This window comes from Anabrus simplex, chromosome 1, assembly GCF_040414725.1.
Source record: "Anabrus simplex isolate iqAnaSimp1 chromosome 1, ASM4041472v1, whole genome shotgun sequence".
Taxonomy (NCBI): Eukaryota; Metazoa; Arthropoda; class Insecta; order Orthoptera; family Tettigoniidae; genus Anabrus; species Anabrus simplex.
Window position 1 is genome coordinate 1187102646 of NC_090265.1, and position 72089 is coordinate 1187174734.

Here is a 72089-nt window from a genome sequence, read left to right on the forward strand (position 1 = left end):
GAAATATTCGTTCACAGTAGAGAAATAAATATAAAATAGACATCGCTGCCGAAGCTGCGGGCCACATGAGTTTATGACCCCCTCTCTATCAACGAGAACTGAACCCGATAAAGTTGGTGCACACATTAAATAAATTATTATTATTATTATTATTATTATTATTATTATTATTATTATTATTATTATTATTATTATACATAACAAAATCACACCAACCTCAACAGAGTCGAGTAGATATCAGTAAAATACCACGTAAGGTGAAACCTTGTGTGTGGTAATTTAGAATATTAATTACATAGAGAGAAATATATTTTTAAATGATGCCTGAAGTACAAGTATGGGTATGAGTGAATGATGGGTATGATCAACAGCACATGGTGGAACATCGAATAGAAATTGAATATGGTGACGTGATATTCTCATTTGGTCATTTCTTCAATAAGAGTTTTATTATCCCTGACAAAGGATTTAAGACACTTCAGACTCATTTTCTGACTTAATGAAGTAGTTTGTAAAGAACCGGAAATGACATTAAGGAATTTTGGAATGAAGTACAAGAAATTGCGCTTTGTTATGCTAAGTTTGGATGAGGGTAAGCCGTATTGTATCATTTGTAGTGCATTGTGTATGCTCAGTGATATTTTAAACGTTACTGGTAGAGATTCTTATTCTTGTGTTCACTGTGCTGAGTGGATGACAAGTAGCGTGCGCGGTCGTCATGCCTTTCATTTTAAACCTACCGCTCTAAGATCGGCAACACTGCTCGTCTCCCTGTCTCTGCCTTTCTGCTTCCAGCCCGTACTCAACGTACGCTGAAGCCTAGCATAGAGAGCCGTACCAGCGGCCAGTATACAGTATTCGGGAGATAGTGGGTTCGAACTCCACTGTCGGCGGCCCTGGTCTTCCGTGGTTTCCCATTTTCACACCAGGCAAATGCTGGGGCTGTACCTTAATTAAGGCCACGGTCGCTTTCTTCCCACTCCTAACCCTTTCCTATCCCATCGTCGCCATAAGACCTATCTGTGTCGGTGCGACGTAAAGCAACTTGCAAAAAAAAAAAAAAAAAAAAAAAAAAAAAAGAGTTAACTTCGCAGGAGTTGTAGCAACCAATAGATATACATACTGTATGCATTTCCTGTGTTTGCATGTTTTTTGAGTTCCCAAACACAATATATTGGTATTCTAGTCTATTAGATAGCTGATTGTATATATTATAGGCACCTCGCCATTCCAAATTGTGCGAATCACGGTAGAGCCACTCCCTTGGAACGCTTTAGTACCTGTTGCGTTAGTTTGCGACAGTCACTGTGTCGAACTGGTTGATGTGCCTTACCGTCCGAAGTGGTGAGACGCTGTACACAAGACTGTGTTCATATGTGTGCAAATGTGTTAAGGGTTAATGTTATTATTGTTTACATGAGTGTCTTACACATACCTACGTTAACTGGCAAGTATTCAAGAAAAGATTGCGTGTTCGTCTTGAAAGAGTATTGCCTTTATTTCCGTTTCCTCTGTTCTGCTTTATGTTTTGTTCGAGTGAACTTCCATTTTGTAATATCTTCTATTTATCAGTCATCAGTAATCACTGATCTGCATTTAATGCTGTCACCTAGGTGGCAGATTCCTTATCAAGTGCTTACGTCATTTTTTCTTAAATTATTTAAAGGAACTTGAAAATCTGTCGAACACTTAATTTGATAAATTATTTCATTCCCTAATTCATCTTCCTATAAATTAATATTTTCCCCAACTGTCCTCTCGAGTTCCAACCTTATCGTCATATTATGGAATTTCCTACTTTCAAAAGGTTCACTAAATACCTGTCGTCTAGTAATGTCATTCCACCGGGCGAGTTGGCCGAGCGCGTAGAGGCGCGCGGCTGTGAGCTTGCATCCGGGAGATAGTAGGTTCGAATCCCACTATCGGCAGCCCTGAAAATGGTTTTCCGTGGTTTCCCATTTTCACACCAGGAAAATGCTGGGGCTGTACCTTAATTAAGGCCACGGCCTTTCCTGTCCCATCGTCGCCATAAGACCTGTCGGTGCGACGTAAAGCCCCTAGCAAAAAAAAATATTTTAAAAAAGTAATGTCATTCCACGCCGTCTCTTTATTGACAGTTCAGCGTTTGCAACTTTTCGTAAGCTGCCCCTGTGGATCAGTGGTAGAGTGTCGGCCTCCGGATCTCAAGATAGCGGGTTCAAATGCGGCAGAGGTAGTCGGATTTTGAAGGACGGCAGAAAGTCCTTCAACGCTCCATGTCGAACGATGTTGGCATGTAAAAAATCTCTGGTGGCACATTTGATGTTAATACGACAAAATTAAATAAACCTCAGCCATAGGCGCCCAAGGGAGATCCGGTTTACTCTCTCTGCCATCTACAGTAGTAGGCCTAGAGTAAAACAAAACGTTCGAAATTGACGAGCGGACAAACAGATGGCGTCGAATTAAAATGTCTGCACCCGGTAGCTGAAGCCATACGAATATTATTATTATTATTATTATTATTATTATTATTATTATTATTATTATTATTATTATTATTATTATTATTATTACCGGTATTTAACATTTTCGTAGCACTACTCCTATGTCGGAAATCACCCCTAACAAATCGAAAGTTGTTTATGTAGAAATGTTATGTAACCCACATGCTGTTGTAACACTATTGGTAAATGAAGTGACAGAGAACTACGAAGCGGAAGAAATGGCTCCGACATACATTGATAGGTGAACTGCAAGGAGCTGTATGCACTTTTGCATCAACTAATAGACATACAGTCTGTTACAAGCGTTTCTTGTGTACACATCTCACTTTCGAAATATCTGGCATATATCCTTATTGTAAACAGTCTATTCTGTAGTTGATTGTATACATTATAAGCGTCCCCACCCCAACTTCCCATCGCTCCATCGGAATCTACGGGCAGTTGCGAAACTCAATACCTTACACACACTGTCCTTGAACTAAAATCCTTTTAAACTGAAAGTTTCGTCGAGATTCTCGTTGGGAACTCCTCAGCTCTACCTTGAAAGTACTGCACAGTGCTACAAACAGTATCGCTTATTTGAATATGCATTTTCAAGGAACGAACCTATCGTCATCAGTCAACATTTTCCTCACTTCATCACTGTTTCTCCAACTAGGTCTCTTTGCTTCCTGTTTCTGGTTATCTTGAGAAGTACTGTTACTCAACTTGCGATTTCGGAAATACAGGAACGCAAAAACAGCACTCAAAATAATCCCAACACTCGCTACAACACCAAGCACTATAACTATCGTGCTTCCGAACCCAGCAGTTTCAACCGCACCAGACGTTGGTAACACTGGGATATCTGTTGTTTTCGTAATACTTGTAGGTAATGAAGTAGAGATTGTAGTAGTCACTTCCGATTGCTTTATTGTTGGGGATGTCGTGGTAGTAGTTCTTTCTGTTGTTGTTGTCGACGATGTTGAAGATTTTGATGTCGATTTGGCACCTGTTGCTGTTGTTGTTGCTGCTGCTGTTGTTGTTGTTGCTGCTGCTGTTGTTGTTGTTGCTGCTGTTGTTGGTGGTGGTCCTGAAGTTATTTCCTCTATTATTTCCGTTGAGACATAAATTTCGGCAGCATCTGCAACATCAAATATTACACCATAATATTACTATTAATTACTGGAACATAATAACATGAATAAAAACTTTTTGAAGGAAGGTTGAATTTTGCATGTAATAATTTTCCGAGAGATGTATTGAATATAACTTATTTACTTCCAAATGCATGGGTTGCTATTACGAAAGAGCTGGTTACAGAGGAAATATTTACGGTGTGCTTTAGATAATCCACTAATGCGAAGTGTAGATTTGATTTCTTACAGTAACAGTGATTGGGAATTATTATAAGTTAGGGGGAGGGACAAAATCTACAGACAAGGAAAAGTACCCGGGTTTGTAGGATATAGTGTGCGGGAGGGGGGGTATACATCAAAACTGGAAAAACATACAAATGGTACGTTTCTTGATGCTCTTTGAGCGAATATCGACAGAGAGGTGAGGTTGACAATTTATCAATTTAAGTTCGGTATTAATAGTTTTTTTAAGATTTTTATACAATAAAACTTTCACCAATTTAATAGAAGTACGGTGTGATTATACAATAATAATAATTATTTCGTGTGACTATCTCTATGCGAGTGTAGCCGCAGACCCTCCGATGAGGGTGGGCGGCATCTGCCATGAGCAGGTAACTGCGTTTTATTGTGGTGGAGGATAGTGTTATGTGTGGTGTGTGAGTTGCAGGGATGTTGGGGACAGCACGAACACACCCATTCCCCGGACCAGTGGAATTAACCACTGAAGGTTAAAATCCCCGACCCGGCCGAGAATCGAACCCGCGACCCTCTGAACCGAAGGCCAGTACGCTGACCATTCAGCCATAGAGTCGGATATTATACAATTAAACTAACAGACACTAAAGAGAATGCTGGACTGAAGAATGCATGCGGAAAGCAGGTGAATCAGACCTCAGTACCGTGGCAACGGCAAACAAATATACCACTGTTACCCTTCCTCTCAGCACATACAAAGTCTCCACTACTTGCTGTGGTGCTATACAAATCGATATTTTGTACGTATTTCCGCTAATAATTTTATTGATAATTAAATAAAATAAAGGAAAGAATTTTCTGATAAGGCAACAGGGCTTTACAATTTCTTTTAATAATTCCTATAATTCCTAGTTTCAGACGGCTAAAATGGAATAACTCCACAAGGTGATCCCCAACCCACTTGACCCCGCTGATCACCGCTACGGTACCGATTTCTGAAAATCTGCAGTGAGTTCTTCTGTGTCAATAGTCCTACGTCTTGAACAACCTGCTTACTTACACCAAATTTCTCACAAGAATCACAAAATAATTTGGAGATTGTTCCCCAACATCACATTAGAAGCCTTATAACTGTAACCTTTCTGTTTGAAATAATTAGCCATGGGCTCATAAATCATCTTTTATCTTGGCCCACTGGCAATAGTTGATGTTATTACTTCCAAATCGAACTGTGAGATCACTGATGAAGCCTGATCTTGTTTCCTTGTCGATTACTAGCATGTGCACGAAGATTTGTTCCAGTTACGGAAAGTTCAAATAAATAATTGAGATTTATTTCACAATGGTTGTGAACTAATTATACAGTGAATGGCAAGAAATTGGTATACCTGCCCTTCACCTCACATGGTGTTCAATTGTTTTAATCCCATTTCCATGAAACAATGAGAAACTAAATTACGTGCTCGTCTATACAAAGACTGTCAGATGAAAATATGTATTATATTTTAGTGATACAGTTTTAATCCTACTGTAAAAATATTATATGAGAAGAAAATAAAACCTTTGTAAACTTCGTGACATAAAAAATTATCTGAAAATATGTGAGTCCCCAAGAACAAGCACGACGAAAGAAAGGGCGTACATTATCCTAGAGATTTCTTGGCTACTTAATACACGGAAATTTGGCTAAACTTTGCTAATAAAAAGTCGCGTTTCTATATATTTAGATACAAGCTGTCCTACACGCTTACATACTAGAATTACGCAAGTTTATTGGCAAATTATTCATCGGTCAAATATGTACCTAGACAAGAAATTTTTTTTTTTTTTTTTGCTAGGGGCTTTACGTCGCACCGACACAGATAGGTCTTATGGCGACGATGGGATGGGAAAGGCCTAGGAGTTGGAAGGAAGCGGCCGTGGCCTTAATTAAGGTACAGCCCCAGCATTTGCCTGGTGTGAAAATGGGAAACCACGGAAAACCATCTTCAGGGCTGCCGATAGTGGGATTCGAACCTACTATCTCCCGGATGCAAGCTCACAGCCGCGCGCCTCTACGCGCACGGCCAACTCGCCCGGTACAAGAAATATTAACGTAGAATACGTTTATTCTGAGGACCTACTGTAGTTGGTGAAAAGCGACACACGGAGCGACATTAACAGCCGACAGGTCAAATATGTACCTAGACAAGAAATATTAACGTACAACAAGTTTACGTTTATTCTGAGGACCTACTGTACTTGGTGAAAAGCGACACACGGAGCGACATTAACAGCCGACAGGTCAAATATGTACCTAGACAAGAAATATTAACGTACAACAAGTTTACGTTTATTCTGAGGACCTACTGTACTTGGTGAAAAGCGATGGCGCAGGCATGTACTCTGCCATGGTCATAGTTATCATAAACTATTGTTAGGTGTAACTTCACAGTGTGAAAAATAAGCCTATAAATATACACTAACTGTCACCCGGTCAAACGATTACAAAGGCTCCATATTTCCTGAAGTACATCACCTTATAAAATAGTAGGTATACATCGTGTCGGATTACATTGTACAGACTTCAGCGTCATATGTGCACTATCCGTGCGCCTTCCGAAAATCCTTTCTCTTCTTATCACAGACATTAGACCCTCGTGGTACGTACACGGTGCTCATAGCCTCGATGTCCAAAGCCTATCAGTAAAATTCCAGTACCACCACCTGGATTTCCTGTCTTAGTAATTTCTGTCTTGATTCGAAGAATAAGAAATTTATTTCTCGTTTGAGATACCGGAATGGTATGTTATGGTCGTTATGTCACTGTGACTTCCCCTAGCCGCTGGGCAAGTAGGGGTGACAGATGCACATGCCAGACCACGTCCTGTACTCGAAAACCAGTCTAGGGTACTCTGTAAGAAGTAAACGTAATCCTTATCGACGTATCCACTCTTGTATCTTCTTATGTTGCCGCCGAGTGCTATTTTGTAATCGTACAAACATTTTTTCTATTAATGTAATTATTTTGTTATTCGGATTTGAAGATTTGCACCAGACTAGACAGGCGATGCCAGTTTATCTTTATTGAAATCTGGGTGTTTCGCAATTTCTGCAGCCTCTCGAATGATTGTAAACTAGGAATGATCTAATAGAGAAAAGAAGACCAAAACTGGCTGAGGCAATGGACTGCGACAACACAGAATAAAGTTTCTATACACAGAGTGTTTCAGTGAATGCGTGCCAAACGGAAACTGGTAATGGAGACCGCTACACCGAGTATTTTGACATAGGGAACATGTGGTCTATGAGGCCAGACAAAGGTGATATTATTATTATTATTATTATTATTATTATTATTATTATTATTATTATTATTATTATTATTATTATTATTTATTTTCCTTAAATTGTACATGTACAATTTAGGGGTGGTATATGGAGAAAGGGCAAGCCCCACATACACGGAAGTGCCTCCATCTCCACATGTGTACATAAACTCTACTGAATATTTACATACAAACTTATGTAGACAATTTTACATTTACATATTTACACTACAAACACTGTACCCTTAGAATAATAATTATCTTGATTTATCCTGAAAATATTAGAGTAAGAACACCCAGCCATTTATACTCTCACTCAGACCCCTGTATACACACTCATTCACAACCACTCACACACGCGCACGCATACACATTCGCCCATATACACCTGTACTTGCACCCATCCTTCTTGCAATTCTAATTTATACAAGTTATATACATCACATATAGGTTTATATTTACATATACATTTTCTTTACTTCGCGGAGGAAGTGAGGAAGAGGAAGTAGCTTTACCTCAGATGGTATAAGGTTCCACGTACGAGCAGCCCTTGAGTAAAACCCATTTAAATATGAGGTTGTTCTAGCGAAGGGAGGGACAAGAGTAACTCCTTGGCCTCTTTTAACAGAGCGGTAATTGAGTTGCAGGCGGTGGGAAGGGAAGAGGTGTGTGTTATCTGTCAGGGATTTCCTATGGAAGGCTACATCTATTTGTGTACATAACGAGTTCACTGGTGGCAATGACCTGGCTGTGTTTAAGGGGATGTGTTTGTTAATTAAACGTTCTGCTCGTCGCTGGATACCTTCTAGTTTCCTCATATTTTCCGTTGTAGTTGGGTGCCACGAAGGAAGGCCATATAATAGTATGGGCCGCACAAGGGAAATATAAGCCGTTCGTAGGGCTTTACTTCTTCCTCCCGAGAGACATCTACGGACGAAACCTAGCGCCCGGTATGCCTTACACCTCACTTCCTCCACGTGTTTATTCCATTTCAGATTGTCCGTAATGTGAATACCGAGCCGTCTAATGGAGTTAGAAGTCGGCAGTTGGATTCCACATAGAGTAGGTTGGTTCTGGAGTGGTTGTTTAGCTCTGCTTAGTCTTATATATTTACACTTCTTAATATTTATATACAATCTATTTACCTCACACCACAGAGCTATACTATCCAGATCCGATTGGAATTGTACAATATCATCACTGTTTTTCATGGCTCTGTAAATGACTGTGTCATCGGCATACTGCGCCATGGTCGAATGTACACAATCCGGTAAGTCGAGAGCATAAATCGTGTACAGGAGGGGCCCTATCACACTGCCCTGAATTACTCCAGAAGTAATTGTGGTTTGGTCTGATTTGGCTCCTCCGTACACAACACATTGCGTTCGAACCGGCAAAAATGACCTCAACCATGACAGCAGTTTACCCTGAATGCCGTAGTTGCTAAGTTTTAACAGAAGTCTTTGATGTGACACCTGGTCAAAAGCTTTGCTCCAGTCCAGAGTCACACAGTCTATTTGTGAGACATCAGTCTGCTCCAAAGAGAACTGCCAGTCATCAATGACTTTTGTTAGAAGTGTTGTGCAGGATTTTCCCGGAATGAAGCCGTGCTGGTTTGAGTTCAGCAGGTTTCTCTCCTTGAGAAAATCCAACATACATTTAGCAACTAGACGTTCCATACATTTACAGACCCCTGATGTTATAGAAACTGGGCGGTAATCATCTACGTTTTCCTTATCTCCATCTTTGAAAACTGGCACTACGTTGGCTTCTTTCCACTCCAAAGGTACAGACCCGGTATTAATGGAATAGTTGAAGAGAGCGCAAAGCGAGGGCGCCAAGGCGACTGCACAATTCTTGAGAATTCTTGCTGGCACTCGGTCCGGCCCGGTCGCGGCATGAGGTCTTGTTTTCAGAAGGCTCTCCTTTACTTCATTCGTTGATAAATACAGGTTGGTTAGAGGGAAGAGAGGGGTAGATGTTGTCCTTGAATATAGCATGTTCTCTTCCTCAGTAGGGACGGAGAAGTTACTTTTAAATTTCCTGTTGAAGGTGTCTGCAATTTCTTGTGGTGTGGAGACTGCCGTACCGTTATGTTTAAATACAGATGGAGCTCTGTTGCAACCTTTACTTCTGAGAAGGGCCCAGAGTTCCTTGGAGTTGGTGTTGAGACTGTGGATGTAAGAATCTCTGATAGATTGTTTAGCCTTGTTCCTAGCCAGCCTGTATTTCTCCCACTCATAATCGGTTGGATTTCTTTTCCATTTCTGGTACAGGCGGTCCCTTCTTCGAATTTCTCGCACTATCTCCTTGGTAATTCATGGAGATTTCCGTCTGCTGGTTATATTTACTGTTGGTGTGGTTTCTTCTACGCATTGAAAGAAAATTTTCTTCCAGTCGTTCCATATCTTGTTTATGTCAGTACTGCCGCTGAAATCTGAGGTGAGAACGGGGAGGCGGTTGGATAGTAAAGTGGATAGATCGTTCCAGTTTGTTCGGGAAAAATTATAAACTGTTCTGGTATGGAGTTTGGGGGATGGTTTTATATGGGTCAGTGTTGCGAGGATTGCCTGATGGTCACAGAATCCAGGAATAGTATTAAGAGATTGGACGGACCGTGGTATATTACTTAGGAAAAGATCAAGGGTTGAACGTGTTGTTTGCGTAATACGCGTGGCTTCGAACATTAATTGATGAAGGAATAAATCATAGAAAGCGGAAAGGAATTTATTGGCGATGGGGTTATTTGGAACAGGTGCAGCATTTCTGGACCACTTAATTTCTAAGTTGAAATCACCGACAATATAAATGGCATCGTAATTTTGTTGTACATGTTGCGCACGCTCGAGAGAGAGGATTAGTTCATCGTTCATTTCCGGCGACGACTTAGGGGCGCGATAAATTGATCCAATAAGGAATTTGCGTTTGTTGCACGTCACTTCCACCCACAGTGCTTCGGCTGCTGTCTCCAGGTGATGAACTCGAGTTGGATTACATTCTGGCTTGGCTGCAATTAGAACTCCCCCTGCAGAGCGGTGGGTTCGGTCCTTACGGAACAATATCAGCGAGTCAGGGAACACTTCTGAGTCATTAATTTTGCTGGACAACCACGTCTCATTGACACACACGATGGTCGGGTCAAGGCTTTCAAGCGATGCGTGGATATTTTGTAACCGTCCAGGTCGCATAATACTGCGCGCATTGAAGGCAAAAAGTGATATATTTTTATTTACATATGTACATTTAGAATTATTCACTAAGTCACTGGGCGTATCACTGGTAACTGTAAAGAACGAGTCTGATAACAGCGGCATTTCACACTTCCAGCATAACCATGTACGGGAACCGTTCTTTATTTTTCCGAATTCAGACACTGAGACTTTTGCGCAGGTTCTATGGCCTTTTAGCGAGCAATTGTTACAGTGGACAAATAATTGATTCCTCCTACCACTATTTCCGCAAATTGTGCACTGTTGTGGACCCGGGTTTAGTTCGATGTCCCCACTTAGGGCAAGTGCCAAGCACAGCAGTGGCTGATTATCTACAGGCAGTCTGACAACACCGCTCCCGTCCCTTCGCCGAGGCTGCCATCCCCAGACTTTCAGCACTGCACCACGTCAAACCGTTAAGACTACATTTTTCACTCACCAATAGTTTTTCCAATAGAATTATGTTTTCCAGGTATCCAGGAGGGTTATCTGAAGCGATTGTAGCACTTTTGGAGTATCGCACTGCACTCTTTACCACCAAAAATATAATAATACTACGCATAACACTCAGCGTCACTTCTGCACACGCCGCTATCTTGTCTTTGGACGTAAACGTTTGTAACACGAATAAGGTGACCTGAGAAGTTAGTTATATTTATTGAAAATGAAAATTCACAGATCGTTATCTGTTATTCGAACTACCGAGCTCGATAGCTGCAGTCGCTTAAGTGCGGCCAGTATCAAGTAATCGGAAGATAGTGGGTTCGAGCCCCACTGTCGGCAGCCCTGAAGATGGTTTTCCGTGGTTTCCCATTTTCACACCAGGCAAATGCCGGGGCTGTACCTTAATTAAGGCCACGGCCGCTTCCTTCCAATTCCTAGGCCGTCCCTACCCCATCGTCGCCATAAGACATGTCTGTGTCGGTGCGACGTAAAGCAAATAGAAAAAAAAAGTTATTCGAACGAGTCGGAAATGGAATAAATGAAGCCCTCATCTAGTGGTGACGATAGAAATCGCTGGCATATGATACCCTTCCTAGACACAGACATGGACATGGTTGCCAGGACTGATGCCGCATATGATGGTGATACGCAGCATGCCCAGGATCTTCGAACGGGTGCGGCAGAATCTGGTACGCCGTTGTATCGAGGTTGGTGACCGTCACTTTGAGCAACTGTTATGAGTTTATACTGTACACACCGATGCATTAACTCTGGTCCGTTCATGGCATAGTCGTTACCTGTGTAATTAGTGTACGCATTTACTGTCCATAAACAATAACCACTCACGATACCTTATTTGTGTTACACATGTTCGCGTCCGTATTATCTCTGGCTGGCCTCGCAGACCCTACGTCGAAATAGTCAGTGTAGCGGACCCTATTACCAGTTTACGTTTGGCTCGCTTTCATTGAACCGCCTGTGCTCATTAATGTGTATGACGAATAAAAGTTACCGAGCGAGTTGGCCGTGCGGTCAGAGTGCGCAGCTGTGAGCTTGCATTCGGGAGATAGTGAGTTCGATTCCCACTGTCGACAACCTGAATATGGTTTTCTGTGGTTCCCCATTTTCACATCAACCAAATGCTGTGGCTGTACCTTAATTAAAACCATGGCCACTTCGTTCCCACTCCCAACCCTTTCCTTTCCCTTCGTCTCCGTAAGACCTATCTGTGTCGGTGCGACGTAAAGCCAATTGAAAAAAAAAAGAAGAATAAAAGTAAGTTAAATGAGCAGTGTGAAGCTGTTTGATAGAACCCAGAAGAGCGTCTGAACGTATTTCCGTAAGTGAGAAAACTGCCAGCTTCCTCTATAAAGGCAATGAACTGCGACAACACACAATAAAGATGTTGTATATACAGAATGTTAGGGGTATACGTGCAGATATTTTGCGAGTCGGAAAGAAAAATACGTCTAAAAACATATGCTATATACCTTTTACATTATCCTATTAGTTTCCCCATAAATGAGTCGAATAATTCAGTAGCTAATGTGTTTTGAACGGCCGTAGTAGGAAACGCCGGTTATGGCATACTACCCTCGTGTAGTAGAGTACAATAGCAGAGTATAGATGTTGTTCAACCTGTTTGTTATGTCACTGTGCCTTCCCCTAGCCGCTGGGCAAGTCAGGGTGGTAGCAGCACATGCCAGACCACTTCCTGTACTCGAAACCCGGTATAGGGTACTCTGTGAGAAGTACACGTAATCCTTATCGACGTATCCACTCTCGTATCTTCTTATGTTCATGCCGAGTTCTATTTTGTACTCGTACAAACCTTTTTCTATAAATGTAATTATTGTGTTATTCGGATTTGTACGGACATATTCGTTGGTTGCAATGGAACTGAACTTATAACGTAATTCATAAACAATACTTAAGGTTAATTAGTTTTAAAATTGTCAAGCTTCAGGACTAAGTCCGGTAGAAATTTAGTCTTTACTTCTAGCTCCAGTTAAAACAGAATGTGATGCGAAATATCCGTGCCAGTGCATACATGCGAATCAAGTGTTGTGTGTGATTTATAAGACGTCAGTGGCATTACTCAGTAATCCAAGATGACAAAAATGAAGGGAAATAGTTAATGAGTTAATGAATAGTGCTGTTGTTGTGTCAGTCTATGTTGAATTTCTGATAACAGACAATGCGAGTTGTCTATACAATTTTCATAATATTTTCAGGTCAACGAAGGAACGGTGGACACTGAAAAAAAATGTTAACCATAGATTCAATGAAATTGTTATTCTGAACCCATCATTCACAGTCGTTGAAAGGGATACCTAAATTTACTAGCCAACCTAACCGCGAGGGTGTGAAAGGAGCATCCAGTTTTGCATTATTACTTGATGAGCACCCTGCGTCTTCTTCATGTTTCGTACCCACGGGACAAGAGCGCTGAAGTTGAATTGCAATCTCTTTGGGCAGGAAAGGATTCCAGATTTATAAGATCCTAGGGGAGAAGTTCGGATGGATTTGAGCATGCTCGTGGCTAATTTCTAAAATACGATAATTATCCAGATGCAGATTAAAACTTGGAATTGTCATGCAATCAAATCTCTATTCGCTGAAAATGGAAAGATTGTGCTAGACCGTGGGAAGAGTGGAAGCTACAAGTGTATGTCGTCATGGAGGGGGAAAAGTATTTATTCAACCCACGCTTCAGTGTTTTACACCATCGGGCTAGTTCGTGCGGTTAGAGGCGCGCGGCTGTGAGCTTGCATCCGGGAGATAGTGGGTTCGAATCCCACTGTCGGCAGCCCTGAAGACGGTTTACCTTGGTTTCCCATTTTCACACCAGGCAAATGCTGGGGCTGTACCTTAATTAAGGCTTCCAACTCCTAGGCCTTTCCTATTCCATCGTCGCCATAAGACCTATCTGTGTCGGCGCGGCGTAAAACCCCTAGCAAAAAAGTATTTTAGACCACTTGCAGGCAATTAAAATTATAAAATAATAATGTTCATATTCCTCGAATTTTTTCTGAACATTTGGGGATACCAACACCAGAGATGAGACCCGTGGGATAATTACATTTTGTAATGTGATGCAATCTTCTTACCACTTTTCGCGCGCCAAAAAGCAGATACCCATACTAAGAGTGACGAGGGAGGCCAGCGGCATTCCATCCTTGGTGGTGCGTGAGTCCAGGTCTGTGTCGCTCTGGGCCAATTATTTATGCGCGGGCGGTAAATTGAACATTCAAGATTGGTTATTAGTAACAGTGAAATACCAGCCGATGGTAAGAACTGGTGGAGTGTGAAATAAAATAAATACACATATTCGTGTGAATGTTAAATTTGCCCGCGTTTGGTGGTGATAAATTAACGGCGTATCTCGGCGCGGTAATATTAATGCAGTCCTTTTGCCTGTTAAATGTGTCGGATGGTGTAAATATTGAAATATGAATAAGAAGTGAATTGATAATAATGTATGTGTTGTAAATGTTCAGTGTTTCATGTTAATATTGCATAAAGGTAAGAGTATTCAAGAAGAAACGTCTGAGATAAATTTGCAGACTCACATATATTTGTTAAGTGTGTAGAATGTAAGAAAATAAAATTAAATAATGTTGTTAATTAAGAACCTCTGACAAGAAACGTGTGATGTTTGTGCAGTGTGTATCAACATGGTGTATGAAGCCTTAAGTGGGCGTACGGCGAATGGCAATGTCTGAGAACATGCCATCGTTCAGCAGAAATACAAGTGAGTGACATGATTTGTATCCTTTAAAGTGTATTTTGCATGGTTATATTCTGTGTAAATACGGGCCGAAGTTTCAGGCTGATAGTTTGTTGTTTTCCTTTGCTTTGGTTTAAATATTAAGCGCTGTGCGGCACAGAGATGTTATGAGAAATCTATGCACATTTTATGTTGAAATCCCAAAATGTCAAGCGATTACGTTAAATCAGCCTAAAGAAGGTATCGGGTAAAGATAAGATTTATTCCAGTCTATCGTAAAATGAATTTGTATGTCAGGGTTCCGTGTCAAAGCATAATGTAAAATATAGTTGAGTGTTGGGAAATTTCGGTTTTGTGGGTATCAAATAGAGACAGCATAATGTCTAAATTAAGTCAAGATCGGCGTGATTTTCCTATCATTTTAAGTTTGATATTCGCTAGAATTTCTTTTGGATAGTTACGTAATTTCAGTACGATGATGAATCCACGAAATAAGCCACGATTTTAAAATGAAATAGGAAAAAATGGTCAAGATAGGCCATATAACATTGTATAAGAAATTAATCTCCGATCATATAGACATCCAATACCTATGATGAGGAAAGATGAATCAGCAGATGTTAAAATAATTGAGTTCAGTTGGATTCCAGGATGGAAATGCCCCGAGGGAAAATCGAACTCAGGATGTGTTGATGCCGGGAAGAGGAAATGCCCCGAGAAAATAATGTGTTAGAATGCCGTGGGAGAATCGTTTGGTTTTAGGAGTCATGTGATCTCAGAAGGCTAGATGTTATGAGAGATAATTTCATCTGTAATGAATACATTATAATCTGGCTTGTTTCCATGTAGATTCACCGCAGGTAGAAAAACGACAGGTGGTACGGGATATGACTGACAAACCACTAGCGAGAAGGGTGAGATATTTTTAGAATACTGCGAGGGGTCAAAGAAGTAATTAAACCTCGTAAGTGATAGAGATGATATTTTGTATACTGGAGTAATGGTTTTTGAGCGGTGGAAAATTTTGTTACGGTGAAATCTTGACGCAATTAGTTGTTGTGGCAGTAGATTGTTAAAGTGTGTTGTGGCGAATTTATGGAATAGTACGGGTAAATGAAGGCACTCGTCTGTCACGCACCCACAATTGGGATTTTGATTTATAATTAATGGCCTCAGTTCTGGTTGTCTGAGGAAACATGGTTATTTGGAGTTTCACAGCTGTGGTCTGTTAAAGACGTAATGATTGCGGATAGACTCATACGTATTTTATTAATTGGTTAGTGGGCCACACGGATAGTTGTGAGTAATGTAAATAATTTTAGGGTTAAAAGAACATAACGATGCAGAAAGATCCTATCATGTCATTATATTCCATACCTTGTAACAGCAGATAATAAATCCACTAAGAGAGAGAGATCACTAGTTATAAAGTCAGCCTATGTTGATGATAGTTGTTTTAGCAACATTCATGAAATTAGTTAGATTGTTAGTTCAGTCTGCAATGATTAGTGTCCGGTTTAATTCAACATTCATGAATTAGGCTAGATAGTTGAGTCTACAATGATCAGTGTCCAGTTTATTTCCAACATTCATGAAATCAGTTAGATGGTTAGTTCAGTCTGCAATGATCAGTGTCAGGTTTATTTTCAACATTCATGAAATCAATTAGATGGTTAGTCAGTCTGCATTGATCATTGTCCGGTTTATTTTTAATGTTCATTACCTAAGTTAGATTGTTAGCTCCGTCTGCGAGGGCTTGTGATTAGTTTATTCTAGTGAGAATTAACATTTTGTGGATTATCGTCACACGATCAGTTCAGTCTGCGAAGATAGTCTGTCAGTTAAATTTTATTGGTATTGATCACTAAGGTTAAGTGTTTGTGATAAAATTTTATTTTGGTTTATGATAGCACTGGTCATAGTTTTTTAGTAACACATTTAAGTATAGCAGACTTTGGAACATATGGAAAGAGGTGATGCTGTTATTTTTAGTATTATGTATGGTTATAGTTCAGTATTTTTCTAATGATTTATGTTTTAGAGTGATCCCCGTCTTCTGAGGAGGAGGTTATGGGTGTTGTCTCCGTTTTCCTCATCTTGAATTAGTGGTTCTTCTTCTTCATGAAATGTTGTGTTGGGTTCCTTATGAGGGGTACGATGCGCATTGGTATCACCCAGATATCACAATAAAATTTGTCACAAATAGAACATAATAATTGCTTTTACACATATCAAGAGATAAATATCTGGAAAATTAAGAAATATTTCATTTTTGGAGTATATTATGTATGCGTACTTTACCACTTTACAAGTACATTTGGTGTTACACTCACAGTGACACACGTATGTCTTTTGTCTTACACTTTCAACAATTTCGTATGTGATATCTGTGGTCACTGAAGTTCTTTGCTTTCGTTTCATTGCTTCACTTGTCAATTACATCTTTTCATGAATTGTATCGCGATATGCAATATTTAATAGGCGACAAAATGGTATGGCCAATGTACATAAGAAAAATTCAGTGGACTAGTGATTTATTGGTCCAGGGATCGAGCTACTTTCGTTCGAACAGAAATAAAAATATTTATTGGTCCAGGGATCATGCTATTTTTCTGTTGACCTCCATTTTGCTGTTTGAACTGGCCGCTCTAGTCATCTGGACAAAGATAATGAGAATCTACAGACATAGCACTCCAATTCCACGGTGCTAGCCCTGGACCTGAAGAAAGTAACAAAAGACGGCGCCAGCAGCGAATGGACAAAGATAATGAGAATCCACAGACATAGCCCTCCCATTCCACGGTGCTAGCCCTGGACCTGAAGAAAGTAACAAAAGACGACACCAGCAGCGGAATACGACAAAAACCAGTCCTGTCTACAAGCCTTAAGTATGTTTTCATATTTCTCAAATAACGACGGTATTTCTTAATTTGCCAGAGATTTTTTACTTGATATGTGTAAAAGCAATTGTTATGTTCCATTTGTGACAAATTTTATAGTGATATTTGGGTGATACCTATGCGCATCATACCCCTTATGAGTTTCGCCCACAATTAGTGGTTTTATAACATGTTTATCAAAATTTTTTAGCTTATTTCGCAAAATGACCGTTTTTTGTCACACCGTATACCAATACTTTCATGGAACTTCGAGCCCAGCAATGAATAGAGAGATGCGAGAGAGCCAACTAGCAGAGAAGTTGTACAAGCCCTTTCTTAATCGTGTGGTTCGTACAATCTAGTCGATACGTCATATTTACACCGAAAAGCCGCACGAATTACGTTATTTTTAAAATACATATTTCTTCTGCTCAGAACAAACAATTATGTTTCGAAATTATGAATTTATATGTTTTACAACTTAGTATGAACAAACATTGTTTGAAGTGAGAATTATGCACTGTTTAAGTGTGATTTTGTTTGAGGTGCGTGATGGTTTCAGTGATTAAATTTTTTCTGCCTCTGGTATGACGTTAAACTGTGTCCGACCGAGTGACCATCGGTATGAGTGGTCTCTCTCTTTCAAGCATGGAGGAGGTACAGGGCACTCTCTTATCCTTGGGGTGAGAAATCATCCCTAAATGCGGATGAACGAACAAGGAATCGTCAACGGCATAGAATGTAGAAGGCAACGGGAAACCACTGCATTAAAGACCTCTGGATATTCCAAGGATTAGCGGCCCATGTCATGAAACCTCTACTCGTAAAATTTTCCTGATTAGCCCCGCAATCGGTTGTCCGGGCGGGGTGTACTTGTACAAGTGCTCAATGTAGGAGACCCATTGCAACATTGAACGTTCGATTACTTCTACAATGTGGAAAGCTGGAAAAGCTAAAGCTTGAGATTGGAAGGATGAATGTAGATGTGTTAGGAATAGCAGCAGTGAGGTGGCCGGCTAAAGGAGTGTTTTGGAGTGGAGATTACAGAATAATCCATCCGGGAACCATTACGGACAAAGAGTTGGAGTGGTGCTGACGAAGGAAATGGGTCACCGAGTTAAAGGATACATTCAGCAGAATGGAAGACTGATTTTAGTGAAATTAGATACTAAACCAAGGAACACCGTGATCATTCAAGTCTACATGCCAACCACTGCCCACGATGAAGAAGTGGAAAGAGAGTACGATGATTTGACAGAATTAATCAAAGGTGTTAAGGGAGATGAGAATCTGATAATCCTTGGAGACTGGAATGCTGTTATTGGAGAGGGTAAAAATAGAATGGTTGTGTACCAATTTGGTCTTGGCACACGGAACGATCGAAGAAACCGTTTATTGGAATTCTGCGCTTACAATCAGCTGGTGGTTGCAAATACATTATTTCAACACCATGCACGAAGACGTTATACTTGGACAATGCCAGGTGGTGGGAATCGATTTCAAATCGATTACATTTTAGTAAAGCAGCTATTTAAGACACAGCTGAAGGACAATACAGTCCTGACAGAAAACGAAGAAGATCTGAATTATACATTAGCAGAAATAGAATCCACCTTCAACAAATATAACATTAAGCAGTGGCGTATACTGAGGGCTACCAAGGCTATCGGTGAAGCCCAAACCTCAAATGAGAACGATGTAAATCTAAAGCACATTATAATGTAAGTATCTGACATATTGCTCCATTCACAAAACTTCAAAGCAATGCGAAAAAACGTCGCACGTGGTGCTGAGAGAAAGCCATCGGAGAAAGATATTGCAGCCCAGACTCTTACGTCCCTTTCCCCTCGACTCGCTTCTCGCGGCTTGCTGATGTATGCTCGATAGGTGCGGGGACCGGGGCATAGGTATGCTGGGCTTCGATCTATCAGATCGCCCCTGCCAACAGCCATGCGTTCCTCACCTTATACTCATAGATAACAGAGTGCTGGTATTTCATTTCCGTTACTTCTACATCCTTGTAGGAAGACACTACAGGGCTGCTGTTATAAGAGTAATATAGTTTTCTCTTTTTAGGTAGATCTGATAAAATGAAATGCAATCCTTCAGGTGTAGTGTTCTCTTTTGTTGGTTGGAATCGAACCCGTGATCATGCGTCGGACACCACCACTGATCTCCCGAGGAAGCTAATAAACCAGTGAACGATACGTACGACCTCAAGTAATGCTGTAAAATTCAAAATTTGTATTTCATAATAATAATAATAATAATAGTCATCATCATCATCATCATCATCATCATCATCATTTTCACACCAGGCAAATGCTGGGGCTGTACTTTAATTAAGGCCACGGCCGCTTCCTTCCCACTCCTAGGCCTTTCCTATCCCATCGTCGCCATAAGGCCTATCTGTGTCGGTGCGACGTAAAGCAACTAGCAAAAAATTCATAATAATAACAACGGTACATGGCATCTCTATAGGTTTGTGGTGACCTAATGGGGATGAAATGAACGGCGAAGACGTCATAAACACCCAGTCCCCAAGCCAGGGGAAGTAACAGTTCGAGGGGTTGATTCTGAGAACTGAACCTGGGCCATCGGACCAAAGGCAAGCATTCTATCCATTTAGCCACAACGCCTGACTTTAATTTGCTAAACCATAGGCTACCATCTCCACTGATCAGCTGTTGAGGATTGACAGTACCAAACGCCAGGACAGTAGGTTCTGAAACAGCCTTGACAACGCAGCAGATTACTCCGTTGGCTGTCGGTTGCAGCTCAAAACTCTTAAAAGGCTTGACATTCACCAAACCAACCATCGAAAAAGGGTAACCTAAGTCTAGTGGTAGCCCACGTCTTGGACTCAGCGTACGCTACTGACATGAAGATCAACAAAATGAAAACCAAAGTCCTCCTCTGTAGCCGGCAGTATGAACCTCCTCGTTGTACTTTAAATGGAGAGCAGTTGAGAAATGTACAGGAGTTCACTTATCTTATTATTATTATTATTTATTTTCCACTAATTGTAGTTACAATTTAGGGATGGTGAATGGAGAAAGGGCATAGCCCCATATACACAAAAGTGCCTCCATCACCACTTAAAATTATAATATACAAATATACAATTACATTCTACATGATGTTCTTATGTTCTTGGTAGCAAAATAATAGCAGATGGAAGAAGTAGAAGTAGTCAGCCGCATTAACCAAGCCAAAATAGCGCTCAACAAAAAAGGAAAGCTCTTTACATGCAAAAACTTTATTATGAGCCTCAGAAAGCGTCTTGTGAAAATATGTATGGAGCGTACTAATGTACTGTATGGTAGTGAAACCTGGATTATTAGCTTGTCTGATAAGAAAGGTATAGTAGACTTTGAAATATGGTGCTACAGGGAAACACTGAAAATTCCGTAGGTGGACAAAATCACTAATGAAGAAACGCTGAAAAGGATTGGAGAGAAGCCATGTTTATGGAATATGCTTAAGGCATGAAAGTCTTCTGCACACAATACTGGAGGGCAGTGTTGAAGGAAAGAACTGTAGAGGTAGACCACGTTTAGGATATATAAAACAAATTATTCACGACAAGGGTTGTGATAAATACTTGGACTTGAAGAGATTAGCCACAGACCGGAGTTCATGGAAAGCTGCTACAAACCTATCTTCGGACTAAATACCACAGAAGAAGATTTGTTCAATGGTCAAGATGATGGTTGTGATTACTGAAATAAATAATAAATCGTTCTTTATATGAGTGAGACGTTTATCAGTGTTCCTTACCACACTAGTGGCCATGATTATTGTAATGAGTACGTTTTCTGCATTCCGATGAAGACCATTTGTTTAATAAGTTCGCGTTAGTTGCTATTGATCAAATGGTGATGATTATTGCAACACCGTCTATCGAAGTTACTCTTTTCAGTTCAGTTTGTTTGTACAGTTCATAGACGGTCGGATTAAATTAATTTAATTATTATTCAGTGAAGTGATAAGATTAATTTTCAGAAATCCGTGCTTATTGGTTTATTCAATTTAACTTAGTTTATTATAAACTAACATAACCTGAAAATTATTTGCGTATTAACTTAAATACAAACTCAAGCTTTTAATTACACTTAATATTGCAGTTCAGTGGAACAACATTCTATATAATTTTAAATAATTAATTAATAAAGTAACTTCATTTCTGGGTGTCAAGTTGTGACACAACATGGTGCGATAGTGTATTTTTCTAGAGATATAAGGGATTTGATAACAGTAAATTTTGGAGCACCATGCCTTGCCAAGGAGCAAGTTAACATGTGAATTAAATGTTTTTCTTGTGTATAACTAATCGGTTCAAATATAACCTGAGGTTGTTTTGGGTATTTTGTGGTCGGCGGATAACGTTACTTAAAGAAAAATTAGCAGCCCGGTTACGGAAACTGAATCTTCGCCGATAAAGTGAATCAACCAACGGAGTTACTTGAAATCCGATAGTAATTTTCAGGTTGTTGTCTTTTCATTGTTTTTGTTAGTGAATTCTATTCTGGAATGGCAGTTAACGTTTAACTTAACTAAATATCAATAAAAATAATTCCTGAGGTCTTCATATTTTTTTATTTGTGTCAAAGTTATATCAGCTGTTTTGTTAATTATTCGATGCTTCACATATATGGGACATGATTAATTTCTTTTTATAATAAATCCATTTTAGCCCACTTCTTAAATTTTATTTCACGTAGTAATCAGATTTCCTAGAAGCTACCCGCCGATTCATGTCAACAAGTGACTGAAGAACCCGCCCGACTCGTTGGCTGAACGGTCAGCGTACTGCCCTTCGGTTCAGAGGGTCCCGGGTTCGTTTCCCGGCCGGGTCGTGGATTTTAACCTTAATTGGATAATTCCAATGGCACGGGGACTGGGTGTATGTGTTGTCTTCATAATCATTTCTTCCTCATCACGACGCGCAGGTCGCCTAAGGGAGTCAAATAGAAAGACCTGCACCTGGCGAGCCGAATCCGTCCTGGGATATCCCGGCACTAAAAGCCATACGCCATTTCATTTCACTGAAGAACCCGAAAACCCCTGAGATTAGAAGAATATACATTTACAAGAGCCAGAGGCAGTGTTGACTATCGGTAAGCAAGGGTGCAATTCATGCCACAAATTTCGAAGACCGTAGTTGCAGCCATGCTTTTGAAAATTGCTAGAAGGATAAAGAGCTACTATGAAAGTGCCGCGCCGGCTGAGTGGCTCAGACGGTTGAGGCGTTGGCCTTCTGGTCCCAACTTGGCAAGTTCGATCCTGGCTCAGTCCAGTGGTATTTGAATGTACTCAAATACGTCAGCCTAGTTTCTGTAGATTTGATTATGATGATGATTGTTGTTTAAAGGAGCCTATCAGCTAGATCATCGACCTCTAATGGTACGAGGTGCAACGAAATGAAACGACAATTAAAACTTCAAAATGTATCCACTGACTAAAATCTAAAATGAATGATAATGACAAAATGATAATGAATCCAAAACAATCAGTGGATCCAATCCACAATGCCTCATATTCTGAGATGATGCTTTTGTCCACAGGGGTCCAAAATTTAGGTCACCGGCCCCTCATAATTGTAGAGTACTTATTACTGGTAAAGCAGAAGCATGGTGTTCCTCGCATGGTGGTACTAATCACAGGTAACGTAGACACATGGTGTTCCTCGCATGGTGGTACTAATCACAGGTAACGTAGACACATGGTGTTCCTCGCATGGTGGTACTAATCACAGGTAACGTAGACACATGGTGTTCCTCCCACGGTTGTACTAATCACAGGTAATGTAGACCCATGGTATGTCACACACAATGGCGCCACTCACAAGTAACACAGACCCATGGTGTTGTTCCTTACATACTGGTACTACTCACAAGCAGCGCAGACTTGTGGTGTTCCTCACATGTCTGTATGTATGTATGTATGTATGTATGTATGTATGTATGTATGTATGTTCAGTCCGTCAGCGATTCCGCTGATGGGATCCTCAACAGCTCTGCCATCAGCTGTCATAGATGGCCTAGGCATCACTGAAGAGGCGTACTAGGGAAATGAGGAGTGAGGTAGTTTCCCGTTGCTTTCCTCACCGAGCCAGAGTTGCTATTACATATCAGTCTGCCAAGCCCACTGAAATGCATACACCAACCGACCCTATGAGCAACATTTTCACACCATTCATAGCAGGGACTGGCTGCATAACGAATGGCATTTCTAGCATCGCTCATACCTCAGTCACTTTCATATCGTCAAAGCCAAGGATAAGACAAAGACAGATCTATGAAAGTAACAAAATTGATCTAGCCTATACCAGAAGACATAGTGCACTGTAAACACTAGGTCCTGCCAGCCAAGACATTGTAGGGGAACTAATTGCAGGCTACATATACTCATTGTGTTGCTAACATAGTGGTACTCAAAATGAAATGGCGTATGGCTTTTAGAGCCGGGAGTGCCCGAGGACAGGTTCGGCTCGCCAAATGCAGGTCTTTTGATTTGACTCCCGTAGGTGCCCTGCGCGTCATGATGATGAAATGTTGATGAAGACGACACATACACCCAGCCCCCGTGCCAGCGAAATTAACCAAGTATGGTCAAAATTCCCGACCCCGCCGGGAATCGAACCCGGGACCCCTGTGACCAAAGTCCAGCACGCTAACCATTTAGCCATGGGGCCGGACATAGTGATACTAAACATAGGCAATGTAGACCAGCAGTGTATCGCACATCACTGTACCACTCACAGGTAAAACAGACCCGTGGTGTTGATCACATAAAGGCACTACGCATAGGCAATGCAGACCCATTATGCTCCTCATATAGTGGTACTACTCATAGGTAACGTATATTTTTAAGCAGCAGAGGATATTCGGAACAATCCTGGTGTCTTGGCTCAAATGCGTCGCAACTGGATTCGGAGAAGTGAAGTCTGCATAGAAGCCCAGGGTTGCCACATTGAACATTTGCTACGAGTTTCACCTTGGTATGTTAGACGTTTCACCATTTCTGCAGCGTATTGACTTTGAGTCTCGATAGTTATATATTCCCATAAATCCGAGCAGAAAAATTGAAGTACCGATAACAAAAATTATAAATCGAAAGTTTCACTACGCGAGTGACTTGTACGTGGCGAAAGCTGAACACAACGCATGGTAGACGTGCTTGTTAAAACGTTAGACATTGACGTTGAACGCAGTTCGGCAGTTCTTGAATCCTACCCTGCACGTCGTTTGGGTTCATTACGTGTGTTCGAGCAGTTTATATTTTGTTTTTATTCACTATGAGTTAAAACAGAAACTGTACGTTTTTAAGGACCGATGACCTTCGAAATCATCATCATCAAATTAAAAAATTAAACAAAATGCGTGTTTTTATATTTTTATAGTTTTTTTTTCTAAACTGCTGTGCTCCAATGTTTAAATTAAGTAAACATAAACAGACACAGAAACTTGTCTGTTATTGAAGGAAAACTATTCATTCGCAAGAACAAGGCATATTACCTATTCTAGGAACATCGTATCACGAAAGTAACTTCTGAGGATTATTAAAAGTTTGATTTATCGTGTTTCGTCACATCGTTCTATAGTGCTACAATAAATATCTGCACGTATACCCCTAACATGCTGTATATTCATGTGTATTACCTATACAGTGTCCGACTCGTTGGCTGAACGGTCAGCGTACTGGCCTTCGGTTCAGAGGGTCCCGGGTTCGATTCCCGGCCGGGTCGGTGATTTTAACCTTAATTGGTTAATTCCAATGGCACGAGGGCAGGGTGTATGTCTTGTCTTCATCATCATTTCAACCTCATCACGACGCGCAGGTCGCCTACGGGAGTCAAATAGAAAGACCTGCACCTGGCGAGCCGAACCCGTCCTGGGATATACCGGCACTAAAAGCCATACGACCTATACAGAAAGAATTTATATATTTTACTGAAGTCTCGTCGGCTGTATGTTTGAGATAACATGTTATTTTATACTACATGAAGAGGGCCATGGCCTAGGCGCGAAAATATTTATAACGTCTTTGGCAGATATACAGCAAACTCGTAGGCCAAACATTGTGAAAAGATTACCTCTGATTAATTTTCGTTCAGTGTTTGAATATGTAGATTGTAAATGTACATGTACAGACCTCCCCTCGGAAAGATTAACTGAATCCCTTGAGCTGACATTGCTATTGTTACGGCCTAACATTTCTTGATCCGATTCTTAGAGTTAGGTTAGTGCCAATATCTCTAAAATGGTTGGTTTTAGGGCTTTAAAGCGTGGTTTTGGTGGTCCTTCTGGGACTTGCCGAATTTTGATCGTCGTGAGCCTGAAAATAGTCTCGTCCTTGTACGACAAAATGCGATATTTCGCCTATATTAACCAATGTTAACGTGCCGAATGCCCCTAAATCTAAGGAATGGAGAGGCCTGTCCAAATTCTTGTAGACAGTGTTTCCTGCAGGGTCGTAAAAGTTATGTATACAAAATTCGTTTCAGAGTATAAGGAACAGGCAGACTAGACTTCCTGTTTTGACTTTATGCTTTATTTAAGTATAGGGTAGAGATTACATGTTTCGTTTATCTATTTGTACATTTTAAACACTGGTTGGACAGATAGTAATAATGATTATGAACACGTTGTAAATAGTTATATGATATTAATAAAACAGTAACGTCTGGGCGAGTTGGCCGTGCGGTTAGGGACGTGCGGCTGTGAGCTTGCATCCGGGAAATAGTGGGTTTGAATCCCACTGTCGGCAGCCCTGAAGATGGTTTTCCGTGGTTTCCCATTTTCACACCAGGCAAATGCTGGGGATGTACCTTAATTAAGGCCACGGCCGCTTCCTTCCAACTCCTAGGCCTTTCATATACCATCGTCGCCATAAGACCTATCGGTGTCGGTGCGACGTAAAGCCACTAGCAAAAAAACAATAACGTGTGAACTTAATCCCTTGGTATTTGACACTTGGAATACGATAAAGGTCCTCTAAAACAAGGGAATGAGTAAAACTGTATAATAAAGAATAATTACAAACAAAAAACCGTATGCTACGTACCGAGTGGAGTGGCCACGTGTGTTATGGCGCTACGGCTACGGAGCCAAGGTCTGCATTCGGGAGACCGTCTGCTGTCCTGAGAATGGTTTTCTATGGTTTCCCGTTTTCACTTCCAATTCCAATTCATAGGCCACAGCCAATTCCTTCCGCTTCTTTACCCAGTTACATTCACCATCATTCATTTCATCTTCATTAGCTCCGCAACTGAGGTTGGCATCAGAAATGTTTCCGGTCGTAAAAACGTGTGATATTCTTTAAATTAATCTCACCACATCTCCGACACCGTATCAAGAAACGAAACGAAACGAACAAATAACAAAATGTATGATGTACCGCTTTTCACGAGAGTTTAATCCTGATGTAAACAAATAGGCGGAGCAACTCGCCATTGCACGTGGACATAGACGTAGTTGATTTGAGAAGCAACCGTCGCACTAACTCGACTGTATGCGAGCTCGAAGAAAAATAGTACATCGCATTCATTTTATTTTAGTTGAGTTTATTATATTTAGAGAGTTTGGCAGAGTACGTAATCAAGTTAAAATATGGTTGTTATACAGTATATACCGGTATATATATATATATAAGATTTTTTTATAAAATAGTGATTAAATAACGAGAAATGAAGGCACAAGGCGTGGCGTAATACAGGAAGTCTTCTCGTAGCGAGAGAAAGTCCCAAGTCTGTACAGTGTGGAGATAATGTGTTGCATCCCGCAGCAGCTCAGTGTCAGTATTCATAGTGAGAGAAATGGAACAAGAGGTAGAACCATCTCGTGTAGTGAAGCACAAAAGAGGAAAATCGTTCAGAAGTGACCATAGGCAGTGCATTGTGAATGTGTTCAATCAACTCAGTGAACAGAATCCATGCTTAGTCGCTTATTCAGAAGTTCAGATCTTCGCACTGTTATCCTATGCGATGCGCAGCCCTGTACGACCGAACACGAGACGTTGACGGGGTGGAGGTCGGTACTACACGTCAGTGACTCACAACTCTTTCTTTGGCGGAGGCGTGGACATACCGTGTTTACATCAGGATTAAACTCTCGTGAAAAGACATATAACATGGCTGTCTATTCTGCCGCCATCGAGAGATCCGAAACTGATGTAATCAAAGAACATCATATATCCATCCGCGGTCTTCACGTTGATTGGAGAATGACCGGGCTACTTCCGAGCACATAGCAAGAGCCACGTGGGGTTGACTAGGAACTGTCATTACCTTGCCTGATTGCCGCGATTACATCACACTGTTGCTGGATGCCACTGTTGTCAACATGTAGATGAAATGCAATGATGATATTATGGATACGAAGCAGATTATATTCACTGTCCACGAGGAATAAACTACAAGCGAATCACATCACATCTGGATATTTCACACATCAGAAAAGAAACAAATTGCAGAAGTTTGATGGATTTGAGTTTATGCCTAAAATGTGAATTTGAAATAAATCATTCACAGCAGCACATATAAGGAAAAATTCACACTTTGATATTTACTATTTCAATTAAGTTCTAGAAAGGAAAAATAATTTTGAAAAGGCAATATGAAAGACAGTTAAAAAGTTTACCTAATTCAAATCTGATGAAGGACAAACTCATTCCTAGTCGGATTCCTCCTCCTCCTCTCTCTCTCTCTCTCTCTCTCTCTCCCCTCTTTCTCACTGTTGATCTATCATTCGGATTAATGACAAGACGATCGACAGTCATATCGCACAGACCGTCCAATTCACACAATCTCAGCTCTTCCGTTACCACGTGATAAAAAGCACGCCACATTACAGCTGTTACACTCGCCAGAGTCTCGTTAATATTCTGACTTCTACAAGTTTTATTATTACGCGCAATGTATCCGTTTACCACGCTCCACAGTAACTTTATGGAGGTAAATAGAAGTACAGTTTCCATCGAGCCTTCGCGAACGGATTATATCATTGTGGTTAAGGATCAGATACGGTGCGAACGGACGATGTCATAGAGGCTAGAGAGTAGAGATTCAACATTGACGGGTCAAGCATGAGGGCATGGGTACCCAGCATTCTTCAGATTGAATTACTTGGTTATATTAATGACAATCAATCGGTTGTTCCATATGATTCTGACTGAAATGATTTGATAAATTATATGTTGGACATTGTGCACGTAGGATCGCGTTATGCTATGACCTGGCTAACGAACTATGTTGATGTCTCCGCGAAGGCGTTGTGCGGTAGCGTCAACCAATAAACGTTAACATGAATACGTGCTCGTGTTTACAGCATGACTGAGTGCTAAACGCGGCAACACCGCATCTCGTCCGTTCAGCTGACTAGAGCACCGTATGACTGTATAGATGACACTCTGAAAGCTTGTGTATTTGTACCGATATTGCCATTATCATTGTGTCTGTGGTAGTATGAACATAATATAATCATTCCAGATAGATATGTAGTGCAGGAGTGCGTAAGCAAAATACGATATGCCAGTAAGTTTCTTTTATTTTATTTTTATTTTTGCTCTTTGCTTTACGTCGCACCGACACAGATAGGTTTTTGGCGATGATGGGAGAGGAAAGGCCTAGGAATGGAAAGGAAGTGGTCGTGGCCTCAATTAAGGTACAGCTCCAGCATTTGCCTGGTGTGAAAACGGGAAACCACTGAAAACCATCTTCAGGGCTGCCGACAGTGGGGTTCGAACCTACTATCTCCCAGATGCAAGCTCACAGCTCCGCGACCCTAACCGCACGCCCAACTCGCCCGGTCCAGTAAAATTAGAAGGATGAGTAGGGCCTAAGTAGTTTCCAGCTGTCTTAGGAACCTGATCTTCATAGTAAATGCTTTCGTTTGGTTCTACGCATAAGCTGATTTTGAACGAAATCAGCGGTGTGTATGAAATATTTTCAAGGCAGTAACTTGAGCTTTATTGAAAAACATGTCGGAAAGACGCGATCACCCCGCTTTGCGCTATTTCGAGTAAACTATGATTTCAGCGTGTAAGTGCATATGAACTATGGCTGCTTACCGAATGAAGATTTTACGAGATAAACCTTCTACTTGAAAATCTGTGGATATTCTTTAGTTACTGAAGCCAGTCAGTTTTCATTTCGTAGATTGTTGTGATAGCTACGTTTTACCGGATGAAAATCAATAACAGAATATCTCTGCTTTTTAACAAAAGTTGAAATTGTTGTTGGAAGACGCTAAGAATTTCAATGATATACAATTTGAGTTAGCAGTTTGGTCCCATATTTATAAAAACGAAGTGCGGTTTGTGAGCAATTATGTTATAAGTTCATATTGCATTTATATGAAGAGTGCGAAGTGCCATGTCCTCTCAAAATTAAGTAACGTTTCGTCATTTCTTCACCTTTGATATTTGAGCAAATCATCTGCTTCTATTGAAATATGAGAATACACACATTTCTTTACAGATGTTCTGAGAGCGAAAAAGACGTGAATATTTAATTTGATGAAAATCATGTAAAAGGAACAGTAAACTATAAAGATGGACGATTGTTTGGGTTTGCCGGGAATAAAACAGCTATTACAGTTTCTTGAGCGTTTGATCACTTCAAATGGGTAATAAGATTTATATCTTAGAAGTGAAGCTTCCACGGTGTGAAGAATTATTTAATTTATTTTCCGGGTTGAACCGTGTTGTACTTGTACGCATATCACGTACAGTTTGCCGACGTTTCGAATACATTGCAGTATTCATTGTCAAGGCGACTGAAATACCCCTACTCGATCCGAGGTAATCAGTCTCCCAGGCTGAATTACACTACTAGAGTGGCCTTGATCTTGGCCTTTTATATCCTAGCCTATCTGGCTGACGTAAGCCCTGGCTGTCTCGCGAGGCTTCTGGAAAGTTTATGTCACAGCCAGGTAGTGGGGGCATGTCACAGCCAGGTAGTGGGGGCCCCCACTACCTGGCTGTGACATAAACTTTCCAGAAGCCTCGCGAGACAGCCAGGGCTTACGTCAGCCAGATAGGCTAGGATATAAAAGGCCAAGATCAAGGCCACTCTAGTAGTGTAATTCGGCCTGGGAGACTGATTACCTCGGATCGAGTAGGGGTATTTCAGTCGCCTTGACAATGAATACTGCAATGTATTCGAAACGTCGGCAAACTGTACGTGATATGCGTACAAGTACAACACGGTTCAACCCGGAAAATAAATTAAATAATAAGATTTATAGTTTAAGACTAGCTGGTGTACCCGCGTTTCGCTACGGGATCCTCAGAATGACTGACTTTGTGGTTTTCTTAACTGAAGTCAACATAGGTCATTACAAAACGTCAGTAGGAATGTAGCGATAAAAAGAATATCACATAAAATACTCCAAATGAAAACTGCACATTTTCTCACGTTTAACGAACAGTATTACGGTGCCAATCTAACAGTCCAAAGTTCCAGAGCCGGAATGACCAGGCCGCAGACAGCCGTGAGCACTTCTGTGCCTTCATTCCGTTAAATATGCACATTTCTCATTCCAATCAGTGCCTCAGAGTAGGGATTGAATAGCTCGAATGCTATGATGAACCAGTGTGTTACGTACCAGTAGTGTCAGGAAATTTATGAAACAGAGGAATGGCATGCTAAAGAAGAAAGTTATCTAACTCCCCAGCTACTTCCCGCCAATATTTAGGCAGACTGTTACACTCGTACGACTGTGTGAGTTGGCCTTGTGGTTAGGGGCGCGCAGCTGTGAGCTTGCGTCCGGGAGATAGTGCATTCGAATCCCACCATCGGCAGCCCTGAAGATGTTATTCCGTGGATTCCAGTTTTCACACCAGGCAAATGCTTGGGTTGTACATTAATTAAGGCCAAGGCCGCTTCCATCACACTCATAGCCCTTTTCTATCCTATCGTTGCCGCAAGACCTAACTGTGAGGTGCGACGTAAGGCAAATTTTAAAAAAAATACTCGGTACGCAGCAGTAATCCTATCTATCGGAGATGTGGGGCAACAGAAGACAAAGCACATCACAACAAACGATGGTCAATGTAATGTTACTGTTGATCAATTTTAAGAGCTTTCTATATTGTAGGTCTTCACATTTAGTTTTCTTTCGACTCTGTGATATTAGGGCGTCTTTTAAAATTATTTGTAGCGTAGACTGTAGTTCCTTATTCTCCCACTTTACATACCGATTTTCATTAAATCCTGTTTACCCATTTTCTCGAGACTCGGCGCTGATAAGGACTTAGTAACAAAAATCCAAATTCTTGAATATCTCTGATCATAGCCGGTATGGTAAAGTTATGTAGTATTTATCGATACGACCACTAGTAACATAATTATTAGGGAATTACATTTTAGGCCTACCCCTAAACTACCATTTCATTCAGCGCGAATAAAATTATTTATGGCCTAGATTATAGCGGCTTATTCTCCGACTTTGCATACCGATTTTTATTAAAATAGGACCACTAATAACATAAATATTTGAGAATTTCACTGTAGGCCTTCCCCTAAACTATTATTTTTCTCATGTGAATATAATTATTTATGGCCTAAATTGTAGCGACTTATTTCTCGACTTCCCCTACCGATTTTCGTTAACATACGACCGTTAATAACGAATATTTGAGAATTAACTTTTGGACCTTCCCCTAAACTACCATTTCACTAAGCGGGAGTAAAATTATTTATAGCCTAGATTGTAGCGACTTATTTCCCGACTTTGTATACCGATTTTCATTAAGATATGACCACTAATAACATAAATATTTGAGAATTAAATTTTAGTCCTTCCCCTAAACTAGCATTCCAATCAGCGCGAATAAAACTATTTATAGCCTAGATTGTAGCGACTTACTACCCGACTTTGTATACCGATTTTCATTAAATTCTCTTCAGCCGTTTTCTCGTGATGCGTGTACATACATTCAGACAAACAGAAATTATGGGAAAGTAAAAAGTGCTTTTCCTTGTTACTGTGGGCACGACTGATACAGAAATACCATTCTCTTTAAATTCTGAGCAATGTACAGAAAAAACTCTTATTTTATATAGATTTAACAAATATATATAAAGATGTTTTACGAGAAATACATTTATGTGGATTGAAAACATTGTGTGTCATAACTGACAATAACAGGATGAATCGTGTATTGCTTCATGTAATTACTAATAATTCAGGAAGTAGTAACTATTTCAAACTGAAAATAGTACGAAACCTTTTTTCTCCTAGACAGTGTGCGCGTATTTAGAAACAATCGCTAGGAAATAATTCCTAGACACGTGTAAAAAAGGAAATTACAGATAATGTCATCGTCATAAGGTCCCCTAATACCTTATGGTGCTGGGAGTGTTCGGGAACATGTTCGGTTCACCAGCTATGCAGCTGCTTTCCCCAGTACACCCCATTGGCAGGGGGTGTGGGGGGGGAGTTACATGTACCGCTGTGTGAGGGTGTTGTATGTGGGTGTAGGTCAGTGTTGCCAACTTCTGAGATGGTTAAGATCGTACAATAACCCCAAAAAGATCGTATTTTTTAAGAGCGGATCGTACAACTTAAAATAACCGATAATATATTCGCTATAAGTTACTTTACAGATTCATTAGCTCATTTACACAGCAACTTGCTTCTCCGGAAGCCGACTGGTACAATTCTTGATTAATTGTATGAGATTTACAAAAAGTTCAGTACCGGTACCTGTGGTTCGGGCCGCACGTAAAACTGCACGTTCAGACAGTTTAGGATGGAAAATAAATATACGTCATTGTATTAATATGTAAGATTCAGTATCAAATATACATATTTGATTTAGATTACCCAAGAATAGGATAATTTGTAAAGAAGTGGTCAACATGACATATAAAGTCATTCCGTAGCTGGAAATCGTCATCATGATTATCTTCTTCTATGGAACATCTACCGGTCGAGTTGGCCGTGCGGTTAGGAACGTGCTGCTGTGAACTCGCATCCGGGAGATAGTGGGTTCGAACCCCACTGTCTGCAGCCCTGAAGATGGTTTTCCGTGGTTTCCCATTTTCACGCCAGGCAAATGCAGGGGCTGTACCTTAAGTAAGGCCACGGCCGCTTCCTTACCATTCCAAGACCTTTCCTGTCTCATCGTCGCCATAAAACCTATCTTTGTCGGTGCGACGTAAAACATATAGCAACAAATGGAACATCTAGGCACATTCGCTGCAGAAGATTCTGAAGTGCCGATACTTGAACTTGCTGGTTGATTATACCACTGTGTTTTAGTCATCCTTCTGGGCATGTTCTCCGACGATTGGAAATCTTTACTCGTAGGCTTACTACTGACTCAAACAGACTGACTGGCCAGCAAGTATCCATTCACTGTAGAAGTAATTCGCCTATTCCTGTTTTTTACTTCAGTGTGATGAATTTTGATGAATATTCTTTCACAATCAGCATTCGAGTGACGGGGTGAGAAAACAGAGAATGAAAATTCTGGAAGTGCGAGAAACTCACATTCATCAGACGTGTTTTTCACCTCCTGTAACTTCGCGAAAAAATTAATTTACATCAGAGGAGGCTTTAATATCATCGTTGATATTAACAAAGGGTAATTTCCTCCAGTCATCGTCAATTTAGCCGGCCCCGTGGTGTAGAGGTAGCGTGCCTGCCTCTTACCCGGAGGCCCTGGGTCCCGGCAAGGTCATGAATTTTTACCTGGACCTGAGGGCTGGTTCGAGGTCCACTCAGTCTACGTGATTAGAACTGAGGAGCTATCTGACGGTGAGATAGCGGCCCCGGTCTGGAAAGCCAAGAGTAACGGCCGAGAAGATTCGTCGTGCTGACCACACGACACCTCGTAATCTGCAGGCTTTCGAGCTGAGCAGCGGCTGCTTGGTAGGCCAAGGCCCTTCAAGGGCTGTAGTACCATAGGGTTTGGGTTAAAGGTTTCATCCTCAATCTGCTCCACGCGCTGCCCGGGTACCTTTTTGGAACGTTTACTTTTAGGATTTGTTATTACATGTTAATTACAGTATATGTGAACGGATTTCTTTAATTGTGAAGTTGATTTACGATTTATTTTACAATTTGTTTTACGTCACACTGACACAGATAGGTCCTTCGGTGACGATGGGATAAGAAAGGTCTAGAAGCGTGAAGGAAACGACCGTTGCCTTAATTAAAGTACAGCCCCAGCATTTGTCTGGTATGAAAATAGGAAACCACGAAGAAACCACCTTCAGAGCTGCCGACAGTAGGGTGCGAACCCACTATCTCCCGAATGCAAGCTGACAGCTACGTGACCTAAACTCTGTAGCCACTTGCTCGGTTTTTACGAACTATTTTGTAGCTTTAGAGTTATTTTTGTGCGTTTAACTTAAATTTTTAGTTTCATATTATTTTGATTCGTGTAGAACTTTGTCCTCGTGGCAGCCCAGATGACTACCGCAGCAGTAGTCAAAACGTCTGGCAGGAATGAGAGAAGTATACCACGGCAGAATATCTCGGAAAACTTATATCATATAGATTACGGCCGTGAAAGCCTTCATGCTTTGATGACTATGGGTCCTCTTTTCTAGAAAATTACTGCCAGCATCCTTTGCGTCCCTCCCTCTAACAGATGTTTTGCCACGGGTTATTTTCCTACGGCCTGGAAACAGTCAAATATTGTTCCACTACTTAAATCAGGCAACAAATTAAATGCTTCATCTTACCAACCAATCTCTGTTCTCCCCACACTTTGAAAAAATTATACACCAGCGTCTCCTCGTATGCACCTCACCCTATATGACAACCAATCACCATGGTTTCCTACCAGGTGACTCTTGTCTAACAAACCTGGCCACTTTGCATTATTTTGCATCGCATGCCATTGCAGCTAAATCAGAGATGGATATCTGCTACGTAAACATTTCGAAAGCTTTCGATTCTGTAGACCACACTCTGCTGCTCCATAAACTCTCCGAACGATTTAATATGCATGGCAGTCTTCTGACCCTTCCTGCTGGCTGCCTACATAACCGTTGGCAGAGGGTGTTAATATCAGGCACATCATCCTCATGGTTACAAGTCACCTCCGGTGTCCCACAAGGGAGTGCTCTTGGCCTTTTGCTGTTTTCCTTGTTTGTGGACGATCTGCCGTCCAAACTCAAGGAAACAGCAAATATTCTACCCTTTGCTGACAACTGCAAGATATTCAGGGATATCAGGAATCCAGCAGATGCAGCTCTTTTACATTCCTCACTTAACGATCTCTCGAACTGGTGCTGTACTTGGAAACGTATCCCCAGTCCACAAAAAATGCAGCCATATGGCCATAACCCTAAGTAAATCTCCTCTACAAACATTATATTACCCACTCGACAAGCCTATCTCCGTAGATACGCAACAGCGTCACTTAGGTGCAGTAATCGATACGAAATTACAACTCAAAAACCACATAGGCCTACAAACATATACAACCAAGGCTATGATATTCTATGCATTCTCTACCGCTTCACAGGAATTTCTGATCCCACTGCTCTTTGCCAATTCTTCTTCACGATCAATGAACTTCTCTGGAACTATTATTCACCGATTTGGACAACAACCTCCCTTCTCCAATATTAACCATTTAGACAGAGCCGTGTCCTTGATTTGCTGCAATCCGCAGACTTAGTCAGAGGTAAATCTGAGCAAACCAGTCTCTTCAGACATGTCTCTGTGTGTATGGCCGATAAGTCTGCCGTAAAAATGTCTGCAGGCAAACTCTGACATTCTGGCGCTGCCTGAATTCAGCCGGAGAGTTTGCGACGAAAGCGCTATCTCAGAAAATGTTAACGTGGTAACCTACAAATATGAAAAGGCATTTTTTTTTTTTTTGCGCGTCGTCTTCGTGCAGAGTGCTACATTATGCCCAAGTAACAACTCATCTGTCCGCCTCTATGGTGTAGTGGTTAGTGTGATTAGCTGCCACCACCGGAGGCCCGGGTTTGATTCCCGGCTCTGCCACGAAATTTGAAAAGTGGTACGAGGGCTGGAACGGGGTCCACTCAGCCTCTGGAGGTCAACTGAGTAGAGGTGGGTTCGACTCCCACCTCAGCCATCCTGGAAGTAGTTTTCCGTGGTTTCCCACTTCTCCTCCAGGCAAATGCCGGTGGTACCTAAATGAAGGCCGCGGCCGCTTCCTTCCCCCTTCCTTGTCTATCCCTTCCAATCTTCCCATCCCCCGGCAAGGCCCCTGTTCAGTATAGCAGGTGAGGCCGCCTCCCCAGTTGTATCCCCCGACCCATAGTCTAAAGCTCCAGGACACTGCCCTTGAGGCGGTAGAGGTGGGATCTCTCGCTGAGTCCGAGGGGAAAACCAACCCTGGAGGGTAAGCTGATTAAGAAGAAGAACGACTCATCTTCTGTACCGACTATCTAATTATTTTCAGTTTCAATCCGTATCCATTTTTCAACCATCCGAAGCGCATAATCGTAAACAGAAAACAGGTGAGCGCGTCATATTCAACTTCCTCGGTAAATAATCATTTAGTCTGAGCGTGTTAGAGCAACTGCATACTTTCGACTACCTCCCAGAGGCAAGTCTGTGCAGGTATTCCAGAAGTCTGTGCGTATATGGGGCCCTTAAGCAACAGGAACCCCAAGCTCAGAAATCACTCTACGCAGCAGGTATTAATGGCAATAAATATGTCACCCCTGCACATCAGGCAACACGCAGCTGACCAGAGTTTCCCTCGCGGAATCTTAAATGGGCATTACCGCTCGGAACATCTTGTCTCAGTCTTCGCGCTCCTTCCCGCTCCACCAGAGTTGAAGATCCACATTCCCCACACTCAGCACTCAATACGTCAACCATCTTTTCTAATCCACCTACCAACTCTCTTAAACACTATTAATAAAATACAAGAGTTTGATCTAACATCAAGTAAAAGTATATTCCAGAGGGGTGTGTATCAAATGCAAGAAACTGTATTTTTCACACTGGTGAGAATGTGCTGAAGATCTAACCACTATGCACTTAAGGATACTTATAAATAACATTTCTTTGGAAATAAGGCCTCTTCTTACAAGAAGAAAGAGGGTCATAATGTAGATGTTTGTCCTGTTTTAAATCATGTAATTGAAGAAGAACTGCAAAAATTAGGCATTAAGATTTCTCCAATTCTTCTTCTCATCCTTCTTCTTCTTCTTCTTCTATGGCTCTACAGTTCATTGTGAACCTTGGCCTCTTCAACAATCTTCCGCTATTTATCTCGATCCAACGCTAAAACTTTCCAATTCCTATAGCCCATTTCCCGAAGATCTTCAGTAACTCCATCCATCCATCCATCTGGTTCTCGGTTGACCTCGTCCTCTCTGTCCCCCTGGATTTCCATTTAATATCTTTTTAGGTACTTCCGTATCACTCATCCGTGCTACATGCCCGCCCACCTCAATCTGGCTGATTTCACTATAATTCTAATAGATTGGTCTTTATAAATGTTGTAAAATGCATTATTGTACCTCATCCTCCATGTTCCTCTTTCACAGACTGGGCCGATGATTCTTCGAAGTATCTTTCTATCGAAGGCATCCAGCATTCCAGAATCTTTTGCTGTTAATGGCCAAGTTTCCGAGGCATATGTAAGCACAAGTCTTATAAGTGTTTTATAGATGGTTAATTTAGTGGTACGGGTCAAGAGCCTTGAGGAGAGAAGCCTTGTTAGAGCAAAATAGGTTATGTTGGCTGCTATTAATCTCTGTTTAATTTCATGAGAGGTATCATTTGAGTAGGTGACTGTCGATCCCAGATATTTAAACTGCTCAACTCTCTCAAAGGTGTAATTGCCCACGGTTATTGAGGGTGGCATGTTCTCCTTACGTGCTTTCCCAGCAGCCATATATTTAGTTTTCTGCTGGTTGATGTTCAGTCCCATTTTCCTACTGGCCTGTTCAAGGGCGATGAATGTCCCTTCCATTGCCTTTCGAGTACTTGCCACTATATCTATATCATCGGCATAAGCAAGTATTTGCACTATTTCTCCAATTACAGCTTCTTTATCAATCCCTGGATTCTCATACAAACTCAGTTTTCGAAGATAAATATACATTCCATCAGAGTACTTTGATAAGCAACCTGAGACTTTACAAGTTAAACATGATGGAACAAATTATCGGATATTGTCTTCGAACTCACCTGCTTTTTTTTATGCAAAACCGATGGACATTTAACTAGACAATGTTTTAACACTGATCCAGTAACTAGTAATAAATCAGCTAACCACGATAATCTTCCAATAAGTTAGACTGATATCTCCGATTTTCCTGTAATTAGCAGTGAAACAAGAAAACCAAAACCCAGGCCTAAAAAAATTAACACAGTCTCCCCCCCCCCCCCCTCCACAAACGACAGCTGTTTCCCAAATACCTGCCTCGGAAATAGCCTTCCAACCACTGTTAAGCCAAACTCAAGTTCCACCCTCTCCATCTGAAATTTACAATGAACTCACTCCATCTCCGCCTTCAAACATTTCTCAGGCTCTCGCAGAAATGCAACCCCACGGATCTAAAAGGCCAATATCACTGGCCAGTAGTGAAACAACCAATATAAATGTCCTAGATAATGGATATTCTAACCTGACTACTGAATCTGGTAACCAGGAACAGGTTAAGAACCGTAGGTCCATTCGTTACGTTAAGAAATCAAAGCCCTGGCGAGTTGGCCGTGCGGTTAGGGGCGCGCGGCTGTGAGCTTGCATTAGGGAGATAGTGGGTTCGAATCCTACTGCCGACAGCCCTGAAGATGATTTTTAGTGTTTTCCCATTTTCACACCAGGCAAATGCTGGGGCTGTTCCTTACTTAAGGCAACGGCCGCTTCGTTCCAACTCCTAGGCCTTTCCTATCCCATGGTCGCCATAAGACCTATATGTGTCGGTGCGACGTAAAGCCACTAGCACAAAAAAAAGAAGGAACCTTACGTTTTTTCCAACAGATATAAAGATAAATTCACTGTCTCACATGCACAACCATTGCCGTTCCATCTCAGTGCATTTAAATACTGAACCTTAATGTTCCCCCTACACTACACACCGACCTATCTCTTTTACCTCATCCTTGGACAATTACTCTTCCTACAATCAACCTAGAACTTATCAACAACGCTAGAGATCAGACTAATAAACCGGTTTATCAACAACTATTCAATGAGATTAGCGGCGCCGGGCTGAGTGCCTCAGACGGTTGAACCGCTGGCCCTCTGACCCCAACTTCGCAGGTTCGATCCTGGCTCAGTCCGGTGGTATCTGAAGGTGCTCAAATACGTCAGCCTCGTGTTGGTACATTGACTGGCACGTAAAAGAACTCTTGTGGGACAAAATTCCGGCACCTCGGCCTCTCCAAAACTGTCAAAAAAGTAATTAGAGGGACGTATAATCAATAACATTTTTATAGATTTGCGGTAGACACCCAAAACACAGTTTAATTTGCACTGATGGACCAGAGTGCAACGAAAGAAAGGGTTGTGCCATTGTATACCCTGATCACAGCATGCTCTTTAGACTGCCTTGCTTCTACACTATCTTTTCTAACGAACTCTTTGTACTTAAACAGGCTATGTTACAGATTCTACAAACAAACTATTCCAATTCATTTATAATTTGTTCTAACTCCAAAAGTGCATTAACTGCAATTTAGAAACTCTTCATCGACCCACATTCTCACAAAGGAAATTTAGTTCCTGTTTCAGAAAATCAAGAACGTAGGAAAACATGCTATCATAATGTGGATACCTTCACACAGTGGAATCTAAGGTAATGAGTCTGCTGATTAGGCAGAGAAAGAAGCTACGAGGCATCCACTGAGTGATCCAATAATACCTTACCGCATAGCGACATAATAACATAATGTTAAAAAATGTTATGCCAACAATTGAAGATGGACTTCAAAAAGCAAACTTCACAAAATAGCATCCAGTTACATAACACAGAACCCAGTTAAAAACCTTTTCAGGCAAGATCAGATTTTAATATCACGACTGAGGATAGGGCATTCAAAGCTAACCCACAGTTATCTTCTAAAAAAAAAAAAAAAAGAGCAGTATCCCACCTGCAGTGTATGTAACTGTCCATTGGTAATCGAGCATATAATCACTGAATGTCAACCGTACAACCAACGGCGAAACTACCACAGTATTCCTAAAGAGCTACAAAAGGCACTGAACTCTTCTTCACTATGCCTCCAAATTATTAATTTTTTTAAATATTCTTGTTTATATTAACAAATATAAAGATTAATTTTCACAGGTTGTTCAATGTAAGTCTTTTGTTTATGCAATACTGTTTTGATATTTTCGCATTTAATTAGTAAGTCGCGATATGACCATCGAGTTAAAGCGACTAGGCCTATATACATGTTTTTAAATCTTAAGAATCAGTTTATGTGTAGTGCGCATGCCACCATCTTGACGCACGGCGACTTTTCTATGAACATGGACATCCTCATGGTTTTCGATCTGGACAGTTGTTATTAGTAGGCTGTGTACCTGATCTTGTTACTCATTTGTTTTGTTTGAAGTGGTCATTTAGTAATTTAATTTTACGATTACTCAAGTTGACTGAAATTTGTGATCTATCAGTGCCTGATGATTTACCGGCAGGTAATTCTTCTTTTAAATAGAATGAAGCAAATCGGTCCAGTAGAACGGCTTGACGGACTGGACAAAGAAGTTTTAGGAATATTTTTAATATACAGATTATTATTATTATTATTATTATTATTATTATTATTATTATTATTATTATTATTACCTCTCTTATCCGGCACCCCTTCGTCAACTCTAGTTCTCTTCCGACTCCGACGGTGTTTGATTTTCGAGGCCTATGTTGTCTTTCATTTTCACACCCTTCACGGCTCTTAACTTACTTGTGCCAGGCTCCTCACGTTTATCTATCCTATCCGACCTCCCTTGGTCAACTCTTGTTCTTTTCCGACCCCGACGCTATTAGGTTTGCGAGGGCTAGGGAGTCTTTCATTTTCACGCCCTTCGTGGCCCTTGTCTTCCTTTGGCCCATACCTTCATCTTTCGAAGTGTCGGATCCCTTCCATTTTTTCTCTCTGATTAGTGTTATATAGAGGTTGGCTGCCCAGTTGTACTTCCTCTTAAAACAATAATCACCACCACCACCACCATCACGGCTCTTACTTCTTTTGTCGATATCCTCACTCTTCAAAAGATGGGAAGTGTTCACGTTTTCCTCTAATTAATGCTAAGAGAGGATGGTTTGTTTAGTTTACTTCCTCTTAAAACAAATAATCACCACTACCAGTGACGTGCCTCCTTTAAAGATTTCCAAATTTTCAATGTTATTCATGTGTCATGACCAACCAAAATTTCTACAGTATTTTACGGTTGTCTTAGTGATAAGCAGACAATTAGTTCTCGCTCAATAATAATGGAATGGTGAATCTTCTCCCAAACTAACGTTCTACATTAATAACAATATTCATTGATACTAAATGTTAAGACATCAGCCTGCAAATTCACTCGGTCTAGAAAGCCAAGAATAACGGCAGAGAGAATTCGTCGTGCCACCCACGCGATACAGGTCTTTGGGCTGAGCAGCGGTCGCTTGGTAGACCAAGACCCTTCGGATCTGTTGCGCCATGGGACTTGGTTTGGTTTTATGTGAGCTGTTTACAATTGTTTTCGTCCAAACAATACGTCGGACTATGGAAGTATTTGTCACGTTTTCGATTACATACATTCGACAATATAAGTACCCTCCGTAAGTCTCCGTGGCTCAGGCGGCAGCGCACCGACCTCTCACCGCTGGGTTCCGTAGATCAAATCCCAGTTACTCCATGTGACATTTGTGCTGGACAAAGCGGAAGCGGGACAGGTTTTCCTACGGCTACTCTGGTTTTCTCTGTCATCTTTAATTCCAGCAACACTCTCCAATATCATTTCACTTCACCTGTCGGCCATTAATCATTGCCCCAGAGGAGTGCGACAGGCTTCGGCAGCCGGCACAGCTCCTATCCTCACCGCTAGGTTACATTCATTACATTTCTGACCCGGTGGAATGACTGGAAACAGGCTGTGGATTTTCATTTTCAAGTACTGAAAATGATAAGTGATCAAAAGTAACCATTCGCTCTGGTGATTTCAATCAGGTATATATGATATAACGATATGCTCAGTTCAGACACATTATTTTGTTCTACTATATCAGCCTTCCTAGCCTAAAAGTTACACTATTCTAGGAGAACGTGTTAAATAGGAGAATTAAGTTGGAAATCACATTGCTCATGGATATATTTTAATGTGAAATGTTATGATTCAAGTAGGTCAGCCTGCGTGAGAAAAATTGAGGAGCTAGTGTATCTAACGGTGAGACAGAGGCCCTGGGCTAGAAAGCCAAGAACAACGGCGAAGAAAATTTGGATCGCTAATCACGTGCCACCTCGTAATTTGCAGGCCATCGGTTTTGGCAGTGGTCACTTAGTAGGCCAATGTCCATTAGGGCTGTAGCGCCACGGGATTTTAATAGGTGATGTACAGAGATTTGGGTATTTTAAGTATATAGTTCATATCAAATGTGGCAAATAGGATGCAACATAAGGATAATATAAGACAGAAGGAAGATGATGCAATTTTATGAACTGCTAGAGTCATGTAAAGCAACTGGCATAGATAAGAGTTTGCGAAAATCGAAAATGTACGATTTACCAATCTGGCACACCCAAGCAGTACGGACGAACTGATGAAATCCTTTGATTGCTTTGTAAGATCTCGCTTTGCAGAAATAGTCACCTTCTCAAACATTTCATGTCACATTTGTAACATTGTGTTATCTTATCTCGGATGACGTAGTTGGCTGAATGCGGAGAAGGTAACTTGCCTTCCCAAGTCATAAGATGACGTAAATGTCCTCCTGTTTACTCGAGCTGCGGAACGTAAGTTACCTTCCTCTCATCTGAAAGAGCGAACGAACTTCAGGTTTATGAACTCACCACTGTAACCACATTTTGCTTCCCATTTGCAGAATCAGGACTGTCAGTAATATAGAAAAACTTCCTCAAAAACTTCAAAGTGTTTCAATCATTCAATATTTTAAACCGGCAGGAATTTAAACCAACCGGCCCTTACAATCACAAGTCGGGTAGTCTATTCATGCTGAAGTGTCGGTATTTAATTCTGTAAACGTAATATTTTCGTAAAACCGATGTATTCTATTTTTAATTTCGTGTGGCTATTCGTGTGCCGGAATTTAGTTCCGCAGGAGTTCTTTTACTTGCCAGTAAATCACTGACACGAGACTGTCGTATTTGAGCACCTTCAAATACCACTGGACTGAGCCAGGATCGAACCTGCCAAGTTGGGGTCAGAAGGCCAGCGCCTGAACCGTCTGAGCCACTCAGCCCAGCTGGCTATGTCTAGCCCAGTGCAGCCCTTGTAAGGCAGACCCTCCGATGAGGGTGGGCGGCATCTACCATGTCTAGGCAACTGCGTGTTATTGTGGTGGAGGATAGTGTTATGTGTGGTGTGATGAGTTGCAGAGATGCTGGGGACAACACAAACACCTAGCCCCCGAGCCAATGGAATTAAGCAATGAAGGTTAAAATCCCCGACCCGGCCAGGAATCGAACCCGGGACCCTCTGAACCGAAGGCCAGTACGCTGACCATTCAGCCGACGAGTCGGACGATGTATTCTATTCACCCAGGCTTCTAAGTGATCCAGAGATGTCACTCTGTATTTATTTAACTTCAATGAAGTACTAAGTATTTGGATGGGTGAAGAGACTTGCAAATTTTCTATGGAATGATTCTCAGTTGTTCATGGTACATCAAAGTGATTATTCTGTACACATGGCAGGAGGGAAACTGGTGACTTCTAATATCTAAGTGTCCAAGAATGTAATCGGTGAACCGTCTTATTCACGACGTTATTTTGGTGGTTGAACAAGAGATACCGTACGAAATGCAATCAGAGGTGGATCTGAAAATTATATAATTTACATATAGCATCTCTAATAAATAAACAGCAATCTGCGTACTTGTAAAAACTTAAACTGCCTCCTTGGAGGCAATTCACATCATAGCGGTGAATGAAGGTACCATATTTTTTCAGTCTTATTAGTCCTCAACTCTGAAAATGAGACTACTTCAGCCAAATTTACTCTTACTGAGGGCTAACGGATTTGAAGAGCAATCCAGAAAATATTACGATTGGTGGTAAGAAGCGAAGGAAAGTAACTTCCCTAACTATATTGAACCTCTTAACTCTTCATTGTAAATATGCATATTCTAAGCAAGACGTTTCCATAAATAAATGTAATATCTTTCTACTAAATCTAACGATATTTTTCGATTGCCTCGCGTTTTTAAATTCCCAAACATTTTTTTAGGTATGGTTACAATAATTCTTGTAGCATTTGTAGTACACTGTAAAAACTACAAAAACCGACAATATAAAATAACATAAATGACGCAAAAATAATTCAAGAGAACCTGTGAAGTCAATTAAATTACCTTAACATCAATCAGTTGTTAGCACACATTTTCTTACTGCAGGACAAAGATCTCGATCACGTGCTGATAACGATTACTTTCTGCTGCTGGAAAAATACTCCTGTTAGAAAATTCGTTTTGATCCAGTTTGCTGCTATTAATCGAGTGGTGAGGAGAGGTGGGGGGCGGGGTGCCTTCATGGGCCAAAAATTGCTTTTCTTCGAATTACATTTTCCTTTACAGAACCTAACCTGTTGGAATCAAATAAATATCTCCACTAATTCGAGAGATACAATTTCCATTTTTGTTACTTGCTATTTCCTATTCTTTATAGAACCTAACGTGTTGGAATCAAATAAATATCCCCACTACTTCGAAAGATATAATTTCCATTTTTGTTACCTGCTATTTCTCATTCTGTCATATGCTTGCTGTTCATTTTACATACTTTTATGTTTATACTAGGTTCTTATCATGATTAAAAATATATTAGAGATACTTGTATGAAACTTGTTGTGGTACTGAATTTCAGTTATATAAACAACGAGCTCTTGAATCATTTTAAGGTTTAAAATAGTTAGCATTTAAAACATTAGAAAATTGATGTGAAAGGAAACTCTACATTTAATTCGAAAAAATATCTTAGAGATTCTAGAGAATTTTGTAAATAAAAGTCTTTAAATAATTTTAGCAAAATAATCACATGACTATTCAACGAATTGAGGTATGTATAATGAACAACCTTTTAGCTGTTAAAATGAATAAGAATGGTTCATGGTGTGGGTTACTGTAGCCACGTCCTAGTTCGTAAACCATGGGCAACGGCTGAGTGGCCTAGTAAGTGGTCCTGAGAGTCGCGATACCAGTTGCTATGGAATGGGAGTGAACATCTCGGACATATTCTGAGTCATGGCCCTCTTTGTGCTCAGACGGCCAGAACTATACAATCCACCAGTGGTCCCTAACCCGTTAGAGGAGAGATCCTCATTTAGACAATGTCCAAGTAGGGTAGCATCATGCTTCATTAATTTACAGAGCTCAAAACATTTTAATCAAGCCTCGGACCTATGGGAGTAACGGAGTCCCACTCCCATTTGACAGGCGAGGGACTCCTTGGAAACAACTTGGCGAACGAAATGGAATTCGATAGAGAGCTATCAATATTAATGGAGCTTATGGAAGAAAGAAACAAAGAAAGAAAGAAAGAAAGAAAGAAAGAAAGAAAGAAAGAAAGAAAGAAAGAAAGTAGAACTGGCTGATTCAGAAAAGAGGATGCATCTGGATGTGCTAGGAGTAACTGATATTCGGGTAAGTGTACTTTGACGGGTGTTAGAAAGGAAAGGCCAGAGTATAGGGTAGAGCTGTTTATCAGGAATACTATTGCATGCAACTTAGTTTCTGTTAGGCACGTAAATGAGCGAATGATGTGGGTAGATTTGGCAGTTGGAGGAATTAGGACGAGAACTGTCTCAGTGTATTCACCATGTGAGGGTGCAGAAGAGCATGAAGTTGACAAGTTTTATGAAGCACTGACTGACATCATGGTCAGGGCCAACAGCAAGGATAGGATAGTGCTAATGGGCAATTTCCGTACGAGAGCTGGTAATAGAACTGAGGGATATGAAAGGGTGATTGGTAAATGCGGGGAAGATATGGAAGCTAATGGGAATGGGAAGCGTTTGCTGGACTTTCGTGCTAGTATGGGTTTAGCAGTTACGAATAAATTCTTCAAGCATAAGGCTATTCACCGCTACACATTGGGGGGCTAGGGGTACCAGATCCATAATAGACTATATCTTAACAGACTTCAAACCGATCTCGATAGCTGCAGTCGCTTAAGTGCGGCCAGTATCCAGTATTCGGGAGATAGTAGGTTCGAACCCCACTGTCGGCAGCCCTGAAAATGGTTTTCCGTGGTTTCCCATTTTCACACCAGGCAAATGCTGGGGCTGTACCTTAATTAAGGCCACGGCCGCTTCCTTCCCACTCCTAGCCCTTTCCTGTCCCATCGTCGCCGTAAGACCTATCTGTGTCGGTGCGACGTAAAACAACTAGCAAAAAAAAAACAGACTTCAAATTCTGGAAATCTGCTAGGAATGTACGAGTTTTCCGGGAATTTTTCGATTATACAGACCACTATCTGATCCGTAGTGAACGAAGTATCTCTAGGCCTAGGGTAGAGAGAAAGTGAAATCTGTCTGCAAACGAATAAGGGTAGAAAATCTACAGGACGAGAAAATTAGACAGAAGTACATGGATATGATTAGTGAGAAGTTTCGAACAGTAGACCGTAAGCAGGTACAGGATATAGAAAGACAATGGGTGGCATGCATGGATGCTGTAGTAAAAACAGCAAGGGAATGCCTAGGAAAAACTGTGTGTAAAGATGGGAAAAAGCGAGCATCTTGGTGGAATGACAAAGTGAGAGCATCTTGTAAACGTAAAAAGAAGGCTTATCAGAAATGGCTGCAAACAAGGGCCGAGGCGGACAGGGAATTGTACATAGATGAAAGAAACAGAGCGAAAGAAATAGTTGTTGAATCCAAAAAGAAGTCGTGGGAAGATTTTGGTAATAACCTGGAAAGGCTAGGTCAAGCAGCAGGGAAACCTTTCTGGGCAGTAATAAAGAATCGTAGCAAGGGAGGGAAAAAGGGAAAAAGGAAATGAACAGTGTTTTGAGTAATTCAGGTGAACTCATAAATGATCCAAGGGAATCATTGGAGAGATGGAGGGAATATTTTGAACATCTTAACGTAAAAGGAAATCCTCCTGGTGGTGTTGCGAACAGCCAAGTTCATGGGGAGGAAGAAAATGACAATGGTGAAATTACGTTTGAGGAAGTGGAAAGGATGGTAAATAAACTCCATTTTCGTAAATCAGCAGGAATAGATGAAATGAAATTAGACCTGAAATGGTGAAGTATATTGGGAATGCAGGGATGAAATGGCCTCATGGAGTAGTAAGATTAGCATGGAGTGTTGGTAAGGTACCTTCAGATTGGACAAAATCAGTATATGCACCTATCTATAAACAAGGGAACAGGAAAGATTGCAACAACTATCGATGTATCACATTGATTAGTATATCAGGCAGGGTGCGATCAGTGGTTGAGAAGCTGGATGAAAACCAGTGTGGTTTCAGCCCAAAGAGGGGCTGTCAGGATCAGATTTTCAGATGCGCCAGGTAATTGAAAAATGCTACGAGAGGAATAGATAGCTGTGTTTTGTTTCGTAGATCTAGAGAAAGCATATGACGGGGTACCGAGAGAAAAGATGTTCGCCACACTGGGGGTCTATGAAATAAAGAGTACATTATTAAAATCAATCAAAGGCATTTATGTTGACAATTGGGCCTTCTCTGAGAATTGATGGTAGAATGAGTTCTTGGTTCAGGGTACTTACAGGGGTTAGACAAAGCTGTAATCGTTCACCTTTTTTGCTTGTAGTTTACGGGGATCATCTGCTGAAAGGTTTAAAGTGGCAGGGAGGGATTCAGTTAGGTGGAAATGTAATAAGCAGTCTGGCCTATGCTGACGACGCTGCCTGGTTAGCACATGCACTCTGCGTCGGACTTGCCCAGTTCCTTATTAATGCCCAATTCCCCTTTTCGGCTATTTGTTGTTGCTTTTAGTGGTAATGATTTTTTTATATTTTATTTATGGGAGCCATGTTTTCTATGCTACAGACGATTTTCAGAATTCTTAGAGAAAGTTCACAAGGGATAGCTGCCCTAGAACAAGGGGTACCGTACGGTAACAGCATCAAACAGATAGTGTGATTTTCGCACTATTTATCTTAGGATAAAATTAACTTATTTCAATTTTAAGACATATAGCGCTTCAAACTTTCGGACTATATTCGTAGTCTATCTATGTGGTGATGTCACATCTACAAATACTGATTCGAATGAATAGTTTTTGTTTTATAAAATTGCGATGCTATTGTCGTGCATAGAATGCCATTTGCTTTGTTGGATGTAATCTAAGGGACCTACAAGCGTTTGAAATTACCCCTGTTTTCGCAGCGTTGCTAGAGTCAATGTGAAAGGCCACTGGGTACATGCTTTAAACCATGTCAACACGTGTTATACATGTACAGTTTTATTTGATTAGCACTTGTAGTTGCTGAGCTAAAAGAAAACTGAATTTTACTCATTTTAAGCTGGCAGAAGAAGAACCTCCCCCCGTTAAGTGAGGCCGAACATCGAGGTTAAAATGAAAAAGTATAGCATCTCTTAAATTGTAACATGAAATATTTCAAGGATCATTAATCACGATTTGTGGGCACTCTATTTCCTAACTGATGCAAGGCTTCCTTCCACATTGACTTTCCCATCAAGTAAATGTTTTGTCATTAGGCTACCTAATTCCACAAAGTACTTACAGATGCAATTAACTTAAGGAGTTTTTGAGTGGAGACGTGAATGGGGAGATTTTTCCGGTGGTGATGGCTTTGAGGGGTAAGAAAAGACGAAAGGATTAAATCGAAAAATAAGAGTTCCGACTCCTCGAAGAATATGACCACCAGGTAAAGAACGGGAAGGGCCATGGAAGACAAGAAAATAAAAGCATTCAGACCACAAGGATGGCCAGATAGAAATTATGGAAGTGATAAGTTTGGCACAAGCAATTTTAAGTAATTCTTAACTTAGGTAAGGCGCTGTAATAACGGAATGTTGTAAATTGACTCCAAGAGGAATGTTTACCTTTTTATAATTATGTGAATTGTTCCTGTTTACTACGAATGCTGTACGTAAATTGCCTCATTTTTACCTAAGAAGTCAAATCTTCAAATCGTGAATCTCACACGGTATAACTTATCTGCCGAAGATACGTATCGGTATAACAACCATCACCATTTAGACGCACCACCGACAAGTGTGAATCATTCCAAAGAAAACTTGATAGTCTTTTCAACGCCAGCCATTAATGACTCCAGCGACCCCAGAAATAATTGGAATAAGCTGAAAAAGTCCGGCTCCATTGCTGAATGATCAACGTAATGGCCTTCGGTTCAGAGTGCCCCAGGTTCGATTCCCGGCCGGGCCGCGTATTTAAACTCCATATGATTAATTCCTACGGCTCGGGAACTGAGTGTTTTTGTTTGTCCCAACGCATTCCTCTTCATATTCGCACAACACAACACACTACCAACCACCATAGAACTACTCAGTAGTGAATACATCCTTCTACACAGAGTCGGTGTCAGGAAGGACATCCAGTCGTAAAACTGAGACAAGTCCATATGTCCAACAGAGTTCACCCGCAACTCCACCAGTGTTGGAAATGAGGTAGAAGAAGAAAAAGAAAACAGAAATTTTTAAACAAATACAGAGCTACACCTACGTTCGCTTAGAAACCTGGGTAAAGAGAATAAATATGTTTTGACCACAGAGTTACTTTTGCGAAATAAAATACTTACACTTCATCAAGTACAGATTAGTCGACTTAAGTTTCTAAGGGCCATTTGCTTTAAAAATCTACCTATTTAGAAATGTCAGTCAGTTTTAAATGTTTAATGACGAAGTTTTCCTAACTTAAGTTGACCAATATTTTAACAACAGTTCTAAGCACACTTATTATTACTGACAGTTCTAAGTTTGCAAATGGGAAGGAAGATATGAGTTCAGTGGAGTGTATACAGTACACACGTGAAGCACGTTTGGTCTCTCAGGTAAAAAGAAAGCAATTTATGTACCGCAGCCAGGTAAACAAGAGGCAATTTACATACCGCAGCCACGTAAATAGGAGGCAAGTAACATACCGTACCTCATGTAAACATAAGGCAATTTACATACCGCAGCCACGTAAATAGGAGGCAATTTACATACCGTATCTCATGTAAACATAAGGCAATGTACATACCGCAGCCACATAAATAGGAGGCAATTTACATACCGTATTTCATGTAAACATAAGGCAATTTACATACCGCAGTCACGTAAATAGGAGGCAATTTACATACCGTATCTCATGTAAACATAAGGCAATTTACATACTGCAGCTCGTGTAAACTGAAGGCAGTTTACATACCGTACCTCATGTAAACATAAGGCAATTTACATACTGCAGCTCGTGTAAACTGAAGGCAGTTTACATACCGTACCTCATGTAAACATAAGGCAATTTACATACTGCAGCTCGTGTAAACTGAAGGCAGTTTACATACCGTACCTCATGTAAACATAAGGCAATTTACATACTGCAGCTCGTGTAAACTGAAGGCAGTTTACATACCGTAGCTCATTTAAACATAAGGCAATTTACATACTGCAGCTCGTGTAAACTGAAGGCAGTTTACATACCGTAGCTCATTTAAACATAAGGCAATTTACATACTGCAGCTCGTGTAAACTGAAGGCAGTTTACATACCGTACTTCATGTAAACATAAGGCAATTTACATACTGCAGCTCGTGTAAACTGAAGGCAGTTTACATACCGTACTTCTTGTAAACATAAGGCAATTTACATACTGCAGCTCGTGTAAACTGAAGGCAGTTTACATACCGTACCTCATGTAAACATAAGGCAATTTACATACTGCAGCTCGTGTAAACTGAAGGCAGTTTGCATACCGTACTTCATGTAAACATAAGGCAATTTACATACTGCAGCTCGTGTAAACTAAAGGCAGTTTATATACCGTACCTCATGTAAACATAAGACAATTTACATACTGCAGCTCGTGTAAACTGAAGGCAGTTTACATACCGTACCTCATGTAAACATAAGGCAATTTACATAATGTAGGTTGTGTAAACAGAAGAAATCTGCATACCGTAGCTCATGTAAACATGAGGCAATTTGCATACTGTAGCTCATGTAAGCAAGAGGCAACTTTTCCGTACATACCGCAGGTCATGTAAACATGAGGCAATTTACGTACTGTAGCTCATGTAAGCAAGAGGCAACTTACATACTGTAGCTCATGTAAACAGAAGGCAATTCACGTAGCGTAGCTCATGCAAACATCAGGATAATTACATACCGCAGCCACGTAAACAGAAGGCAATGTACGTTGCGTAAAAAAGCAAAAAAAAAGCAAGTCACCTCCGTACAGGCCATGAAGGCCCGTGGAGGAGTGGAAGGTAAAGGCTTCCACCATTGTTAACCTCGGCACGTGATGGGGTAGAGTGGTTAGCCCTACGCCCAGCCGCCTTTGCCCCCAGGAATTAACCTGGTACTCATTTTTGGTGTAGGCTGAGTGAACCTCAGGGCCATATGCACCTCCGGAAGTGGAAATCGCACTTCTTAAATTTTTTGACTTCCTGACGGGGATTCGGACCCACGTCCTTTCTGGTAAACCGAGCACGCCTTTACCGCCTCAGCCAGGCAGCCTCTAATGTACGTTGCGTAGCTCATACAAACAGGAGGTAATTTACATACCGTAGCTCATATAAACAGAAGGTAATTTACATACCGTAGCTCATGTAAACAGAACGAAATTTACATAGCGTAGGTCATGTAAACATAGGGCAATTTACGTACCGTAGCTCATGATATAGGTGTTGATTCCACAGGGAATATGAAATATTTGTCCTGAATGAGTAAATTTAAAATACCAATTTAATGGTCCGTTATTGGACATTATAAATTTTCCAGCTAACTCATTCTTGGTTGCCTGCGTTTCGCCCCTATGTGATAAGTTGGGCTCATCAGTTGGTACTTAGCACACCCACCAATACGCATTGGCACTGCTAGTGGCTTCAAGTAGCCTATGCAGTGGTTTCCACGGTATGCACTAGCCATGCGTATTGGTGGGTGTGCTAAGTACCAACTGATGAGCCCAACTTAGCACATAGGGGCGAAATGCAAGCAACCAAGAATGAGTTAGCTGGAAAATTTATAATGGCCAATAACGGACCATTAAATTGGTATTAAGGCGGTTTGCATACCGTACTTCATGTAAACATAAGGCAATTTACACACTGCAGCTCGTGTAAACTGAAGGCAATTTACATACTGTAGCTTGTGTAAACAGGAGGCAACTTACATACCGTTACTCCCATAAACAGGAGGCAATTTACGCCATTTTTGACTTGGTGAGGCAATTTACCTTCTCCGGTGATAACCACACATGAGTTGAGGCCAAGCGAGACGGAGGACTGTTAACATTTTAAGGTCTATAAATATTTTAAATAGCATGCCCTTGGCCCTGGTTTAAATATTCTCACACCCTCTTCAACCGTAGACCTTGAGATTAGAAAGGCAGACAAATTCATTTCAATTATAATTACCCAGATCTGGAGTTGTATTAAGAGACTGGTCATTGTCACCGATGTTTGATTCTCCATTGATTGTAGAGTTCTCCTTTGGAACATCGGGGCATCCCAAGAAAGTTCCTTCACACACCGAGAAGACCGGGTGTAAAACTGCTAATAAGAGCAGCAAAGCACAGCAGACGCCGCACCACATGACTAGTAAGACTTACGGCTCGACTACACTCCAGCTAACGTGTTTCATTTCTCAGATAAGATAAGAAGATCGGCGATTGCTACACCTAGGAAGAACTTCATCCTACGAGAAACTCAACTCACTCCCTCCAACTTTATTATCATTACTAGCCAGCAGTGGCTGCTGAGGGGGACTGACGGAGGGGCCCTCCTTTTTTCACAAATTTACGTTCTTACTAAACACACGCATATCCAGATACACATCATACAATGTTAAATATTTGATCATTATTCACCTACTTCACTGTCATCTTAATTTTTAAGAGAAAATGTGGAATGAAATGTTGGTGTCCATTCGAAGAGGGTAACGATCTAAACTCTTACCTCACCCAAGTATCATGAACTCTTTAAATGTACAGTACCTACTGTCACTAAAGTACCTTGAACTATTTAATTATACGTACTGTCACTGAAGTCTATCTGAAATACGTTAACAGCACTATATAAATTATCGAACTACCGTTGGATGGCCGCGCAATCGTTAAGTCCATTCAAATCATTGTACCGACTGATAGACCTACTACTGAGTCTACAGGACGATTGCAGTACAGTCTACTCGCCCTGACCATACAAATGAAGAATACGGAAGGGCATGTGCATTGTTTGACGATGGCAATGTTATTCCTTCATTTAAACACGAATTCCATTCTTCTATGCCGTAAATCCACAAACGTAGAAATGACGTTATCGTCAAAGTCAGGCATATCGTAAATCATTGCCAAACCAGACAGTCGTTCTTCGGTCATTGTGTGCGTAGAAATGACTTAACACGAGCCAGTGTCGAAAAGCAGCGCTCTGCTTCGGCTGTGGACATGGGTGTTGTCACAATTATTCTGAGAAGCTTTAAGTTTTAGCGTTTCTCTGAACGTTGATTTGAGATTATTTTCTAAAATAAAAGCGATGAGTGGTAGAGCTCCTTCGACTTGTCTGAAATCTGTCCGTTTATAAATCACTTCTAATTCCGTCTTTAGCCTTTCTTTCTGCAACTTTAGATAACGTAACACAGTGGAAGTTAATATACTGTTTTTTCTGGAAAGTTTATTGTCAAATGAATAGGAGTACAGTAGTGTTACAGCTTCAATATACCCAGTAAATGCAAACCTATCATGCACCTGGTTCATTACGTCAAAGACTTCTTTCTCTGCAATGGTCCTGTGTCACTTACTCTACGTCTTTTATCGGAATTATTGTAGTCCGTGAGATCACATGCAATTGTATCTATTTCTTCACGTTGTTGTGTTACACACTTTGCGAAGTCATCCCCTGTGGGTGGGGGCGGTAAAATAACACCCACGGTCTCCCCTTCCTGTCGCAAGAGGCGACTAAAAGAGGCCCCAAGGGCTCTGAACTTTGGAGCGTGGGTTGGAGACCAGGGGGGCCCTTAGCTGTGTCCTGGCATTGCTTCCACTTACTTTTGCCAGGCTCCTCACTTTCAACTATCATATCCGACCTCTCTTGGTCAATTCTTCTTTTCCGACCCAGACGCTATTAGGTTTGCGAGGGCTAGGGAGTCTTTCGTTTTCACGCCCTTCGTGGCCCTTGTCTTCCTTTGGCCGATATCTTCATTTGTGGAAGTGTCGCGTCCCTTCCATTTTTTCTCTCTGATTAGTGTTATATAGAGGATGGTTGCCGAGTTGTACTTCCTCGTAAAACAATAATCACCACCACCTTTGCGAAGTCAGAAATAGCCTTTCTTTATTTGGATGAATCTGTCTCGCGTTTTTGTAGCTGATTGTGAAGTATGTCAACATGCGGCATTAATTTGTAAAAAAAAAAAAAAAAAACGGACAACCAACATGAATATGGTATCCTCAAGAGCACGGCGCAGTCCATTGCCTTCATTTACGCTAATAGACCTTTTACCTTCTTCTTCTTCTATTCTGCGAAAGCACTCAATCAGTTTCTTTCTACACATCACATCATACAAGTATGTTCACCGTACGAATGTTGTAGTTTCAGCGAACAGTGATTGTCCGAGGAAGTCTAGTCTTCATTATTTCATTCAAGAGGTCACTTCTGTGAGACGAGTTGGAAAAAAAAAGTTGGGATTACGGACATGTTACAGAAAAATAATGTGATTTGGGGGATTGTACGAACAAGCCTTCTGCATTGTCAAATTTAATTGGTGTCCATAGCAATGAATGAAAAAAGCCTCCGTGGCTCAGACGGCAGCGCGTCGGCCTCTCACCGCTGGATACCGTGGTTCAAATCCCGGTCACTCCATGTGAGATTTGTGCTGGACAAAGCGGAGGCGGGACAGGTATTTCTCCGGGTACTCCGGTTTTCCCTGTCATCTTTCATTCCAGCAACACTCTCCACTCTCATTTTATAGCATCTATCAGTCATTAATAAATCACTTTGGGAGTGGCGATCCCATCGTACTAATAGCCTATATCTGCTTCATTCATTACACCCCTGACCCGGTCAATGACTGGAAAACAGGTTGTAGGTTTTCAGCAATGAATGAAATGTGCATGAGGGTAGTAGTGTACTTTCAAGTTCGCCATCACACCTCCTGTCTTTCCGCTCATTACGCTGGCTCCGTCATAACTCTGACAAATAAGTTTATGTGGTGTGTCACTTAATGTGAGATTAATTTGCTCTAACAGAACATTGACTCAATCCATCCGCTGTCCTGTCGGTTGGATTCATGAACCCCCAAAACTTTTCATGGACGGGACCCTCTAATGCATATCGAAAAATAAGTACCAATTGGCATTTGTTGTTTCGTCTGCTCTATTGCACGAATTGGAATTTCCCAATGTCTGAAGAAATTTGTTCCCTACACACATTCAACATACAGTCAAGAAGCTCATTCTGAATGGTTCTTGATGAAACTTTAAATACAGAAGCTTTAGCCATGTGCTCTTTCATAGCAACGTCTATTTCAGCTGTGAAATTAATGACCTTTGAAAATTCCAGGATTTAGAGAATATTCTGTCTCTTAATGGCCACGGAGTGCCCCACTTCTAGCTGTAAATGAGGTGTTCGTCGACCGAGTGTCTTTATCTCCGTCTTTTCCCTTAAGGACAGTTGAGAGAAAGGTCTACTTAAAATATTACTCACATAATTAACAGGTTAATCATGCCTGTGTGATATGCATTATGTGACTCTTCATAGGGATTCTATATATCCGCACACAACACACGGCGGATTTACTTTTAACGACACCACACTAAATAGGCTAGTACGAGATAGGATACTGACTAATTTCATTAGCCAGTACAGCACGTTTGTCAGACCGTAGATGACAGACTTGGAACACGAATTTGAAACGGATGTTCTGCTTGGCGCGATAAGCCTTCGCGACCGGCGCGTCTATGGGGATGAAGCCCTAACGAGGATGAAATCTAATGTTGAAATGAAATGGCGTATGGCTTTTAGTGCCGGGAGTGTCCGAGGTCATGCTCGGCTCGCCTCGCCAGGTGCAGATCTTTCGATTTGACTCCCGCAGGCGACCTGCGCGTCGTGATGACGATGAAATGATGATGAAGACGACACATACACCCAGGCCCCGTGCCAGAGAAATTAACCAATGATGGTTAAAATTCCCGACTCTGGCAGGAACCGAACCCGGGACCCCTGCGACCAAAGGCTAGCACGTTAACCAGTTGGACACGGATCTGGACATTAAGGAGGCAAGGATACATAATTAATTACATTGATAGAGGAAGCTACATTGAAGTGATACGGGTGATTGACAAATACAGTAAAAATGCAATTAATCTCGATTAATTAAGGTCCTTACCGGGCGAGTTGGCCGTGCGCGTAGAGGCGCGCGGCTGTGAGCTTGCATCCGGGAGATAGTAGGTTCGAATCCCACTATCGGCAGCCCTGAAGATGGTTTTCCGTGGTTTCCCATTTTCACAGCAGGCAAATGCTGGGGCTGTACCTTAATCAAGGCCACGGCCGCTTCCTTCCAACTCCTAGGCCTTTCCTATCCCATCGTCGCCATAAGACCTATCTGTGTCGGTGCGATGTAAAGCCCCAAGAAAAAAAAATTAAGGTCCTTTGCTGTCCAGATCAATAAATTAATAACTGTTAGGTTCTTCAGTCTGCCGAAACTAATTTTGAGTGATAAAAGAAAACAAATGTTAACAGAATTATGCTTGAAAATGAAAAATTTATTTTTCAAGTATAAAACTGATTTTTTTCTTCTTCAGGTAGTTTATAAATTTATTATTCAAAATTATTTTTGGCAGACTGAAGACCATAACAGTTATAAATTAACTAAGTCGAAACAGAAAAGGGTCTTTTTTATGAAATTAGAAGAAAGGCCTGGATTGCGGCACTGAAACGACGGACTAGTGATGGCAGACCATGGGAACCCACAAATAACTCGCATGTTTGTAGTCGGCATTTTGTGAATGGAATGCCTTCGAGAGATCCTGACAGTCCTGGTTATGTATCGAGATCGTTTATTGAACCGCTTGTTTCGATCGAACGTCAGCAAGAAGAGGAGCATCGAGTGACGACTGTATACAAGAGGCGAAAACGGAGACATGAAAATGGAAACGTTGAAACTAGTACCATGGAAGATTTTTCGAAATCATACAGTGATTCAAGCACGCAGATTGAATTAATGATCACCGATGGTAACAAAACCAGTTGATCGTGTTATTTTCTGCTCTGAAAAAATAATAATTGTGAAGCGGAAGTTCAAACAAATTTGCCACTGCCTTGAGTGAATAACCAAACGACGATTGACACTTGTTTTAAGATAGATTGTGGTGTTCACGTGGGCTTCGTGGACACCAAGCATACATTTCATTGATACAGGTCAGTGAAAGACAAAGAACAGCATCTTCTTGAAAATAGCAGTTGTTAAGTTTGCACTGTTTCATATCCTTGTTCATCAGAACTGTATATTTACTAAAGAAAACCTGCTGCTTCTACTGCTAATGAAATGTAAACTTGGTATTAGTTTCGACACTCTAGGCGTAAGTAGCATCTGCTACTTTTAAATTCGTTCTCCATCATATTTTTGAGAAAACAAAGGAGTGGATTTTCTAGCCACAACGAAAAGAAAAATGCCTAATGATTTTGAAAAACACTATGAAAATAGCACCGGCATTATAGATTGCAGTGAAGTTCCCTGTGAAAGACCTAACAGAATTTTAATGTTTTCTCATTATAAAAGTTCATTTACAGTAAAATTTCTTGTTGCCATTACTCCATCAGGTTACATTTATTTTATATCCAAATGCTATCGTGGAAGAGCGACTGACAGCTACATCACAGTTAATTCCGTTATATTAAACTTTATTCAGCCAGGATATTAAGTTATGTTTATGTGTGACAAAGTATTCCCACAGATAAGAACTTGTATTGAGAACATAAACGCTGTAATGGTAATGCCACTTTTTGCGTTCAATCCTCAGTTTCCAGCTGAAGAAGTTGAAACAACATGCGATATTGCATCAGTAAGAATTCATGTTGTGTGGCTTTAACTCACTTATTGATTTTACAATATCAAACTGAATTAAAATGAAATTAAAATACTTATGAAATAAAATACTCAATCGTCGGCCTATGTACTCACACTTTGTACTTACCTGATTACTTACACATACAATTGTTGATGGGAGCCAGCTACAAATAGATGTAACGATAATAGAATGAAAGTCTTGAATATCTACAGGATGAAAGGTAATAAGCTTACCTTGACAGCATAACATATATGTTCTGGGAAAAGGAGATTGGCGTTCGTTTTCCCCCATGAAAATGTGAGGTTATCTGATCTACTATTTAAATTAAACAATTAATTTATTTGATACTAAGCAAAGTATATTCTTCAAATGCTGATTTTAACGAGTGAGATTTACTGCGATAATTCAAAAGATAATATAAAACTCTGACATTACAACCGAAGGAATCTGTAGCCATAAAATTTGAAATCCTCTTGACCGGATATTTAAAGGTTGTACAAGAAATTTATCCCTCACTGTTCACTTGACTGTACCTAGAAACACTTTGAGTGTTATGACGACGTTTTCCTCTGAGTTTGTTTCAGCTGTAGGTATCTCAAACCTAATTTGGTGATATTTGCTTTTAGTTTCACAAACGAGATATAGCATGGCTTGAAATTATATTCACACTTCACAATCAAATTTACAAGTAATTCACTGATAACTGTTAGTCTGCATTACGACGACTCAATATTCGGCTGCCACCTAACTGACACAAGAACTCGACCGAAGGGATGCACGAAACACACTCCGAACATATAACCCATTTGATCAATGACGATTACGTATCCATATCACTGTTCCCCATTCGTCTCCTTCCAATTAACTCCAACTGACTTCATGGCATGTCTCTCCATTCATCTCCTTCCAACCAACTGCTTCCAACCAACTAAACTATCCAACCGACTTCTCCAACTGACTGCCACATCGGGGACCGTCTCGTTGGTACATGCAGGGCCTGCACCGTGAGAATTTTAGCCCGTCAGCCTATTTAGGCTTTGAGTGCTATTTCTGGAAGAATTTGAATCTAGGCCGGAATGTTTTGAAATTTGTGGCCGAGTTTTGTAAAGATCGTGATTGGTCAGAATATGACCTGATACCTAGTGGCGGGGGGGGGGGGTGCCTTACGGCAGGATAGGGAGGGGTAGAAACTAAGACCTTGGGCCTCTTGTAACGGAGACCTTCGGTTTCATAGTTCCCAAGTTCCCGAATGAGGGGGTTTTGGATGTTACCGAGTCTGGCATAGAGCTTCCTGGCTTGCTTCATAATGCGCTCGGTAATGGGAGCTATGTTATTGTCTCTATGGAGATCAGAATTGCGAGTGAACCAAGGCGCATCTGAGATGAAGCGCAGCACCTTATTCTGAATGCGCTGTACCTTCACCAGATGCGTCTTAGGCGCCCAGCCCCAGATAGGACTGGTATACTCTAGCGTCGGACGTATTGTAGTATTGCACAACAGGAGTCTTTTCTTCCCATTTTCGGCTTTCATGAGCGGAAATAATTTCGAGAGTCAGCGGCCAGCTGTAGCCGCAGTAATATTGACATGGTGACGATAGGTCCCCTATGTACTTAGTAGCGTCAGTCCACCTGATAACCTCCCCGAAGAAGCTCAGGGAGTCACGGTCGCTTCGGTTCTCTTGGAGAAGAGAGTGGCCTAGCTTTTCATGACATTTTGATTCTCCAATTCTCAAACCAGGGTTCGATGGTGGAGAGAGCGTCCTGAATATTCGCCTGTACTCTAGCGGTTTGCCATGAGACAGAGGAGATAGCCGTATCGTCCGCGTAAAGATAGACTTTCACGCGCGCCAGTTTAGGCATATCTGTCATGAACAGGTTAAAGAGGGTCGGGGACAGTACTCCGCCTTGGGGTACTCTAGCCGCGATGGGACGGGGATCTGAGAGGACCCCGTTGACTTCGACCTCAAAGGTCCTGTCAGACAGATAGCTGGTGAGCAGCGGGAATCCAAGGAGATGAAGCTTGTAGATCAGCCCCTGGTGCCACACTCTATCAAAGGCACGCGCAATGTGAAGGAAACAGACTCCTGTGTGACGCCTGGTGTAACAACTGGTGGGTCGTGGAATGGCCCTTCCTGAAACCGAACTGCTCGTCGGTGATAAGATTTCTTTCGTTAATAAACTGTTAAAGTCTGGAGTAGAGAAGGAATTAGAATAATTTGGAAATGATTGATAATAGTGAAATAGGTCTATAGTTCTGCGGAAAAGCAGGGTAAGCTAGTGATTTGAGGATCATGATGACTTTGACAGTTTTGCAGGAAGAAGGAAAATGCCCTAGTCTTAAGATCGCATTAAACAGCTTAGTGAGACACGTCAGAGGCTAGGAAGCTAGGGAGGTTCCTTAGGAAGGCAGCCGACTCGCCCTCCAAGCCAAGGATCTTCCTGTTCTTAAGTTTCTTAACACCAGCGAGCAGTTCAGAGGGCCTAAAGAGCTGAAGATCGGGAGGGAGACCAGGATCTTCAAGCCCGCCAAGCTCCCTCTCCGCTAACTCAATGAAGTCCTCGTCGGACGGATCATCATTAGGCTGACACGTATCCTCAAACGTGTCAGCCATAGTGTTAGCCTTTTCCTTATCAGTATGGGCCATTCCACGTTGACCATGTCATGAGAGTACACCAGTCCTAGTCTTTAAAATTTTCCGAGCTGTTCTGTGGAGTGAGTCGTCGGAGGTTTTTAATCCAGCGAGCCTAGACCGCCAGGCCTCGGCATTGTTACTCCTGATAAGAATACGTAGGTTCCTTATTTGCCGCTACAGTTGAGCCTTAAGGTAGGGGTCCCTGGATTCGTGCCACAACCTACGAGTCTTGTTTTTAATTTTTATTTGAAGGAGGATTTCATTGGGGAGGTTGGTCCTCTTTCTAGCCAATAATTTTGGTCCCACGGTGGAAGATTCTGCGGCATTGACTATAGCTGCCGAAACTTTTGCCGCCAGGGAGTCTACAGTATGTCTTCTTTTGATCGAATGCTGGGATTGCCGTCTAGGGAGCTGGAAGGGGATTCCTGGAAGGATTTCCAGTCTATGTTGCGGTAGTAGATAGGGATAAGGATGTGGGAGTGGTCGGGAGAGGTGCTTATCTGCAGTAGCACAGGGCGGTGGTCGGAGTCGAGGGCATCGAGGGTAGTGAGTTTAAGTGGAAGGTAGACGTTGTGGGAGACGGCAATGTCCAGCCAGTAAGATCTCACACTGGGGTTGTGTGAGTAGTAGGTTGGGCGATCTGGAGCATGTGAGATGAGCTTGCGCTGATCCAGGTACCTTTCCAGTTGTTTTCCCCGCGGGTTGGTACAGCGACTATTCCAACGCGGAGACTTGGGGTTATAGTCGCCTGCCATAATCGTGGGGATAGTGTTCACTAAGAGTCGGTCTAGGTCCGCTGAATCAACATCGGCACCTGGGGGGAAGTAGCATGCCGGTAAGTTGAGAGGTCCTCTGCGGGTTGTGACTTGTACGGTCGTTGCTTCGATATCCGTGAGGTCAGGAGGGGTAGGAACACGGTGGTGAGCTAATGTGTTCCTTACGAAAACGACAACAAGCGACTTTCTTCTCCCACCTTTCACTGTTCATTATGTTATTCTGGTTGCGGAGAACTGCCTGTTCCTCAATCAATCAGTCAATCAATCAATCAATTATTCAATCAATCAAGCAATCAAGCAGTCAATCAACCAATCAATCAATCAATCAGTACTGATCTGCATTTAGGGCAGTCGTCCAGGTGGCAGATTCCCTATCTGTTGTTTTCCCAGCCTTTTCTTAAATGACAGCAGAGAAATTGGAAATTTATTGAACATCCCCCTGGGTAAGTCATTCCAATCCCTAACTCCCCTTCCTATAAACGATTATTTGCCCCAGTTTGTCCTCTTGAATTCCAACTTTATCTTCATATTGTGATATTTCCTACTTTTAAAGACACCATTCAAACTTATTTATCTACTGATGTCATCGACTATCGAAAAGCTTTTGATTGCATATCCCATGCAAAACTTGTTCAGATTTTAAAATCTGCTGGTGTAGATGCTGGTGATCTTCGTATCGTACTGGAATCAAACGGCAGAGGTCAAAATAGAAGAAACTACTATTGAGGACATAGCTATACGAAGAGGTGTCCGCCAGGGATGTGTCCTGTCCCAATCTCCTTTTCAACATCTACTCTGAAGCTGTGTTCAGAGAGGCTATGGAAGATATTAATCTAGGTATCAAGATCAGTGGCTATGTCATTAATAACATCCGATTTGCTGATGACACGATTGTGTTAGCCAGCAACCCTAGTGATCTTCAAATCATTATAAACAACATCGTGAGAACCAGTGAAACCTACGGTTTATCCTTGAATGTTAACAAGACCAAGCTGATTGTATTCTCGAAAACACCAAAACAGGCCTCCCTTTACATCAACAACAACATCGTCCAACAAGTATCTTCCATCAAATATCTTGGAACTCTAGTGAAACAGCATTGTGATTCAAAATGTGAAATCTTATCCAGGATTGGACAAGCAAAAAATATGTTCAATACCATGAGGACCTTATTCACCAGCCGAGAACTCAACCCCAGCTCAGAGTTTGAATGCTACGTTGTTATGTCTTTCCTGTCCTTCTGTATGGTTTCGAAGGGTGGACGCTTAGCCCTTTGTTGGAGAAGCGGATTGAATCTTTTGAAATATACTTATACAGAAGAATACTCCGAATATCTTGGGTAGAAAAGAAGACAAATGAAGAAGTCCTCAACATCTTGAACAAGAAGAAAGAGCTCTCATAACTATCAAGGAGCGTAAGCTCAGCTACCTCGGGAACATCATGAGAGGTGGGCGATGAGAATTTCTCCGACTGATCATTCAAGGGAAGATTGATGGGAAAAGATCTGTGGGAAGGCGGAGAAATTCCTGGCTGAAAGACTTGCGGCGATGTTATGGACATACGTCGATAGAAATCTTCCGTACTGCCGTTTCGCGTGTAATCATAACGAATTGGATTGCCAACCTTCGGAGGGAGACGGCGTCATAAGTACAAGATGTCATTCCACGCCATCTCTCCACTGACAACTCGAAACATTTCTTTGGATTTTTCCAGTTCTCATATCAAGTAATCCTGATGTGGGTCTCATGCACTGGTACCATTCTCTAATTGGAGTCTTATCAGAAACTTATATGCCCTCTCCTTTACATCTTTGCTACAACCTATAAATACCCTAATAACCACGAAGAGATTTCATTTACAACCTCGTTAATGTGATTACCTCAATGAAGATCCTCATCGACACAATAATTAAAACTGAGAGGACTCTTTCTCTTGGTGAAATGTACAACCTGAATTTTAAACCCGTTTACCACCATACTACTGTAATGTCTGCTGTCCATATCATCACATTGTAAAGGTCTTTTCCCAGTCGCTCATAATCCTGTAACTTACCGATTACTGTATACAGTATAACATCGTCTGCAAGAAGACTTATCTCTGATTCCATTTCTTTACTCATATCATTTATACACATAAGAAAACACAAAGGTCCAATAACACTGTATTTCGGGACAACCCCTCTTAATCGTTACAGAATCAGATAATGCTTCACCTACTCTAATTCTGTGAGCTATATTTTCTAGAGATGTAGCCACCCATTCTAACACTCTTTTCTCTAGTACAACAGCCCAAATTTACGTCAGCAGTTTCCCGCGATCTATCGTATCAAAAAGCAATGGATAGGTCATTGGCTACAGTCCATTTGACTTCCTAAATCTAAAATAGACTATCCACTTTATTACATTGCTGGAAACCTACAAGTTGAGTCTCACTGGAATAACCTCTCCGAAACCCGAACTGCCCTCTATCAAATCAGTTAGTGTTTCACAAATGCTTCTAATATGCATTTGTTTATACCTTTCTTTTTTTTTGAATTGGCTCTACGTCGCACCGACACAGATAGGTCTTATGGTGACGATGGGACAGGAAAAGTCTAGGAATGGGGAGGAAGCGGCCGTGGCCTTAATTACGGTACAGTCCCAGCATTTGCCTGATGTGGAAATGGGAAAGCAAGGGAAACCATCTTCAGGGCTGCCGACAGTGGGGCTCGAACCCACTATCTCCCGGATGCAAGCTCACAGCCGCGCGCCTCTAACCGTACGGCCAACTCGCCCTGCTTTTGTTTATATCATCCTACTCTCTCGGAGCATACTATGGATTATTAATATCTACACAATATTATGGAACTCACTGTGAATGGTATACCCACAGTGGAGCCACGTAACGTTCACAGTTATGCTGTAAACTTCCTTCGGGGGTCCCCCTCCTTGAAATAAGGTGATGATACCCGCTATACTGTTTGAGCATTATCGGTTTTAAAATGGTCTTCGTGCATTAGATGTACGCTCACTATCCTGAAAAACTACCTTCGAAATTCTAAAATATCCGTGAGATATACAGTCAGTTTTGGGGGATTTTTGAATGTGGCTGGAACATAACATTGGATACCAGCATGTGATGTACACCTAAGTTCATTTGGCCTTCAATAGCTACAGAATTACCGTTTAGTCATTTCTGATCCCTAGCGAAAGAATGGGTTAACTACAGTTAGTTAATATAATATTCGTCATCCAAAGCTCACTAAACTTAGAATAACACTAACCTGTGTAAGTATTTTAAGCTAGTTTCCTTAGCAAGATCATAAAAATACAACAGCGGAAAAAAAGTAATAAGCCATCCAATCTCGATTTATAGAGAAGAACATTCACCACATCAATAGGCAGGCAAGTTGAAAATGCGATCACAATTCTGGAATTACGATCACTGACTCTTTACTGAATAGAACAGCATTTCACAATCTTTCTCTACCCGCCATAATTCAGCTCCATATAACATTCGACTTTTCACTACAGCTTGTAGAACATCTTTCTTCAATTTCATAAACTATACTCGGAAATTTATTTTCGAGAATTGTGTTTGTTTTATCTTGTGGACCCCTTTCCCATTATATCCTACATAAATTCCTAAGTATTCTAATTTCTAGATCCTAATGGGTGAGTAGGAGATAGGGATCTGCGCTCTTCACTTAAACCGCAGTGGTACGTATACATTAGGAAATTTGTTTAGAAGTGTTATAGGCAGGCAGATTCAGAGAAACGGGGTGGTGTATGAAACGGTGATAAGGGTACAGGGATCTGGAAGTCAAGTAGGGATGACATAAAAATGTTAGAGTTGAACTGTAGAAGTATTGTTAAGAAAGGAATAGAATGAAGTAATTTAATAGATATATACTTACCAGATATTGTAATAAGAGTTGAATCATGGCTGAGAAATTATATAATGGATGCAGAAATGATATAATGGATGCGGAGATTTTCTCACGGAACTGGAGTGTGTACCGTAGAGATAGGATACTAATGGTAGGAGGGGGAGTATTCATTCTGGTGAAAGAAGAATTTGTAAGCTACGAAAAAGTTAGAGATAACAAATATGAAATTCTAGGTGTAAGGCTCATTTCTAAAGATAATAGGCAACTTGATGTCTTTGGAGTGTACAGACCGGGAAGGGGTAGCGATAACGCTGGTTCAGAATCATTTGATACGATAATCAGCTATGTGGTAAACGACATGGAAAGGAATGAGATTTGTAGCGGGAGATCTCAATTTACCGAATGCCAATTGGGAAGGTAATGCGAACGAGAGGAAGCATGACCAACAAATGGCAAATAAGTTAATATGGAAAGGACAGCTGATTCAGAAAGTGATGGAACCAACTAAAGGGAAGAATATATTGGTCGTGGTCCTGGTAAAACCAGATGAGCTCTATAGAGAAACCGAAGTAATTGATGGCATTAGTGATCACGAAGCTGTTTTTCCGTAGTTAAAAATAAATGTAATAGAAAGGAAGGTCTTATAAGTAAGACTATTAGGCAGTACCGTATGGCTGGTAGAGCAGGCATGAGCGATTAAAAAAAAAAGTAAATATGATCGGTGGTAAACGGTAAATAAGAATGTAAACAGACTCTGGGATGGATTTAAAGCAATTGTTGAAGAATGTGAAAATAGGTTTGTACGTTTAAAGGTGGTAAGGAATGGTAAAGACCAACTTTATTCTTATAACAGAGAAATAAAGAGACTAAGAAGAACGTGCAAATTGGAAAGAAATAGAAATAGCTGTGGGAGTAAGCAGAAATTGAAGGAACTTACTAGGAATTGAGTTTACCAAAGAAGTCAGCTAAGGATAACATGATGGCAAGCATAATTGGCAGTCATACAAATTTTAGTGAAAAATGGAAGTGTATGTATAGGTACTTTAAGGCAGAAACAGGTCCCGAGAAGAACATTCCAGGAATCATTCATGAACAAGGGGAGTGTGTATGTGTGGATCTTCAAAAGACAGAAGTATTCAGTCAGAAGTATGTAAAGATTGTTGATTATAATGATAATGTCCAGATAGATGAGGTGACTACTGCTAAAGAAGTATTAAAATTTACATATGATAACAATGATATTCACAATAAGGTTCAAAAGTTGAAAACTAGAAAATCGGCTGGAATTTATAAGATTTCGGGGGATATACTAAAGACAATGGGTTAGGATATACTACCATATCTGAAGTACTTGTTTGATTATTGTTTGCATGAGGGAGCTATACCAAATGAATGGAGAGTTGTTTTAGTACGGTAGCCCCTGTGAATAAATGAAATGGTGATAGACATAAAGCTGAAAATTGCAGGCCAGTCAGTTTTACATGCATTGCATGTAAGCTTTCTGGTTATATTAGACATGATTGCGAAATTAATAACAGGCTCGATAGAAGGCAGTTCGGGTTTAGGAAATGTTATTCCACTGAAGCTCAACTTGTAGGATTCCAGCAAGATATCTTGGATTCTGGAGGTCAAATGGACTGTACCGTGATTGATCTGTCCAAGGCATTTGATAGGGTGGATCATGGGAGATTACTGGCAAACGTGAGTGCAATTGGACTAGACAAAAGAGTGACTGAATGGGTTGCTATATTTCTAGAAAATAAATCTCAGAAAATTAGAGTAGGCCAAGCTTTATCTGGCCCTGTAATAACTAAGTGGGGAATTTCTCAAGGCAGTGTTATTGGACCTTTATATTTTCTAACAAATAATAATAATAATAATAATAATAATAATAATTTACTTACCGTATTTACACCGTTTATGCCCACATTTAAGTACGAAGATCAACCTTATATAATAAAGTCTTCAATAAATAAGTACATCAATAAGTTCATTTTTAAATTTGATAATTTCTTCTTTTCCCAAAACTTCTTCATTCTATACGATCTTGCAGCCCGTTCTTCTGTTGATATAACATACTGCTTATGTTTTGATGTTTTAAGTGTTAGTTTTGTATATTTGTTGCTTAGAATCTTCTTTTCTTCTGTTCTCTATTTTCAATTTGTTCTGTAGTAATTTTCAATTCATCCAGATCCATTTGTATTCCTTTAAACCAAGTGTTTTTTGTTTTACTATTCCAAAAGAAATCAAAAGCTGTTTTAGGAGTCTAAAATTTTGCAAACGGTATATGTGCCAAAAAAAATGCAGTCCCCCGTCTTCTCATCGTGTCAATAATTGATTCACTTTCCTTGTAAAGTACTGGATTGGGTAAAAGTCTCCACTGACCATCAACCTGATATTCTTCTTCTTCTTTTTCTACCGCTTTTCCCACACCTGTGGGGTCGCGGGTGTGATATGTGTCGCACATGTGGATCTGGCCCTATTTTACGGTCGGATGCCCTTCCTGACGCCAATCCTATATGCGTATCCTATTGCGTATTTCTGTGGTGGTTGGAAGTGTAGTGTGTTGTCTGAATATGTAGAGGAAAGTGTTGGGACAAACACGAACACCCATTCCCCGGGCCAGAAGAATTAATCAAAGGCGATTAAAATCCCCGCCCCGACCGGGACCCTCTGAACCGAAGGCCTCAACGCTGACCATTCAGCCAATGAGTCGGACACTGACCATCAACCTGATGTTTTTTATTAGTAATTGTCCGGAGAATTCTTGTATCCACTTTCTGCAGTTTGTTTGTTGTTGCTTGGATATTAAGTTTGAATAATGTTTCACTTGCATACGTTGCTTCTGGTTTGATGACGGAGTTATAATGGTGAAATTTAGCATTAATTGAAAGAGACTGTTTTTTATGACTCGGCCACGTAATTTGTTGTGCTCGTCTCTGTTTTAGAGTTCTATACCTATGGATGCTTTTTCATTAGCATTCCAAGTGACAATTTCACTAAGATATTTAAATTTATTTACAACCTATTTTTCTGAGTATTATTTAATATAATAAGTGGAGTGTCAACTTTAAAGGATGGCATCATTTCCGGTTTCTCAAAAGATATTTTCAACCCAACCTTTGCTGCTAATCTTCCTAGTTCCTCTGCTTGAAATTTTGCTTATTCTATACTATTTGCTAATAGTGCCAGATCATCAGCAAATCAAGAAAATTTAGTCGAATATTTCTTCCAATCTTAACAGTCAGAGGACATACCTTACTCCATTCACGCATCATTTTTTCCAGCACACAATTAAACATCAATGGGTATAATCCATCTCCCTGTCGAAGACCAGTATAAATTTCAAATGGTTCAAAGATTTCATTTCTGAATCTAACTTTAGACTTTGTGTTTCTCAGAGTGACCGCAATAAGGTTAACAAGATTCCGATGTAGACCAAATTCATTAAGGATATGTAGTAATGATGCACGACGGAAAGTCTCATAAGCCTTTTGAAAATCAACAAAAGTGATCACTAAATGTTTGCTCCTAATGCGTTGATGTTTTGTGATCCATTTGAGACTGATCATTTGACCTGGACGAAAACCACCCTAATATTCACCAAATTCATTATCAAGCTGGTCATGGATTCTAGAATATAGGATCTTAGAGAAAATTTTATAGGTGATACTTCGTATGTAGCAAAGATATTCCCCGATAGTTACTAGGATCTGATATATCACCTTTTTTATGGATAGGGTGTATAATTGCAGCATTCCATTCTTCAGGCAATTTTTCTGTATTCCAAATGTCATTGAGATGTTTATGTAGATTCTAAATAGTCTGTATATTCGCATTCTTCCAGAGTTCCGCTACTAGTTGATTTTCTCTTGCTGCTTAATAATAATAATAATAATAATAATAATAATAATAATAATAATAATAATAATAATAATAATAATAATAATAATAATAATAGTGTATGGCTTTTAGTGCCGGGAGTGTCCGAGGACAAGTTCGGCTCGCCAGATGCAGTTCTTTTGATTTGACTCCCGTAGACGACATGCGCATTGTTATAAGGATGAAATGCTGATGAAGACGACACATATACCCAGCCCCCGTGCCAGCGGAATTAAACAATTATGGTTAAAATTCTCGACCATGCCGGGAATCGAACTCGGGCCCCTTGTGATATAAGGCCATCACGCTAACCATTTAGCCACGGAGCCGGACATATATGATATGAATAAAGAAGTGGAATCAGAGATAAGGCTCTTTGCGGATTGTGTTATTCTGTACAGAATAATAAATAAGTTACAGGATTGTGAGCAACTGCAAAATAACCTCGATAATGTTGTGAGATGTACATCAGGCAATTGTATGGTATTAAACAGGGTGAAGAGTCAGGTTGTGAGTTTTAAAAAATAGGAAAAGTCCTCTCAGTTTTAATTACCGCGTTGATGAAGAGAAGGTTCCGTATGGGGATCACTGTAAGTACATAGGTGTTGATATAAGGAAAGACCTTCATTGGGGTAATCACACAAATTGGGATTGTAAATAGAGGGTGCAGATCTCTGCACATGGTTATGAAGGTATTTAGGGATTGTAATAAGGATGTAAAAGAGAGGATATATAAGTCTCTGGCAAGACCCCAACTAGAGTATGGTTCCAGTGTATGGAACCCTCACCAAGATTTCTTGATTCAAGAACTGGAAAAAAATCCAAAGAAAGCAGCTCGATTTGTTCTGGGTGATTTTCAACAAAAGAGTAGCGTTACAAAAATGCTGCTAAGTTTGGGCTGTGAAGACTTAGGAGAAAGAAGACGAGCTGCTGAACTAAGTGGTATGTTCCGAGCTGTCAGTGGAAAGATGGCGTGGAATGACATTAACAGGAGAATAAGTTTGAGTGGTGTCTTTAAAAGTAGGAAAGATCACAATATGAAGTTAAAATTGGAATTCAAGAGGAAAAATTGCAGAAAATATTCGTTTCTAGGAAACGGAGTTAGGGATTGGAATAACTTACCAAGGGAGATGTTCAATAAATTTCCAATTTCTTTGAAATCATTCAAGAAAAGGCTAGGAAAACAAGAGAGAGAATCTGCCACCTGGGCGACTGCCCTAAATGCAGATCAGTATGTATGTATGTATGTATGTATGTATGTATGTATGTATGTATGTATGTATGTATGTATGTATGTATGTATGTATGTATGTATGTATGTATGTATGTATGTATGTATGTATGTATGTATGTATGTATGTATGTATGTATGTGTGTATTGATTGATTGATTGATTGATTGATTGATCTCTACTTTACATCCATCTATCATCCATTGTTCATTCTTCGCCCGTTTACTCTCCTTTTTATAAATCGAAACTTTCGTCTTGGAAATGTTAATTTTTAATGACTATATTTTAGAAAATTCTGTTACAGCACTGACGCTCTTGTGCATGCCTCCGGCCCTTAATGTCATCAGCAGGACATTGTCTGCAAAAAGTAGGACTTTCGGGACAACCCCTGTTAATCGTTACAGGATCAGATAATGTTTCGCCTAATTTACTGAAACTGAATATTCCCACTTATCTTCTCCATGCCCATTTAATATATCATGGATAAATAACAAAAATAAGATATGAGATAGCTTTCACCTCTGTTTCAAATCCAGTTTATATTCTATTTGGTCACATACTACCCCGTCACATACCCTACTACACTGCACCCCTCCATAGATGGCCACAATAGCTTGTATCATCTTTTTAGACACTCCTATCAGGCGTAATTTCCCAACCAATGCCCTATGTGACCGTGTCAAAGGTATTTTCAAAACCTACAGCCGTTGTACATAATTTTCCTCCTTTCCGTTCGATATAGGTATTTATTATTGGTTTTACAGTCATAATGTTATCTACTGTTCTTCCACGTTTCCTGAAACCATATTGACATGTCGAGATGATGCAAAATTCTTCCGCTCATTTCATTAGTCGATTTGCCAAAAATCCTGTATATAATTTACTTACGGATCTATGCCTCTGTAATTATTTGGATTATGTCTTTCACCACGCTTTTTCTATAATTTAGACATGTTATACCGATCTGTCGAGTCTTAGTAAATTCC

At 40.8% G+C, this 72089-nt stretch overlaps 1 protein-coding gene across 1 annotated transcript; it reads right to left on the bottom strand.

Moving 5' to 3' along the window:
- Nucleotides 1–2140: 2140 nt before the first annotated feature.
- Nucleotides 2141–53265, bottom strand: LOC136877346 (uncharacterized). Its single transcript, XM_067151314.2, has 2 exons — nt 53070–53265; nt 2141–3609 (listed from the first exon to the last, which is right to left on the bottom strand). The coding sequence occupies exons 1-2, from the start codon at nt 53245–53247 to the stop codon at nt 3080–3082; spliced, it is 708 nt and encodes a 235-aa protein (XP_067007415.2). The 5' UTR covers nt 53248–53265; the 3' UTR covers nt 2141–3079.
- Nucleotides 53266–72089: the final 18824 nt, after the last annotated feature.

Coding starts and splice junctions, on each gene's coding strand:
- LOC136877346 (XM_067151314.2), bottom strand. CDS start 53,247: ATGTGGTGCGGCGTCTGCTGTGCTTTGCTGCTCTTATTAGCAGTTTTA. Junction 3,610..53,069: donor TAATACAACTCCAGATCTGG/GTAATTATAATT, acceptor TTGATGTTGCAG/ATGCTGCCGAAATTTATGTC.